Raw genomic sequence first — 72089 nt, 5'->3', positions numbered from 1 at the left:
CACTAAACTAGACCTAATAGATGATAAAATGGAAGGATTTTAAAGACAGTTAATAGAATTGAGGGAGAGTGAAAAAAAAAAAAAAGAAGACTTCAAAAATCAACTGGACATGCTAAATTAAGACATAAAGAAATACAAGTATGTTGGACGCCCCTGTCTTCTTCCTGATTTCAGCAGAAAGGCTTCCAGTTTTTCCCCATTTAGTAATATGTTGGCTGTAGGCTTTTATAAATAGCTCTTATTATATTGAGATATGTTCCTTCTATTCCCAGTCCTGTAGGACTTTTATCAGGAAGGGATGTTGGATTTTGTCAAACGTTTTCTCTGAGTCTAATGAGATGATCATGTGATTTTTGTCCTTCAATCCATTTATATAATGTATTACATTTATCAATTTGTGTATATTGAACCATCCCTGCATCTCTGGGATAAAGCCTACTTGGTCAGGGTGAATGATCTTGCTGATATATTCTTGTATTCTGATTGCCAATATTTTGTTGAGAGTTTTTGCTTCTATGTTCATGAGGGAGATTGGTCTGTAATTTTCCTTTCTTGTTCTATCTTTGCTTGGTTTTGGTATCAGGATGATGCTGGCTTCATAGAAGGAGTTTGGTAGAATTCCTTTTTTTTTTTTTTTTTTTTTTTTTTTGGTTTTTAGAGGTAGGGTCTTACTCTGGTCCAGGCTGACCTGGAATTAACTCTGTCATCTCAGAGTGGCCTTGAACTCACGGTGATACTCCTACCTCTGCCTCCCAAGTGCTGGGATTAAAGGTGTGTGCCACCACGCCAGGCTTAGAATTCCTTCTTTTTCTATTATATGGAAAAGCTTAAGAAGCAATGGTGTTAGCTGTTCCTTGAAGGTCTGAAAGTCTTAGCCATAGCAATAAAGCAAGAGACACACATAAAAGGGATACAACTTGGAAAGGAAGAGATCAAGAGATCAAGTTCTTGAGAGCCACTAGAGAGTTTTGGACTTGTTCAATTAAGTTTGCATTTTCTACTACTTTCCTATGTATCACTTCCATCGCTCTGTCCAGTTCCCTTTTCACCTCATTTTCTGATTTCCTTGATGACTCTTGGAATTCATCCTTGCATTTCTTTGTTTTCATTTAGTGTGGCCAGCTGATTTTTAAGGTTCTCTTTTTTTTTTCACTCTCCCTCAACTCTCTTAGCTCTCTTTGAATTCCTTCCAGTGTCTTATCATATTGCTCTTGCTTAGTGATGGTAGCATCCACACGATTATCAGTCCTTTGTTGCTTTCCTGCAAGTTCTAGCAGTAGGTTGGTCAGGGTTGCATTGCTCATAGCTTCCACTTGATGTTCTGATCCTAAAAACTCTTCTATGTTTTGGTTAGATGTAATCCTTGTTGGACTGGGTGATCTATCTGGATTTTCTTGCATTTTATTTTTCATGTTATTTCTTTTGCACTGTTGTCTACCCATGACACTGTATGGGCAGGTAGGTGGGTGGACCAGCCTGGGCTCTAGCTCAATGAGACTCCAAGGCAGCCTGGGGCAGTTGCCAAGCAGGCTTGGTTTTTGCTCTCTCTTGCAAAGCCACCTATCTACTGCCTGACAGGGGTGCCAAAGTTGCCTGAATTCTCACCCAGTAATGCACCAAAGCTGCCTGCCTTCGAGCTTGGAAGGGGACTGAGGTAGCAAGCTATGAAGCTGCCTGAACTGTGGCTGGGAACACTGGGACCTGCAAACAGTTTGTGCTCTCCCACCACAGGGGAGTGGGGTATGGGCAATGATGAACAGGTAGGGGATGGCACCTGAGCTGGTGCGAGTGACTCAGTGTGGGCTTGTGTGGCCCTTGCTGTGGGACTGGGCCTTCTGCATGTGCAATTGTAGTGCAGAGGCAGCTGCTGCGTGCACAGTACCGGGGGCACAGTGGAGGCTGGCTGGAGGGCGTGCAATCGGAGCAGCTAGGGAAAAACAGCGCACCACTTTCAAAGGAAACCCCATCAGAATTACTCCAGACTTCTCAATGGAAACCCTGAAATCTAGAAGGGCCTGGAATGAAACTCTCCAAGAAACTATGGCTTCCAACCCAAACTACACTACCCAACAAAAGTCTCCCTCATAATAGATGGTGAAAGAAAAACTTTCCATGACAAAACTCAGCTTTACAATTATAAACACAAAACCAAACCTACAGAAAGTATTCCAGGAAATTCTTCACAGAGAAGAAACAAATAACCAAACACAAATGCCTATAAGAAGCAGATCACAACAACCAAACCCAGTGTAGACACAAAAATTTCAAATTCCATGAAAACATGAACACACCTCGACCACAACAACATGGCAGGGATCAAATCAAATCTCACAGTCATCACCCTAAATATTAATGGCCTTAATTCACCCATCAAGAGACACAAGATAACAGGGTGGATCAAAAAATTAGACCCCTCAATCTGCTGCCTTCAAGAAACACCTTACCACTAAAGACAGAAACCTCCTTAGGGTGAAAGGGTGGAAAACAATATTCCAAGCAAATGGGAATAAGAAACAAGCAGGTGTAGCTATATTAATATCAGATAAAATTGACTTCAAACCAAAAATAATCAAAAAAGACAAAGAAGGCTACATCCTACTTATCAAGAGAACAATCCATCAAGAGGATATTACAATCATAAATCTGTATGCACCAAACACAGGGGAACCACAGTTCATAAAACAAAACCTACTTGACAATAACAAAAAAAAAATAACCGCAAACACCATCATAGCTGGGGACTTCAACACATGATTATCAGTAATAGACAGATCATCCGAACAGAAACTCAACAGGGAAGTAAGACAGCTCAATAAAACCATAGACCACTTAGACCTAATGGACATCTACAGAACTTTCCATCCCAAATCCACAGACTACACATTCTTCTCAGCAGCCCATGGAACATTCTCTAAAATAGACCATATACTGGGTCACAAAGACTGCCTCCACATAATTGACATAATTCCCTGCATGATATCAGATCACAATGCTATATTGCTAGATATCAACAAAAAAAGACCCACCAAGAATCACAACAGCACCTGGAAACTGAACAGCACACTCTTAAACAATAAATGGATAGTGGATGAAATAAAAAATGAAATTGCAAAATTCCTGGAATTGAATGACAATGAGAACACATCGTACCAAAACTTATGGGACACAATGAAGGCAGTCCTCGGAGGAAAATTCATAGCACTCAATGCCTTCATAAAAAAGACAGAAAGATCCCAAATCAACAGCCTAACCATCCACCTAAAGGCACTGGAAAAACAAGAAAAATCCAACCCAAAGAGCTCCAGAAGGAAAGAAATAATTACAATCAGAGCAGAAACTAATGAATTTGAAACCAAGGAAACAATTAAGGCAATTGACAAAACAAAGAGCTGGTTCTTTGAAAAAATAAACAAGATTGACAAACCTCTGGCCAATTTGATCAAGCAAAAAAAGGAGAGGCTCCAAATTAACAAAATTCAAAATGAAAAAGTCGAGATCACAAGAGACATGAGTGAAATTGGGAGATTCATCAGGACTTATTTCAAAAACCTCTACTCCACAAAACTGGAAAATGTGGAGGAGATAGATAAATTCCTGGATGTACATCATCTACCAAAGCTAAAGTCAGAGCAGATTAATCACCTCAATGAACCCATCACACTCATGGAGATTAAAAAGTAATAAAAAAACGACGCTTCTCGCTCTGGCTATGTGGTGACGCATCCTGCAATCGAAACCTTGTCCAAAAAAGTAATAAAAACCCTCCCCCAAAAGAATATTCCAGGACCAATTGGATTTCCAGCCGAATTTTATCAAACCTTCATGGAAGAACTCAAACCAATCTTCCTAAAACTGTGCCACGCAATTGGAGAACAGGGAAAGCTACCCAACTCCTTCTATGAAGCTAGTATCACCCTAATTCCAAAACCAGGCAGAGATGCCACAAGAAAAGAAAACTACTGGCCTATTTCCCTAATGAACGTAGATGCAAAGATCCTGAACAAAATACTTGCAAACTGAATCCAACAACACATCAAAAGAATTATCCACCTTGACCAAGTGGGATTCATCCCAGGAACACAAGGGTGGTTCAACATACAAAAATCTGTCAATGAAATACACCACATAAACAAGCTTAAACATAAAAACCACATGATCATTTCTATAGATACAAAGGAGGCCTTTGACAAGATACATAATCACTTCATGAACAAAACATTGGAGAGAATTGGCATAGCCAGTTCACATCTTAACATAATAAAGGCAATATACAAAGCTCCAAAGACCCAAATAATAATTAATGGAGAGAGACTGGAGGAATTCCCATTAAGATCAGGAACAAGACAGGGATGTCCTCTCTCACCTCTGCTTTTCAATATAGTTCTAGAAGTCCTAGCTCAAGCAATAAGACAGGAGAAGGAAATAAAAGGGATACAATTTGGAAAGGAAGAAGTTAAGTTAGCTCTATTTGCTGATGACATGATTGTATATGTGAAAGACTCCATCCCAAAACTCCTGAAGATGATTAACTCCTATAGCAAAGTAGCAGGATACAAAATCAATGGACAAAAATCGGTAGCATTTCTGCATGCAAATGACAAAGATACAGAAAAAGAAATAAGGGATATGGTCCCATTTTCAATAGCAACAACAACAAAAAAAATACCTTGGAATAACATTAACCAAGGAAGCAAAAGATCTATACAACAAAAATATAAAAACTCTCAAAAAAGAAATTGAGGAGGACTTGAGTAAATGGAAAGACCTCCCATGCTGCTGGATAGGCAGAATTGACATTGTGAAGATGACAATCCTACCAAAGGTAATATATAGATTTAACGCAATTCCAATTAAAATCCCTACAGTGTTCTTCACAGAGATAGAAAAAATGATCTCAAATTTCATATGGAAATGCAGAAGGCCTCATATACCCAAACATATCCTCAGCAAAAGAAATACCTCCGGTGGTATCACCATACCTGATCTAAAGTTATACTACAAAGCCATAGTAATAAAAACAGCATGGTGCTGGCATAAAACAGGAGTATAGACCAATGGAATAGACTTGAGGACCTGGATTTTGGGTCAAGCAACTATAGCTACTTGATATTCAACAAAGGCCCAAACAATAAAGGCTGGGAAAAGGACACCATCTTGAATAAATGGTGCTGGGCAAACTGGATAACCACATGCAGGAAACTAAAAGTTGATCCACACATTTCACCATGCACAACACTCAAATCCAAATGGATCAAAGACCTCAACATAAGACCAGAAACTCGAACACTACTGAAAGAAAATTTAGGAAGAACTTTCGATGATATAGGAATGGAAAAATACTTCCTGAACAAAACCCCAGTGGCTCACATTCTTAAACAGTCACTCAACCAATGGGATTATGTGAAGCTGAAGAGCTTCTTTATATAATAAGCAAAGCCAGTACAAGACCCACAGAATGGGAGAAAATATTTGCGGGTTATCCAACTGATAGAGGCCTAATGTTTAGAATCTACAAAGAACTCAAAATTCTAAACAATAAGAAGACAAACACCCCACTCACAAAATGGGGCAAAGAGTTGAACAGGCAGTTAACAGAGGAAGATATACAAATGGCAAACACACACTTAAAATGTTCATCATCTCTAGTCATCAGAGAAATGCAAATTAAAACAAGTATGAGATTCCACCTTACCCCAATAAGGATAACCAACATATGAAAATAAATGCTGGTGAGGATGTGGAGAAGCAGGAACACTCATTCACTGTAGGTGGGAATGTAGGATGGTACAACCACTTTGGAAAGCATTATGGAGACTCCTGAAAAAGCTGACTATAGAGATACCAACAGACCCAGTTATACCCTTACTGGGCATCTACCCTAAAACCTTCAAACAACAGGCCAGAGAGATTTGCTCAACCATGTTTGTAGCGGCTCAATTCGTAATATCTAAAAGCTGGAATCAACCCAGATGTCCATCATTAGAAGAATGGATAACTAAGACGTGGTATATCTACACAATGTAATTCTATACAGCAGTAAGAAAAAATGACACAAAGAAATTTGAGGAAAAATGGTTGAACCTGGAACAGATCATTCTCAGTGAACTTACTCAATCACAAAAAAAAAAAAAAAATCGACACATAGTCTCACTCATCTACAACACCTAACCTGAATCTACCCAAGATACCTTACATACCAGCAAGCACCTCATGGACTAGACACTAGGATTGATGGGGAGTAAGGGGAGGGCATCGAAGGGGTGGGAAACACTAACCTGGACCCAAACGGCAATGGTACCATAAAATTCTACTTCCTAAAAGGCAGACCAAATGGTTGAACCTTCACTAGACCCTTACAGGAAACACCTGAACCACAAGGCACTGGAGAGGGTAGGATCAAGACTAACCTAAATCTTCTACATCTTCCTTCCCTCCCTCTCCCCTCTCTTTCTCTCCTCTCTAACTCTTATATATTAGTTATGTTTTTCCTCATTTTCTTAGTGGACACTGACCTGTAACCCCCACTACCAGCTTGGGGCTATATCCACAATGAGCTTTTGATCAGAGAAACCTACACGGTTTCCCAAAACAATGACAGACTTCTGTCAGAGTATTTGATGACCCACCAAATGTCAGTGGCAAGACCCTATTGCTAGAGACTCCATACACAGCTGACACGTAAAATGGAACGGCATGGCTGGAAGCCAGGATAGAGTCAGTCACCAGACATTCAGCGTGTCTAGTGCCAGAAGGTGCTACATGGGCGACTGGGGGAAATGACCAATATCTGTCCAAGCAACTCATGGTCTATCCTAATTAGCAATAAATAACCTGATGTGATGCACACACAAGTGCAATAGTGGCACACAGCCATGGTGGGGAACCAACTGCTCTTGATTTGGCTGACTGATCCCCTCAGTGGTACGAGACCCATAGCTGGAGCTGGGAAACAAGTCAGAACCATTCCCAAACATAAGCCCACTCTCTAATATCAAGCTACCATCAATCATGGGGTACAATAGGGCCTACCCCTATTAAACTCTCTATCAAAAAAGTAAGTGTTATCTCAATTTTCCGGGTGCTAACTTACTCTCCATTAGAGAATCTAATTCTCTTTTTCAGATAGATGCAGATCCTAAGGAGAGAGCTGCCCCAACATACCTCAAAAGGGGCCCGACTGAAACTAAGGAAAATTGGCGAAACAAGCAAGGGTGCTGTTTTCCTGATGAACTGGATACCAGCACAAAGGGGAAGGAGACCAACACAGAGATAAAATCAACTCCTACCAAATCAGAGAGCCAGAGCCTCAGAGGCCCCCAACACCTCAGCACTGAAGCAGACCAAAAATGAACCCAACATGGCTCAGGGAAATTTTGTGGAAGAGGAGGCAGAAAGAATGTCAGAGTCACATGTTGGGTCATGATATGCAGAGACATTTATCGTACCAATAACTGTGGGATAACTCCACAATGCATGACCCATTTACATCAACAAGGAGGGTCCATTGGGAGGGGTAGATCATGGATGGTACCAAACTACCTGTATTTGCTGAAAAGAAAACTAATAAATTAAATTTAAAAAAAGATACAAGAAGCTAAAAGAACTCCAAACAGAGTGGACCAAAGGCAAAACTCTCTAAGATGTATTGTCATTAAGACTCTGAACAGTGACACCAAAGAGAAAATCCTAAAAGCAGCTAGGGAAAAACAGCACACCACTTTCAAAGGTAACCCCATCAGAATTACTTCAGACTTCTCAATGGAAATGCTGAAAGCCAGAAGGGCCTGGATGAAACACTGCAAAGTCTAAGAACCTATGGCTTCCACACCAAACTACTTTACGCAGCAAAAGTATTCCTCATAATAGATGGTGAAAAAAAAAAAAAAAAAACCTTCCGTGACAAAACTCAGCTTTACAATTATATGAACACAAAACCAAACCTACAGAGAGTGTTTTAGGAAATTCTCCACAGAGAAGAAACAAATAATCAAATTAAAATGCCTAAAAGAATGAGATCACAATAACCAAACTCAGAGCACCAAACCACATATATCATCACAATATGGCAGGGATCAAATCAAATCTCACACTCATTACCTTAAATATTGATAGCCTTAATTCACCCATCAAGAGACACAAGCTAACAGGATGTGTCAAAAAAGTAGACCCCTCAATCTGTTGTCATCAAGAAACCCACCTCACCACTAAAGACAGACACCTCGTCAGGGTGAAAGGGTTGAAAACAATATTCCAAGCAAATGGGAATAAGAAACAAGCAGGTGTAGCCATATTAATATCGAATAAAATAGACTTCAAACAAAAAAAAAATCAAAAAAGACAAAGAAGGCCACTTCCTACTTATGAAAGGATGATCCATCAAGAGGATATTACAATCATAAATCTGTATGCACCAAACACAGGGGTACCACAGTTCATGAAGCAAAACCTACTTGACAATAAAACAGAAATAACCACCAACACCATCATAGTTGGGGACTTCAATACACCATTATCAGTAATAGACAGATCATCTAAACAGAAACTCATCAGGAAGTAAGAGAGTACAACAAAACCATAGATCACTTAGACCTAATGGACTTCTACAGAACATTCCATGCCAACTCCACAGACAACACATTCTTCTCATCAGCCCATGGAACAGTCTCTAATATAGATGATATACTGTGTCACAAAGCCTGAGTCCATATACTTAGGAAGATTGACATAATTCCCTGCATGATATCACATCACAATGCTATATTGCTAGAAATTAACAACAAAAGACCCACCTAGAATCCCATCAGCACCTGGAAACTGAACAGCACACGTTTAAACAATAAATTGAGAGTGGACAAAATAAAAAACCAAATTGCAAAATTTCAAGAAATGAATGATGATGAGAACACATTGTACCAAAACTTGTGGGACACAATGAAGGCAATCACTGGGGGAAATTCATAGCACTAAATGCTTTCATAACATAGACAGAGAGATCCCAAATCAATAACCTAACCATCCACCTAAAGGCACTGGAAAATCAAGAAGAATCCAACCCAAAAAGCTCCAGAAGGAAAGAAATACTTAAGATGAGAGCAGAAATCAATCAATTGGAAACTAAGAAAACAACTAAGAAAATTGACAAAACACAGAGATGGTTCTTTGAAAAAATAAATAAGATTGACAAACCCCTGACCAATTTGAAAAAGAGAGATCACAGTGGACATAAGTGAAATTGGGAGAATCATCAGAGCTTATTTCAAAAACCTCTACTCCACAAAACAGGATAATATGGAGGAAATGGATAAATTCCTGGACACATATCATCTATCAAAGCTAAACTCAGAGCAGATTAATCTCCTAAACAAACCTATCATGCTCACTGAGATTGAAAAAGTAATTTAAAAAACCTCCTCAAAAGAAGAGTCCAGGGGCTGGAGAGATGGCTTAGCGGTTAAGCGCTTGCTTGTGAAGCCTAAAGACCTTGGTTCAAGGCTCGGTTCCCCGGGTCCCACGTTAGCCAGATGCTCAAGGGGGAGCACGCGTCTGGAGTTCGTTTGCAGAGGCTGGAAGCCCTGGCGCGCCCATTCTCTCTCTCTCCCTCTATCTGTCTTTCTCTCTGTGTCTGTCGCTCTCAAATAAATAAATAAAAAATGACCAAAAAAAAAAAAATTTAAAAAAAAAAAAGAAGAGTCCAGGACCAGATGGCTTCTCAGGTGAATTCTATCAAACCTTCATGGAAGAATTCAAACCAATCTTTCTCAAACTGTGCCACACAATCGGAGAGCAGGGAAAGCTACCCAACTCCTTCTATGAAGCTAGAATCATCATAATTCCAAAACCAGGCAGAGATGCCACAAGAAAAGAAAACTATCAGCCTATTTCCCTGATGTACTTAGATGCAAAGATCCTGAATAAAATCCTCGCAAACTGAATCCAACAACACATCAAAAGCATTATCCACCTTGATCAAGTGGGACTCATCCCATGAACGCAGGGATGGTTCAACATATGGAAATCTGTCAATATAATATACCACATAAACAATGATAAACACAAAAACCACATGATCATTTCAAGAGATGCAGAAAAGGCCTTTGACAAAAAACAACATCACTTCATGAACAAAACATTGGAGAGAATTGGCATGGTTGGTTCATATCTTAACATAATAAAGGCAATATATAAAGCGCCTAAGGCCCGAATAATACTTAATGGAGAGAGACTGGAGGAATTCCCATTGAGATCATGAACAAGACAGCATCTTCAACAAATGGTGCTGAACAAACTGGATAACCATTATGCAGGAAATTGAAACTTGATCCACACATCTTGCCTTGCACAACACTCAAGTCCAAATGTATCAAAGACCTCAATATAAGACCAGAAACTTGGCTACTACTGGAAGAAAATATATGAGGAACTTTCCATGATATAGGAATGGAAAAAGACTTCCTGAACAAAACCCCTGTAGCACACAATCTTAAACAGTCACTCAACCAATGGGTTCATATGAAGCTAAAGAGTTTCTTTACAGACTAGCACACAATAAGCAAAGCCAGTAGATTACCCACAGAATGGGAGAAAATATTTGCTGATTATCCAACTGACAGAGGCCTAATCTCTAGAATCTACAAAGAACTCAAAAACCTATACAATAAAAAGTCAAACAACACACTCATAAAAGGGGGAAAAGAGCTGGACAGGAAATTCACAGAGGAAGAAATACAAATGGCAAACACACACTTAAGAAAATGTTCATCATCCCTAATTATCAGGTAAATGCAAATTAAAGCAACTATGAGATTCCACCTTACCCCAGTAAAGATAGCAAACATCAAAAAATCAAATGAAAATAAATGCTGGTGAGGATGTGAAGAAATAGGATCCCTCTTCCACTGTTGGTGGGAATGTAAGATGGTACAACCACTTTGGAAAGCAATAAGGAGACTCCTAAAAAAAGCTGACTATAGAGTTACAAACATACCCAGTTAATCCCTTACTTGGCATGTACCCTAAAGCCTTTAAACCTCAGTCCAGAGAGATTTGCTCAACCATGTTTATAGCTGCTCAATTCATAATAGCTAAGAGCTGGAATCAAGCCAGATGTCCTTCACTAGAAGAATGGATAACCAAGATGTAGTGTATCTGCACAATGGAATTCTATACAGCAGTAAGAAAAAAAATGACACAATTAAATTTGAGGAAAAATTGTTGAACCTGGAACAGATCATTCTCAGTGAACTTACCCAATCACAGAAAGATAATTGCTGCATAATCTCAGCACCTAACCTGAATCTACCCAAGATGCCAACATACCCAGAAAGCATCTCAAGATGGGTGGGGATGGATGGGAGGGGGAGGGAGGGGGTGGGAGACACAAATCTAGACCCAACCAGCAATGGTACCATAAAATTCTACATCCTAAAAGGCAGACCAAAATGTTGAACTTTCACCAGGGAACACCTAAGCCACAAGGCACTGGAGAGGGTATGATGAAGACTGACCTTAATCTTCTACAGCTTCTCTCTCTCTCTCTCTCTGTCTCTTCTCTTTTATATTAGTTATCTTTTTCTTTCTTCTCCTAGTGGGCACTGACCTGTAACTCCCAATACCAGCATGTGGCTATCATCCACAATGAGCTTTTGATCAGAGAGATCTACAAGGTTTCCTAAAAGAAAGACAGATTTCTGTCTGAGTACTTGATGACCCACCAAACGTTAGTGGTAAGACCCTACTGCTGAAGACAGCATATGTAGTTGACATGTAAAATGGAATGACATGGCCGGAAGCTGGAAGAGAGTCAGTCCCCAGACAGTAAGCGCATCTAGTGCCAGAAGGTAGTACTTGGGCAACTGGGGTAAAATGACCAATACCTGCCCAAGAACTCATGGTCTAACCTACTTACCAGCAAATAACCTGTTGTGATGCTCACACAAGTGCAATAGTGGTGCACAGCCATGGTGGGAAACCAGCTGCTCTTGATTTGGGTCTGGTCTGCTCAGTGGAACAGATCCCATAGCTGGAGCTGGGAAAAAAGTCAGAACCATATCCAAACATCAGCCTGCTCTCCATTATCAAGCTACCACCCAATCGTGGGCTACAAGAGGGTCCACACCTATTAAATTCTCTATAAAAAATAACTGTTATCCCATTTGTCTGGTGCTAACTTTACTCTCTGTTGGAGAATCTGCTTCTCTTTTTCAGGTGGACATAGATCCTAAGGAGAGAACCACCCCATCATACCTCAAAAGGGCCCCAGCTGAAACTATGAATAATTGGCAAAACAAGCAAGAGTGCTGTTTTTTTGGTGAACCAGGTACCAGCACAAGGGTGAAGGAGATCAACACAAAGAACAATCACCTCCTACCAAATCCAGAGACACAGAGGCTTCCAAGACCTCATCACTGAAGCTGACCAAACATGAACCCAACATGGCTCAGGGAAATTTTGTGGAAGAGGGGGCACAAAGAATGTTATAGCCACATGTTGGGTCATGATACACAGAGACATTTCTCCTACCCATAACTGTGGCCTAACTCTGCAATGCATGATCCATACACCTCAACAAGGAGGTGTCAGGGGGAGGGGGTAGGACATGGACGAGCCTAACAATGGTACCAACTTGACTATATTCACTGAGTACAAAACTAATTAATAAAAAATAAAAATAAATAAATAAAATGAAACTGGAGAAATAAAAGATAGGTCACAGATACATTCATAATTCAGATGAGTGCTGGAGAAATGGCTTAGCAGTTAAGGTGCTTGCCTGTGAAGCCTAAGGACTCATGTTTGACTATCCAGGTCCCACATAATCCAGACACACAAGGTTACACAGCATATAAGGTTTCACATGTGCATAAGGAGGTGCATGCATCTGGAGTTCGATTGCATTAGCTGGAGGCCCTGGAGCATTAATTCTCTCTCACATACACTCTCTCTCTCTCGTTCTCACATAAAAAAGGCATCTATTGGGCTTGCCTCAAACAACAACAAAAAAAAAGCAGAGAAAGCCTTAGTCACTAACAGTGAGTGCCAAGGGCTTCGAAGTTGGCTGTGGAATAGCAGTAATATTCTCTGTACACAAACTGTTTGGATGTCAGCTATTGCTCTGTAAGAAACTATCTCCATAGCTGGGTGTGGTGGTGCACGCCTTTAATCCCAGCACTTGGGAGGCAGAGGTAGGAGGATTGCTGTGAGTTCGAGGCCAGCCTGAGACTCCATAGTGAATTCCAGGTCAGCCTGGGCTAGAGTGAGACCCTATCTCGAAAAACCAAAAAAAAAAAAAAAAAAAAAAAAAGAAAGAAAGAAAAGAAAAGAAACTATCTCCAAAACACCCCTGTTCTTTAATTTCATAATGTCTGAGTCAGGAACTCAGGACAGACTTGCCACGGGTGTGGCTCCAGGCTGTCCACAAGGTGTAGTCAAGGCTTTGGGACAAGCTTTCCCAGGATGGCAGCTCCTCAGGATACTTCTTTTCTGTAGAATCTAAGAGAGATATCAGTGCCAGGATCAGTAGCTGCAGGGCATGTTGGTAGCCTTTGACTGTCCATCCAACATGCTGGACTTGAAAATCCCCTTCCAGTAAGAAACCCAGTCATACAAACATCTTGCTCATAAATGTACAGTATGTTTCAGAAGTATAAATAATGGCCAAACCAGATTCACTCCTTGTTAGCCTGCCAGCCAAGCATAGGTGTGCTGGAGCTGATCCAAGCTTGTGCAATCAATGCAGGCCTCCCTAGAGGGCCAGCAGCTCTTTCAGGGGGCTTTTTTGTTTGTTTATTTTAAAATTCTTCTTTTCTTAAAAAAATATTATATAAATATATCTAGTTATGGACATCCTTAGTGTGTAAAAAGCGCATGTTGGTACCATCCTTACCCTCATGCCTATCTCTCCTTCCAAAGGGACCTTCCTCTTTGAGGATGCCAGTTATCCCCATGGGAATTGTAGGTTGTGCATTGTGAGGGTAGCCATCACTTATGGGGAAGAGGCAATGGCTCTGTGTGTAATGTCCTAATTTGTGGCTCTAACAATCTTTCTGCCCCCCTCTTCTGTGAACTTCCCTGAGCCAAGTTGGGTTCGATTTAGGTCTACTTCAGTGATGGGCTCTTGGGAGCCTCTGTGTCTCTGGATCTCTTGTTTGGTAGGAGTTGAGAGTCCTCTCACCAAGAAAGCAGCACTCTTGCTCATTTTTGCAATTACTCTATGGTTTCAACTGGGGCTGTGGTGAAGTTCAATGGACTGATTCTCTCCTCAGGTTCTGTATCCATCTGAAAAAGAGAAACAGATTCTCCAATGGAGTGAAGTCAGCACTGGTTAAATGGGATAGCCATTGTTGGTTTAGAGAGAATTTAATTAGGTGTAGGCCCTCTTTCAACCCAAGAGTGGTGGGAGATTGATATTGGAGAGTGAACTCAATATTTGGATATGATTCTGACTTGTTTCCCATTTCCAGCTGTGGGTTCCTCTCCACTGAGCAGATCTATTAGCCAATCTAAGAGCAGTTGGTTACCCACCATGGATTTGTGCCACTATTGCACTTTGGTGAGCATCATGTCAGGTTGTTTGCTGCTGAGTAGCTTAGACCTCTAGTTGCTCCAACAGATGTTGACTATTTTCCCCAAGTAGCTCATGTAGCACTTCTGGCACTAGAAGGACTAACTGTCTGGGGACTGGCTCTTTTCTATATTCCATCCAAGTCTCTCCATGTTCTGTACTGACCGCATATGGTATCTTTGGCAATAGGGTATATCTCATGATAGAATTCTACTTAGCAGTTAGAAAAAGAATGACACAATGAAATTTGTAGAAAAATGGTCAAACTTGGAACAGATCATTCTCAGTGAACTCACCACATCACAAAAAGACAATTGTAACATGGTCTTAGTCATCTGTGGCTTCAGGCTGCTTTTATGACCACTAAAGACTGAGAAGAAAGAAATCATCTTTGTTTTGTTTGTTTTTAGTTTTTTTCAGGTAGGGTCTAACTGTAGCGCAGGCGGACCTGGAATTCACTATGTAGTCTCAGGGTGGCCTTGAACTCATGGTGATCCTCCTACCTCTGCCTCCTGAGTCCTGGGATTAAAGGTGTGTGCCACCATGCCCCGCACCATCTTTGTTTTGGAAGAAGTAGTCACATCAAATGGAGAGCTGTAAAGGAAAAGAGGGCAGTGCATGGAACATGTATGCAAAACAGTTAAAAACAACAATTCAGAAACATGGAAAGCCAAAAGAGAGTTCCTGGTCCCTTAACATGCCCCTTAAAAAGTCACTAATTTTGCTTTTTTCTTGAAAATTTCTCTCCCACTCTGCCCTTTCAGTTGTGGCTTTCCTTTCCTAGTCTATTCCTGCCATTCTATTTTTTTTTTAAAGAACTATTTTATTTTTTTAAATTTATGTGAGAGAACCAGAGAGAGACTCAGAGAGAGATTGGGTGTGCTTGGGCCTCCAGCCACTACAAATGAACTCCATTGTTCATCTTGTGCATCTGGATTACACAGGCCCTGAATCACTAAGCCATCTCTCCAGACCCTGATTGTGCTAGCAGGTTTAAATTTTTCTTGAACCTTTTCTTTTCCTTTCATTGCACAGGACATAATTTGAATTAACTTTGTTTTTCTGAACCTGAAATTAAAAACATTTTTTTTCAAGGTAAGGTTTTACTCTAGCTCAGGTTGACCTGGAACTCATTCTGTAGTCACTGGCTGGCCTCAAACTCACAGTGATCCTCCTACCTCTGTTTCCCGAGTTCTCAGTTTAAGGGCATGCATAAACATGCCCACCTTGAGCTTGAAATTTATATATGAGTCAGGTGTGATGGCACATGGTAGCACTGGGAGGGTGAAGGCCCTGAGAAGGTTGGCAGCTTTTTGCCCATCACACAGTCTCCTATACATATATGTCTTTTGTAAGAGCTTTATAGTGAACTGGCAAAAGTAAGCAAATGTTTTCCTGAGTCTTACAAGTCCTTATGGAAAATTATGAGACTTGAGGAAGAGGCTATGGGAAACTCTGATCTATAATCATTGGTCCAAAGAGCTTATGACAATTTGGTACTTGTAATGGGTGTCTGAAGTGGAGGTGGTCTTGCAAAGTGAGCATTAATTCTAGGTAGCCAGTATTAAAATCAAATCATGCTGGGTGTGGTGGTGCATGCCTTTAATCTGAGATTAAATCTGTACTCAGGAGGCAGAGGTAAGAGGATTGCTGTGAGTTTGAGGCCACCCTGAACCTACATAGTGAATTTCAGGTCAGCCTGGTCTAGAGTGATACCCTACCTTGAAAAATAATAACAACAAAAAATAAAATCATAACATAAATTGTTGGTGTTTAGAGAGTTGCATAATGTGAGGAGAACAACCACACATGGGTATCAGAAGTCTTGTGTATGAAGATAAAAGATTGTTGTTATTTTTCTGTATTTAGTATTATTTCGGGTTATTGGGAGCAATCCAGAAACAAGACTTGCATGTTTGTGCACACATAGTAGGCTTACAAGAAATTCCTTATGCAATCAGTAAAGCTAAGGAATGTCACTTTCTGCCATCTAAATGCAGGAAATTAAGGAAGGTTGGTGGGGTTCTGAGACCTCAGAGCTTATGAGCCAATGATGTGTAATTTCCAGTCCACATCAGAAGGCCCAAGAACCAGGAGAACAGTGGGGAAGAGAAAGTTTCAGCTCAGTTGTGCAGAAAGTAAGTGAGAGCTTCCTGTTTTAGTCTGTCCTGGCTCTAATCAGATAAGGTAAAGGCTACCTACATCAAGCAGATGAGTCTTCTGTACTTAGCTTACTAATTCAAATGTAGTATCCCAGAAATGCCATCATGACACACCCAGACATAACAACTAACCAGGAATCTAGGCATTCTGTGACCCAGTGCAATCAATGCTTAAACCCATGATGACTTCCTCTTTTCTCGTGGCTTAGGTAACAGAATTCTGCTGCCATCTTTTCTGTCAGTTTGAGTGTTCTAATTGGATCAGCTTCTGTGGATCTTTTCTGTTCTTTTCCTAAATTGTTACTGTCAATGGCAAGGTGCACTAAACATTTGTTGAATAAATGAATAATATACATAAAGACACCAGTGTTGAGAGGAGCATAGAGTGAGCTGGGGCAAGTCAGTCCTATATGCAGGTATGTGGCTGGTGATAGCAAGGGTTCACAGTACTAGACTTACAAATAGATTCAGATGAATATATTTCCATTTTTGATTGGAGTGGGTGGGAATGAATCACCAGCATGGAAAGTGATGGTTGGGTTTGGTGAGGAGAGTTTTTATAAAGAGAAATAGGCATGAGAAATTGAAACTAATCTTCCTGTTATTTATAGACATTAAACGGAACAGCTGATGCAATCCTAGCCACTTCCCAAATAAGGAAAAGTAAAATCACGATCTAGGGTCATAAAATAGAATTGTTTTTTCAAGGTAGGGTCTCACTCTAGCCTAGACTGACCTCAAACTCACTCTGTAGTCCAGGTTGGACTCAAACTCACAATGATCCTCCTACCTCTGTCTCCCAAGTGCTAGGATTAAAGGTGTGCACCACCATGCCTGGCATAAAATAGAATTTTAATTCAACTGAGGATGAGTCTTTACCAGAAGTTAGAGTCAGTGCCTAAGAATATATCAAAATTTCTGGTGAAATTATTTTATTAATGTTTCCTTGCATATTTTCTTTTCAATTTTTAAAAATATTTTGTTTATTTATTTTCGAGAGAAGGGGGCAGATATACATAGAGAGATGGGTATGCCAGGGCCTCTAGCCACTACAAACAAACTCCAGGTGCATGTTCCACTTTGGGCATTTGGCTTATGTGGGTACTGGGGAATCAAACCTGGGTCCTTGGGCTTCACAAGTGCATTATCCACTAAGCAATCTCTCTAGCCCTCTTTGCATATCTTCTGATCATTTCTGAATATTAGCAGGTTGTGGTAAGAAGCCATATTTATTGAAAACAAAGAAAAGAAACCCTATTCAACACATTGTTATGGTTTGAGTATGAAGTGTCACCTACAGGCTCATGGGTGAAGTGCTTGCTCCCCACGTGGTGTTGCTAATCTGCAAAGTTATGGAAACTTTAGGAGATGAAGAATAGCTGGAGTAAGTGGGTCACTGTGTTCTGCTTTTGAAAATTTTACCTAGTCTGCTTCCCACTCTCTGCCACCTGCCCACCATCAGATAAAGCAGATCTTTCATCTTATGCTCTGCAACCATGATGTTTGGCTCAAGTGTGTGGGACTAAGTGACTATGAACTGAGCCCTCAGATTCTGTGCACCAAAATTGAGCCTTAATGAAAAGTTATTAAGCTCTGGGCACTATGATAGGGGCTCAGAATTCATTAATAAACAAGAGGAATATGATGATTGTCCCTTTATAAGTGAACTTAGTAATTTTTTTACACTTAGTATTTTTACATATATTTCTTTCTCTGTTCCCTCCCTTTCCCCTTCCCTCTTTCCCTCCTTTCTTCCTCTGTGTGCACTCAAGGTTTAACCTAGGGTCTTATGCATACTAGAAGAACACTTTACCACTGATCTATAGCTGAAGTCTTTACTTTTTATTTTGAAAAAGAATCTTAGTAAAGTGCATAGGCTGTCTTTGAACTCACTCTCCATCCCAAGCTGGCCTTGAACTTTTGATATGTCTGCCTTAGTTCACCAAGTACCAGGCCTGGTAGTTTTAAGACTCTTAATAAAGTCTAAAACATTCTTTCTGAAAGATTCCTATGAGATATAATTATTTATCTAATTTTTACATTCTAGTCTCCTTTTGAGGAAGTTGATTTACATTTTCCTTGATAAATATGAATATTTTGAACAAAAACAGTGGACATATAATATATCTACTGTTGTAACTATCTAGAGTCTCTGCTTTTAATTTCTGGGTCAGCACATGGATTTTCATAAGGAGGATGATTAACATCATGGCTTAGAAAAACATTCTGAATATATATCTAGGCCTATTGCTGTGTCCCTCCAAATCAATATGTTGAAGACCAAACTTCCAAGGTGACAGTATTAGGAGGTAGGCCTCTGGGAATCAATTATGTTGTGAAGACATTCCCTCATGTCACAGTCTACTTCATGTTGCTGGGATGAACTTCCAAACCAGGCACAAATTATGGCAGAAATGAATTCATTGACGCTTACATATCTAGGGGAAGTTCCACAATGTTGGAAGACACTGGCCCCCTTTCACAGATCCATACAGAGAAAAATGCCACCACCAGCATCATAAGCAAGCACACTCTAGAAACCCCAGACAGGCCTCAAACCCTCTGCGTACCTTTGACTGGAATTCCAGACCTGCCTTCACACCTTAGGGCTGAACTGTAGGATCCACTCACAGCGACACCAAGTTACAAATTTGAACAAAATTCCTGAATATATTGGGTGACATCGATTCAAACTTCCAGTTTTGTCCCTTCCCCCCAATAAATTTATAACCATCTTACATTGTATATTGTTTTCAGTCCAAATTCAAAGGTCCCCATAGTCTTATCTGAGAGATTTAAAATTGTCTTTTAGCTGTGAGTCATGTAAAATCAAAACAAATCATATACTTTCAACATATAAAGACACAGAGTAAACATCTCCAATTGCTATAATGCCTAACAAGGAGGTACTGGACCAATGCAAACTCAATAACTATCAAGGAAACATCTGCAGTTTTAGTCTGATATCATAACTAGTGACTGACAGTCTCCAGAATTCCCAATTCTGCCCTTCATGATTGAGATTAGTGCTTGTATTAGTTACTTTCTTGTTGTTGTGACTAATAATTGACCAGAAGCAACTCAAGGGAAGGGTTTATTTCAGCTTTCAGTTCAAGGTTACAGTCCATTATGGTAGGGATGGTGGCAGGAGCTGGTCACCTTCATTCCACAATAAAGGAGTGGGGAACAATGAATGCTGCTGCTTAGCTCCCTTTCTCCTTTTCATTCTCTGGTCATGGAATAGGCACTTTCCTTTGTCTCAGTTTTACAATTCCCTCAACTAGACCATCTTTTTCTCCCTTCACTGAAGAAAAAAACTTCCCTCAGAACCTGATACAAATGTCACACCAATCAATTTTTTTTTTTTTTTTTTTTTTAGGAGGTAACGTCTTGCTGTAGCTCAGGCTGATCTGGAGTTCACTCTGTAGTCTCAGGGTGACCTCGAACTCTCACAGCGATCTGCCTTCCTCTGCCTCCCAAGTGTTGGGATAAAAGGTGTGCACCACCACCGAGTTAAATCATTTACTTAATACTGTGGCCAAGAATTAGCTGTTCCTCTTCAGAAGCCTACTGCATTTGATCATGTTTTATGTATTTCTTTCCGGGTGTGCAGTTGGCTTCTTGTTTTAGTGTATACACACAGGCGTTGTTTAGAATTTTACTTGTATCCAAGCATAATTGAGAGGGAATTCAGAGAGGCTTCCCACCCCACAGTGAGGGTGGAGTCTAGAGAAAGGGAGGATCCAGAAAGCCCCAGCGTTTATAGTATCAGATTCAGATATGCAAGGGGAAGACCTGATTGGTTCATATATTTGGTGGGTGGATCCCAGAGCCAGCCCACCTGAACCAGCCCATCTGGGTAGTGTGGGCAGTAGAAGGTGTAATCAGAGAAAAATTCCATTTTTTTTTTTTCTTTTTTGGTTTTTCGAGGTAGGGTCTCACTCTAGCCCAGGCTGACCTGGAATTCACTATGGAGTCTCAGGGTGGCCTCGAACTCACGGAAATCCTACCTCTGCCTCCAGAGTGCTGGGATTAAAAGCGTGCGCCACCACGCCCAGCAAGAGTTCCATTTTTTAAAAAAATTATTTATTTAATTTATTTATTTGAGAGAAAAAGCCGGGGCACGGGGAATGGGTGCATCGGGGCCTCTACCCTCTACATGCCATACATTTTGCATATGACTTACATTAGTACTGGGGAAGTGAACCTGGGTCCTTAGTCACTGGGGTGACTTTGTCCAGGCCACATTAAGGATGTAGCTCACATGTGCAACCAGTAAGTTTGTACAAAGAAACTCATTCCTTCTACCCATGACTGACATCTGTGTCCTGGTTGGCATTCTGAAATATCCGTGCCCACTGTTGCCTCCTCCTACAATATCCGCATCTAGTGAAACAAGCTTGTCTTTTGTCCTCACTCGCAGCCCTACTCTCCAGTCTGAGACTAGCGAAGGGCTTGGTCTACTTTTGTTCTCCAGTATCACCTGCATGCAGCCTGTCTCTCCTTTCTTGCCTCCCATATGCTCACATCCTATTTGATGGTGAACGTTTGCTGTACCAGGCTTGGTAGTGTGTCTTATTAAAGTTACAGACTGGGTTTGAAAATCGAAATTGATGCAGGAGAGGCCTTGAAATAGTCACGTCCACTACTGCAGGCCATCGAGAAAAGACCATCTAAGAAGCATCCAGTAACAGTGACAAAAAAAATTTGGAAAACAACCAATTTGCAAAGTGGCCTTCCAAGCTGTCCTCTACCACAGAACTGAGCGAGGCGGTTCCGAAGCCGCAAGTCCCCCACGAGCCCACGTCCTAAACCCAGGCGAGGACAATCGGGTCCTCCCAGCCGCTAACAGCCGCTCCCGAACCCCACCCAGGCCCTGGGGACCCACGCGGCATACTACGCAATGGATCTGACGGACCTGGAGCAACCTCGCCCCGCGCAGGCGCACTGAGGCTAGGACGCGTGGCGGGGCAGTGGCCTGAGCCGGGCGTGCCGCGGACCGGGGCGGGACGGGTGGGACCGGGGTGTTTCCATTGCTCGGATCCTTGGAGATCTGATCCAGTCCACGGCCCTCGTGAGCGTGCTCGCCCTGCTCTCGCCGCCCTACGCAGCTGACCGAGGCTCGTGCGCGTCGCCCCGCCGTCCGGGTGAGTGGTCGCGGCTGGCCCGGGGCTCGGGGCTCGCGCTCTGCTGGGGCCTGCTGGGAGCCGGGGAGGGGCGGCGGGTCCCGGGCTGGCGGGAGGGCGGGCAGCCCCGAGGGACTCGGTCGGTGACGTCTCTCTCTCTCCCGCAGCCCCGCTCTCTCTGGACCATGGCCCAGGTAAGACGCGCAGACAGCCTGCGCCGGGGTGTGGGGTGCGCTGGGGAGGGGAGCTCCCACCGTGGCGGAACGAAGCCGAGCTGGACGTTCTTTGGGAATTCCGGCCTCGGGAGTGTCCCCACCCTGTCCGAGCCTCCAGAGTCTCCAAAATTAGAACCAGACCCGGAGCTGCTCAAGTGCTCTTGTGAAGCTAACGCTCCCCCTCCCCCTTGACTTCTAGTTTTAGTTTTCCCGCAGTTTCCTGTATTTGAATACTAGTGGGCTTTGGCAGTTTCCACGGAGCTTGGCTCAGATAGCCAGCCCAGTTTTACTAAAAGAAGCCTACTATTCGTTGTCAGCACTGATTTTTTTTTTTCTTTTTCACGTTAAACCGAAGAACTGTTTTGTGTAAAGTAATGAATTTGTGGAACGAGTTCCGAATTGGATTTGCCTTGAGACACTTTCAGAAACTGATTACCTACCATAATTTAAAAAAAAACTCTCACTATTTGTCAAAACTGTAGAAAAGAAAAACAATAGTTTATACCGTAGTTTTTGAAAGTCGGTCATGTAAGTTATTCTTAAAAAATTCTGACTCACGTCTGGAATCCTAGCCCTTTGGAGGTGGAAGCAGGAAGATAAGGAGGGCAAGGTCATCCTTGGCTACATAGGAGTTCGAGGCCAACCTGTATTACATGAGAACTTATCTCAAAACAATAAAAAAGAAAAAAAAAATCAGCTGAAACTAATTGCTCATATCTTGTCAATCTAACTGGCTCCTAAGAGTTCAGATGATAGTTTAAACAAGTGTCTTAGCTGCTAAAACAATGTTCTTTCTCATTTCTCTTTTATCAGATTGACTCATCACAGTTGCATAAGGTTTCATGGGTTTTCCCAAGGGAAGATAGGAGGGTTAAGGCTAAGCGGAACTTGTTTCAGTTTGCACAGGGCAGCCCATTCTTTTGCACTGTAATGTTAAACAGTTCTCATATTACTTTAAGTGGTAAGTTTGGTTTACGTTCTTCCCCAATTAGAATACGTTTTTTTGTGGAATTAACTTTCCTTCTCAGAGGAGTGTTTTTCCTGTCTTCATCTGCTGCTGTAGAGATGGACATGATGATTTAACAAGTATTCAGGATTCCCTTTATTCTTAACCTTTTGCCTGTAAGTTTCCCAAGTGATGTGTGAAGGCTTTTTGGGGGGAGCGGGGGAGGTTCTAGCCCAGATTGACTTGATATGTAATCTTAAGGGTAGCCTTGAACTCATGGCCATCCTCTTGCCTCTGCCTCCCAAGTGCTAGGTTAAAGGTGTGTACCACCAGGCCTGGCTTGAAGACTTTTTTTGTTGTTGTTGTTATTGTGTAGTTTTTGAGAGGAAGTATTCATATGTAGCCCAAGCTGGATTCAGCCTTCCAAATACTGGGATCACAAGAATCTGCCACCATACCTAGTTTGAAGGTTTTATAAAAATTTATTTATTTATTTATTCATTTATTTGCAAGCAGAGGGGGATAGAGAAGAGAGAGAATAGGCACACCAGGGTTGCAAATGAACTCCAGATGCTGCAAATAAACTCCAGATGCATGAGCCACTGTGCATCTGGCTTTATGTGGGTACTGTGGTATAGAACCCAGGTTGTTAGGGTTTGCACACAAGTGCCTTAACAGTTGAGCCATCTCTCCAGCCCTTGAATTTTTTCAATCAATCCTTTCATATCTATCAATATAGAATATATAAACACATTTTTCAATTGTAGATATTACTGTTAATAATTATATTTATTTTTGATTGATACCTTGTGCTTTCCTTCTCTCCCCATTGCCCTTTCCCTCCCCTTCCCTGCCTAACTCCCTGTCCCTTGCCTCCTCCTCTTCTCTCTCCTCCCTCATGTATATATTGATGTAATTTTTTATTTATTATTATTATTATTATTATTATTATTATTTTGCTTTTTTGAGGTAGGGTCTCACTCTAGTTCAAGCTGACCTGAAAATCACTCTATAGTCTCAGGGTAGCCTCAAACTCCTACCTCTGCCTCCTGAGTGCTGGGATTAAAGGTGTGCGCCACCATGCCTGGTTGTTGTAAATTTTTTTGATTAAAAGTTGCCTTACTGGTGTCAGCATAGACAATAAAGCCATGACAATTAACAGTGCTGAGAGCTGCATAGTTTATATTACTATGATGGGCAAATACATTCATAACTGGAGGCATTTGTGTGATAACAGTCCCATGATTGCTGCTTTTCTTGGTCCTCATCTTGGCTACTTAGTGTTTACCAATTGGTGCTTTGATGTAGAGAAATAATCTAATGATACAGCTTTCACAGTCTTTAACAAAAACACACTGGCTAACTGTTATCTATGATACCTAAGAAAAGTTGGAATTACAAATATACCTGTAAACAACTCTGAAGAGTACTTTTTAAAAATATGCCTGAAAGTACTTTGAATGAGTTATTTACTTTTAAAACCATAGCAGTCATGTTACTTTGGCATAAAGATTGCTTGTTGAAAAAAAAAAAAGATTGCTTGATGAATAACAAATTATCATGACTATTGGATCTGCCACATTTTATGCTATACTAAGTTTGGATATAAGCTAATTTGAAATATATACTAACAATGAATATTTATGTATAGTTAAATATGTTTGAATCTTGTTATCTTTTTCTTTCTGCAGGCAGTTTCTTATATAAAGTTCTTATGTAACTTTCTATGTAAGTTTCTTATATAATTTTTTCTTTAGGTATGAGGACTATTTCTTCAATTAGACTTAACCCATTTTGCTCACTGCAAGTCCAGTATGCTGTCCATTGTACCACAGAGCCAGCACCTTAGACTTCATGTATTTTGGGATGGACTTTTGAAATTGGCTTTTAAGCTGTTTTTTTTTTAAGCTGTAGCCAACTTATTTATTTGATACTCCAACTTATTAACTTATTTAATTCTTAGACTCTTTTTCTTTGACTTAAGAATTAAGAGTTGGCTGTATTTCATAGACAAATGAACCAGCATACATATTAGTTCAGTTTGAGAATTTCATTTTCAGGTAACAAAACTTTAAGAATTTGAGTTTGAGCAATTTGAACTCATTAATTTGTTTTTTATAAAGCATTAATACTCTTACAGCAACAGTAATGCTACAAAGGGAAAACTGTCTACATAAACATCCAGTAGAAACTTCATGAACATCAGTTGTATCCAAGATCTATATTTAAACTGTACAAAGTATAATTAGAAAATTTTTGGGTTGGTTTGGTATTGTTGTGCCAAAATAATAATTCCCAAAGGCCCTGTGCAGATCATGCAGGGTCCTTGTAAACAAATACATTTGTGAAGAGCTTATTTCAGAGATGTCAGCTGAGTCGTGACTCACTTTTAAGTCAAACATCTAGCTAATCTTGGGATCCATGGTAGATCAAGGATACCTGTTATCCATGGTTTCTGCTATTCTCGCAGAGTTTTTCAAAGTACTGATCCTTTTGACTCTGTCTTCATTTGGATGCTGAGAAAGCATCAGTATGTCCTGGTTTTCTTACCTTGCACTGGTGAATAAGTTAGTTAGAAGTAGGCTTTTAAAAAATGATCTCAAAATTCAAAATGGGAGAAATGTATTTTTACATCATAGCTCCATTTCTGGAATACATTTTATTCATATTGCTTTATATAAAATCTCACAAATGCATTATTTAAGATATATATTTTTTGCAGGGGGAGTCATCTCTCCAACCCTATTTGCACTCTTATTTAGACATGTTGCAAATCTATTTCTTCTTTTCTATAAACTTGATTACTTTCTGAGTTGTTTTTTGATTGTCTTGTGAGTAATTGGCTCATAATACTGATTTTCAAGTGCTGTTCACAGAATGCCCAGCTTAACAGTTAGTAAAATATAGCAGCCTCTTCTTGACTTCAGATATGAGCTCATGGGAGGCTAATATCGCTTGACACATCAGCACATGCAGGGTGTCACCCTCACTTTCAGTGACTTCTAAGAGTGATGTAGGATTTGGGGGTTCAGGAGGATCTCCCAAACCTATGAACCCTAGTTATGGGTCCTGATTCTATTTTAACAAAGAATTGAAAAAAATGAACTCAAGAAGGATAAATAATGAATTATTGAGTTTATTTAGGGAGAAATCACAAATTGTGGTATTTAAGAAAAATTGTGGTTTAGAAAAAGGCTGGAGCTGAGTCATAAGCATGTGGAAAGTATGGAAACACACAGTCATGTGGAAGACACATATCTACCTTGAATCTCCCCATGGAAGAAAGTTAAGAGTAAGTGGTGATGACTTAAGAATAGGAGAGAGAAAGTACCAAAGTTGAGACCAGGAAATTCAGATGAGAAACGGGTAATAAAGAGGGTTACACCCATGGTTACCCCAAGTTTACAGAAGTTACACAGGTAGCAGGTCCAGAGTTTAGAGGAAATGCCCACGTGGTAGATCTAGTGTGACAAGGAAATATACACATGGTAGGCACCAATCAGAGGAAAGTCATACGCATAATTAAAGTGAGAAGGTACCCCAAAATATAATGCAGAAAGAAGGCAAGCAGAAAACTACCCAGGCCAAGAAGCAGTGTTCTGCTCTACCCCAACCCAGCCAGACTTTTGCAAAGATACAGAGCAGAGGGAGGGATAAAGACCAGCATGGTCTTTATAGTCAGTTGAAAAGATTTTCTTTCATCAGACTGTAAGGGGAAGACCTGAATGGTTTGCAGATTCAAAGGGTTGATCCCAAAGGCCAGCCCACCTAGGTAGCGTGATAGACTAGAGGCAGCAGGGGTTCACTACAGCTGTTGTAGATGAAACTGAATCAGACAGTTTCATTTCTGCTAAGGCCGGGTGGTGATTTCTGGCTCTCCCCTTGGGCTTCTGTCCCTAAGTGATAAAAGCTTGCTTTCTCCCAAGTTTCTCTGAAGAGCACACAATCTGACTTCCATTTTACTGTCTTTGTCAAAGGAAAACATTCTTACACTGGCATGGAAGTTTAAAGAAACATAAAACATTAAAAGAAATACACACTGAAGTTTTTGTTTGTTGGTTGGTTGTTTTCCCCAGTACTGGGGGTAAAGCCTAGGTCCTTGCACATACTAAGCAAATGGTCTACCACTGAATGACATTCTGGGCCTTCTCTGTACTTTGTGTTTTGAGACAATTTTGCTAACTTGCCCTGGAAGGCGTTGAACTTCCCATCTTTCTGCTTCAGCCTCTCAAGTAACTGAGGTTACAGGCATATGTAAAGATTTAAGTCATATTTATAGATCCTTGCTTTGTTATCAGATTTTTTTCTATCATTGTACAAATAACTTAGAAACTATTTTTATAGTGACATGATGCTTTTGTCCCTTAAGAAAGAAATCAAAGGTAGTTGGAAAGTCAGACCAACTGGCATGAAACAAAAACAAGTGTGCAGGAATGTGAAAGGGAAAGGAAATCATGAAGTAAAAGGTACGCCAAGTTCAGTGTAAGAACTTGAAGCTAGCATTCCTTTTCTGATAGGGTTTAAGCAAGGGTTGGGATTAGGAGTTAAGATGATGTTCCTGACCCCAGGTGCCCTTGTCCCCTTGAGTCCTGGTGTTTATTTCACTTTGCCACTCACTGCACAATCATACCAGGCCACCTTTTCTTGCTCATCTAATTTATTTTTTTTCCCCCCAAGGTAGGGTCTCAATCTAGCCCAGGGTGACCTGGAACTCACTCTGTAGCTCCAGATTGGCCTCAAACTCACAGCAATCCTACCTGTGCTTCCTGAGTGCTGAGATTAAAGGTGTGCGTCACCATGCCTAGCTGCCCTTGAGTATTTTTTTTGGGGGGGGGGGTCAATTTTATTTATGTTATTTTAGCACACCTACTCTTTGAGGGTAAATAAAATCATTTTAATTTAGACAGAAAAAAAGACCAATAAAATTGTAGAGTTAAAGTGTGGATATATTCGAAAATGAGAGTTCAAAAAGTGAAGTATATGTTCTGTTTATGTGCTGTGTAATAATTCTTTTGGTAGGGTATTCATAATAGGAGACAAAGGGAATTGTGTGTAAACTGAGGCAGGGTGAAGGGAATAGACCCTACTCCAAATGAAGTTAACCTGGTGAATGTGGGGACTTCAGAAAATAGGGCCCCTCCTGGATGAATCACTTCAAGTCACATTACAGTCTGTGGGCCATGAGGGGCAGACAGGACCCAGATAGATGTGAGTTCTGCCATCATGACTCATGTCTGTGACTCCCATCAGCTCCTTATGGTACCATGTGACCTTGCTAGCTCCTTGGTTATGACTTCGGAATGTAGGAAAAGTATTTCACAATTTCTAGAAAGCTCTTAAGTGCATAGCTAGCAGTTATTTCTCTTTCAGCTATTCTCTGAGATTTGTTTTTCATTTAAAAAAATTAGTTTTATTTATTTATTTGAGAGAGAGAATGAGGCAGAGGAAGAGAGAGTGAGGAAGAAAAAAAAAAAAGCTGTGTCTGGACCTCCAGCCACTGCAAACGAACTCCAGACCCATGTGCCACCTTGTGTACCTGGCTTACATGGGTCCCAGGGAATCAAACCGTGGACCTTTGGCTTTGCAGGCAAGTGCCTTAACCACTAAGCCATCTCTTCAGCCCAGCCTCTGAGACTTTTAAGGACATTCTTAGCCTCTATCATCTCATTTCCTTTAGCCCATAGGGTCAAGTATGGTTTTGTTTTGTTTTGTTTTGTTTTTTTTGAGATAAATGCCTTCTATTTCTTCTCTTTTTAATTTTACTGTTGTGTTTAAGTCTGTCTATTTACAGTTTCTTCATAGCCTACAGATCAAGCCTTCTTTTTTCCATTTTAAAGTATTTTTAAAAAGCATGTTTTTACAAACTACTGTTTGTCACATGTGGTTTTCTATTGAAAGGCAATCTACTTTTCATTCACTCTTCAGTATCTTGCAGCCTGGCTTTGTCCTCCACAGAAACCAGCCCCCAGGGCCCTGGGCTCTGTCTTCTCATTTTGTAGCCTGCTTTGCCTCTTTTTCCCTCAGGAAGCTGCTCCTTCCCTCCTTTTGCCTTCTCCACCTGAGTGGTCTTCTTGCCCTGGAAGGCACCTGAGTCATGGTTAAGGAGTTGCAGGCTCTAGCTTGAGTCAGTCCTGGCACTGCTACTTGTTCCATGGTCGCATAGGATGGTGGAGTCATTTGGAAGGTGGCTTCACTGAGCATCTACATGATGCTCTTCATGCAGGAACTGGCTTCTTGCTGCACTCAGTAAATAGTTGCCATCCTAACTGCAGGTTACCTTCTTTCCCTCCAGCACCACTCCCTACATTGTTCATAATTCCTGGTGTGGCACTCATAGCATGGCCTCCACCTCTGTGAACCTGTCACATCCAGCCTGCCTCTCATAGATATCTGCTGCAGACAAATGCAAAATCAGTTCTCCCAATCCCTATCCCAAACCAGCGCCATCCTGGAAGCCCTGGCCTGCTCTGGTGCCTGTCCCTGCTTATTCTTTTTTTCTTTTTTTCCTTTTCCTTTTCACAATTTTTATTAACATTCTCCATGATTATAAAAAAAAATCCCATAATAATACCTTTTTCACTTCTGATTTTATTAATTTGTGTCTCTTCTCTCTTTTGGTCAGATTTGCTAATCTTGTTTATCCTTTCAAAGAACCAACTCTTTGATTCATTAATTATTTAGATTTTTTTTTGTTTCTATTTCATTAATTTCTGCCCTAATCTTTATTATTTCTTCCTGTGTACTGATTTTTGGTTTGCTTTGTTCTTCTTTTTCCAAGGCTTTAAGGTGAAGCATTAGGTCTTTATTTGCGACCTTTCTAATTTTCTTTTTTTTAATTTAATTTTTTTCTTTTCACAATTTTTATTACCATTTTCCATGATTATAAAATTATCCCATGTTAATACCCTCCCTCCCCGTCCCCACACTTTCCCCTTTGAAAGTCCATTCTCCATCATATTACCTCCCCATCTCAATCATTCTACTTACAGGTATACAATACCAACCTATTAAGTAGCCTCCTCCCTTCCTTTCTCTTACCTTTATATCTCCTTTTTAAGTTACTGGCCTCTGCTACTAAGTATTTTCCTTCTCATGCCCAATCATCTGTAGCTAGGATCCATGTATGAGGGAGAACATGTGGCGCTTGGCTTTCTGCGCCTGGGTTACCTCACTTAGTGTAATCCTTTCCAGATCCATCCATTTTTCTGCAAATTTCATAACTTCATTTTTTTTTTTAACTGCTGAGTAGAACTCCAGTGTATCAGTGTGCCACATCTTCATTATCCACTCATCAGTTTAGGGACATCTAGGCTGGTTCCATTTCCCAGCTATTATAAATTGAGCAGCAATAAGCATGGTTGAAAACATACTTCTAAGGAAATGAGATGAGTCCTTTGGATATATGCCTAGGAGTGCTATAGCTGGGTCCTATGGTAGATCAATCTTTAGCTGTTTTAGGAACTTCCACACTGATTTCCACAATGACTGGACCAGATTGCATTCCCACCAGCAGTGTAGAAGGGTTCCTCTTTATCCACTACCTGCCAACATTTATAATCATTTATTTTCATGATGGTGGCCAATCTGACAGGAGTGAGATGGAATCTCAATGTAGTTTTAATCTGCATTTCCCTGGTGACTAGTGATGTAGAACACATTTTTAGATGTTTATATGCCATTCATATTTCTTCCTTTGAGAATGCTCTATTTAGCTCCATAGCCCATTTTTTGATTGGCTTGTTTGATTCCTTAATATTTAAGTTTTTGAGTTCTTTGTATATCCTAGATATTAATCCTCTAGCAGATATATAGCAGGCAAAGATTTTTTCCCATTCTGTAGGTTGCCTTTTTGCTTTTTTCACTGTGTCCTTTGCAGTGCAAAATCTCTGTGATTTCATGAGGTTCCCAGTAATTGATCTGTGGTTTTATTGCCTGAGCAATTGGGGTTGTATTCAGAAAGTCTTTGACAAGAGCAATATGTTGAAAGGTTTCCCCTACTTTTTCCTCTAGCAGTTTCAGAGTTTCAGGTCTGATGTTAAGGTCTTTAATCCATTTGGACTTAATTCTTGTGCAGGGTGAGAGAGAACAATCTATTTTGATCCTTCTGCAGATATATATCCACTTTTCCCAACACCATTTGCTGAAGAGGCTTTCTTTTCTCCAATGAGTATTTTTGGCATCTTTATCGAATATCAGGTGGCTGTAGCTACCTGGACTTACATCTGGGTCCTCTATTCTGTTCCACTGATCTACGTGTCTGTTTTTTTTGCCAGTACCATGCTGTTTTTGTTACTATGGCTCTGTAGTATAGGTTAGAATCAGGTATGGTGATACCACCAGCCTTATTTTTGTTGCTCAGTATTATTTTAGATATTCGAGGTTTTTGTGATTCCAAATGAATTTTTGATTGTTTTTTTCTATTTCCATGAAGAATGCTTTTGGAATTTTGATAAGGATTTCATTAAATATTTAGATTGCTTTTGGTAATATTGCCATTTTCACAATATTGATTCTTCACATCCAGGAACAAGGGAAGTTTCTCCACTTTCTAGTGTCTTCTGTAATTTCTCACTTGAGTGTTTTAAAGTTCTCATTGTAGAGATCCTTTACTTCCTTAGATAGGTTTATTTCAAGGTACTTTATTTTTTTTGATGCAATTGTGAATTGGAGTGATTCTCTTATTTCATCCTCTGTGTGTTTGTTGTTAGCATTTATGAAGGCTACTGATTTCTGTATATTTTATTTTGTATCCTGCTACATGGCTGTAGGTTTTTTATCAGCTCTAACAGTTTGCTAGTACAGTCTTTAGGGTCCTTTATGTATAGAATCATGTCATCTGTAAATAAGGACAACTTTATCTCCTCCTTTCCAATTTGTACCCCTTTTATGTGTGTCTCTTGCCTTATTGCTATGGCTAAGACTTCCAAAACTATATTAAATAAAAGTGGGGACAGTGGACACCATGTCTTGTTCCTGATTTTAGTGGAAAAGCTTCCAGTTTTTCCCCATTTGGTAATATGTTGGCTGTAGGCTTGTCATAAATAGCTTTTATTATATTGAGATATGTTCCTTCTATTCCCAGTCTCTGTATGACTTTATCAGGAAGGGATGTTGGATTTTGTCAAACCCTTTCTCTGTGTCTGAGATGATCATGTGATTTTTGTCCTTCAACCCATTTATATAATGTATTACTTTTATAGATTTGCATATATTGAACCATCCCTGCATCTCTGGGATAAAGCCTACTTGGTCAGGGTGAATGATCTTTTTGATATATTCTTGTATTCTGTTTGCCAATATTTTGTTGAAAATTTTTGCATCTATGTTCATGAAGGAGATTGGTCTGTAATTTTCTTTTTTGTTCTATCTTTGCCTGGTTTTGGTATTAGGGTGATACTGGCTTCATAGAAGGAGTTTGGTAGAATTCCTTCTTCTTCTATTTCCTGGAAAAGCTTAAGAAGCAATGGTGTTAGCTCTTCCTTGAAGGTCTGATAAAATTCAGCAGTGAATCCATCTGGGCCTGGGCTTTTTTTAGTTGGGAGATTATTAATAACTGTTTGGATCTCCATGTTTGTTATAGGTCTATTTAAGTGATTACTCTCGTTTTGGTTTAATTTAGGTAGGTCATATAAATCAAGGAAATCATCCATTTCTTTCAGATTTTCATACTTTGTGGAGTATATGTTTTTATAGTATGTCCCTGTGATTTTTTGAATTTCTCTGGAATCTGTTGTGATGTTACCTTTTTCATCTCTGATTTTATTAATTTGTGTCTCTTTTCTCTTTCTTTTGGTCAGATTTGCTAAGGGTTTACCAATCTTGTTTATCCTTTCAAAGAACCAACTCTTTGTTTCATTAATTCTTTGGGTTTTTTTTGTTGTTGTTGTTGTTTCTATTTCATTAATTACTGCCCTAATCTTTACTGTTTCTTCCCATCTGCTGATTTTTGGTTTGCCTTGTTATTCTTTTTCCAAGGCTTTAAGGTGAAGCATTAGGTCGTTTACTTGTGACCTTTCTAATTTCTTAACATAGGCCCTTAAGGCTATAAATCTACCTCTTAGAACTGCCTTCATTGTGTCCCAGAGATTTTGATATGTTGTGTTCCCATTATTGTTTGACTCTATAAATTTTTTGATTTCTTTCTTGATTTCTTCAATGACCCATTCATCATTTAGTAGTGTATTTTTTAGTTTCCATGATTTTGTGTATGCTCTATAGTCTTTCTTGCTACTGATTTGTAGTTTAATTCCATTGTGGTCATATAGAATGCAAGGAATTATTTCCATTTTCCTGAATTTGTTAAGATTTGCTTTGTGTCCTAATATATGGTCTATCTAGAGAATGTTCCATGTGTTGCCGAAAAGAATGTATATTCTCCAGCATTTGGAAGAAATGTCCTGTATATATCTGTTAGGTCCATTCCTTTTATGACCTCATTTAGTCCAGATGCCTCTCTGTTCATTTTTTCCTGGGATGACCTGTCAATTGATGAGAGTGGGGTGTTAAAGTCACCCACCACCACTGTGTTTGGTGTTATCTGTGACCTTAGTTCTAATCCTGTTTGTTTGATGAACTTGGGAGCCCCCATGTTAGGTGCATATATGTTTAGGATTGTAATATCCTCCTGTTGGATTGTGCCCTTATTCAATATAAAGTGACCTTCCTTATCTTTCTTGACCAACATTGGACTGAAGTTTACCTTGTCAGATTTTAGGATAGCAACCCCTGATTGTTTTCTAGGCCCATTTGCTTGAAACATCATTTCCAACCTTTCACCCTAAGATAATGTCTATCATTTGTAGAAAGGTGAGTTTCTTGGAGTCAACAAATTGTAGGATCCTGCTTTTTAACCTAGTCTGCAAACCTATGTCTTTTGGTTGGGGTATTGAGGCCATTGATATAGAGATATTATTGAAAGGTGTGTATTTATGTTTGCCTTTTTTTTTTTTTTTTTTGTCGTTCTGGTTCTACCTTTGCTCTCTTGTGTTAACTAGTATATGAGTATTGCTTGTTTTTTCCAGGTTCCTTATATGTTCGCTTTTCCTTTTCTTTGTATGGAGGATTCCATCAAGTATTTTCTGTAGAGCTGGTTTTGTCTTTAAATACTCCTTTAGCTTGCTTTTGTCATGGAATGTCCTTATTTCTCCGTCTATTTGTATGGTTAGCTTTGCAGGATAAATTAACCTCGGTTGACAGTTGTTATATTTCAGAACTTGATATACATCACTCCAAGCCCTTCTGGCTCTTAAAGTTTGTGTTGAATAATCTCCTGTGATCCTGATGGGCTTGCCTTTGTAGGTAACTTGATTTTTCTTTCTAACTGCTTTCAATATTTTTTCTTTGGCGAGGAGAGGTTTTTTCCCAGGTTTTGTCTGGCTGGGGTTCTAAAGGCTTCCTGTATCTGCATTGGCACCTCTTTCCCAATTTGGGGGAAATTTTCTTCTGTGATTTTGTTGAAGATGCATACTATGCCTTTGGAGTGGAATTCTCCTTCTAGTATGCCCTGAATTCTTATATTTGATCTTTTCATAGTTTCCCGAATATCTTGAAATTCCCACTCATACTTTTCTATAAGTTTTTCTTTCTCTTTGTTGGCCTGTATTAGATCTGTTACCTGGTCTTGTAGCTTAGATACTCTGTCCTGTCCTTCATCCATTCTACTGGTGAGTTTTTCTACAGAGTTTTTTATTTCATTAACTGTGTTCTTTATTGCTAGTAATTCCGACTGTTTTTTTTTTTATTATTTCTATTTCCTTACTTATGTCTTGTATTGCCTTCTATATTTCATTAAATTGGTGTCCTCCATCTTCTTTGATTTCCTCTTTGATTCCTTTGATTTCCTCTTTGATTCCTTTGATTTCTTCTTTGAAACCTTTGATTTGTTCTTTGACTTCTTTGAACATATTTACAGTCTTCTTTTGCAATCTTTCTCAGTCATTTCCTCTATTCATTCTCACTGGAAGTCATTTTTGATGCATTAGTACTTTTAGGTGTATTTATATTGCCTTGCTTTTTAGTGTTTCTTGTGTTATAATGTATATATTTTTGCATCTTGGATTAAGTTAATGCTTGGATTTTCTAGGTAGCTGGGAATTCTTAGCTGTATCAATTGATTTGATGTTATATATTTTCAGTGTATGAGCTTAAGGTGTTAGGTCTGGCTCTTAAGACTCTCAGAGTATCTACAACGGTGTTCCTAGGGGTTGAGTTTCCCTGCTATTGGAGTATTCACGTAGGCTGAGTGGAATAAAATACAGGTAGATTCTAAAACTTAACTAAACACTGTACATATTCAATCATAAACAACACCGAGTATTTATGCAAGAGTAGTTATTATAACAACCAGATCCTCTATCAACAAAGAGGTTAAGATTCCTGGTCTTTTGAGGGATCCAAGTCAGCTTGTGACCAAGTGAGACCCTTACCTGGTGCAATCCCAGTTACCTTGGATAATTTTGGTCTTAGTCAAGATGCTGGCTGGGTCTTAGGGCGCTGTTCTGATTTCTGGAGCTGGGCACTGACTTTACCGCAGGGCAAACTGAGCCTGGCAACTGTGGCCCTGCAGAGTAGCACCCCCGCTGCTGGAACCGCTACCGCTGCTGCTGAAGCTGCTGCTGATGGATCTGTCGCTGCTGCTGCTAAAGCTGCCACTGTTGGGTCTGTCGCTGCTTCTGGTGCAGCTGCTTCTGCTGGAAATCTGCTACTGCTGCTGCTGCTGCTGCTGCTGGATCTGCCACTGCTGCTACGAGATCTGCCAGTCCTAGGGCTGCTGTTGCCTGTGCCAGAGCCGCTGATGTTGCTGCCAGACTCTGCTCCTGCTTGGGTCCTGCTGTTGGCTCAAGTTGGTGTGGCCGGGTCCCGGAACCACTGCTCTGTTCACTGGAGCTGGGCACAAAGGGTTGGGGAGGGGAGGGAGCCAATGCTGCTCTAGTTCTCTTGCTGTTGCACGTGTTCTTCTGCCTTGCGATCTGCTCCTCCGTTGTTCACTGCTGTTCTCCCTTCATGTTTCTTGAGTTGCGGAGAGTTCCAGTGTGAGTGGATGCTCCCCTCACCTGGCTTTTCTTGCAGCTCGAGCTGAGCCTGGCGGCTTTCTGGTGCACTGATGCCGCCTTCCAGGGCCGCTTTTGCTGGCCTGTGTGGGCTCTGGATGCTCTGGATCTCTTCTACTTCTCCACTGCCATTTCAATTTCCTATACACCTCACTTTTTAGTAAAAGTGTTTATTTTGCTGAGTTTTTTTGGTCTTTTTCCCCCGTAGGCTGCTTTGGCGTGGTACCTACGCCGCCATCTTAACCAGAAGTCTGTTCCTGCTTATTCTTTCCTCTCCATTACCACCTTGCTGCATTTCATTGGCTGTTCCATACTTTGTTTTGTGTTAGTTTCTGACAGTCTTCCTGGCTTCATTCTTGCACAGTCCATTCCATTGGCTCTATAGGGTCACATTGCTGTGCAGAGCTGTCATTATTTCCTGTTTGAATCTCTTCTAGTGGCTTCTTATTGTTTAGGGAATGAAGTCTATACTTTTTGTATGGCATTTTCAGACCTTCTTTTGTTGATTTTCTATTCAGCCTGACTGCTTTGTCAAAGTGCCAGATAAATCACTTAATTGTTCCATGTTTTTAGGTGTGCCAAAGTGTAACCCCTTCACCTGCCTACTTTTCTGATCTTGGCTGGCAAGTTCCAGGCAGCTTTCAAGACTGTTCTGAGGATCTCACCTCCCCCTAATTTCTTGCATTCTTGTCTTGCCAATGTCCTGTCCTGTGTTCACCTTGTCCTGATCCAGGCTGTATGCACACCTATTCTACTGCACTTCATTATTTATGTGTTTCTCATTTTTCTGCTGCAGGGATCATGGCTCCCCCCAGTGATTGTTAAAACACTAATGCGGGCTAGACAGATGGCTTAGCGGTTAATCGCTTGCCTGTGAAGCCTAAGGACCCCAGTTCGAGGCTCAGTTCCCCAGGTCCCATGTTAGCCAGATGCACAAGGGGGTGCACGCGTCTGGAGTTTGTTTGCAGAGGCTGTAAGCCCTGGCGTGCCCATTCTCTCTCTCTTCCTCTATCTGTCTTTCTCTCTGTGTCTGTTGCTCTCAAATATAATAAATAAATTTAAAAAAACACTAATGCGATATTGTGAGACAGGAAGGCTTGTAAAGAATATCCATTAGTATGGTCTTCTGACACATGTTAACAAATGTCATTAGAACTTGCTGAATCATCTTGTGATTTCTAAGTGAATGTGTACAATGGGGTTTTGGATGAAAGCTGAGTGGAATAAGAGCCTTGTTGCAGGCTGAGTGATTAGGATAGGGCATCACATATTAATGCAGGTTTGGTATGCTCATAGATCAAAGTAAGAGAATGTAATGGGAAAGAAGCCCACAGGGGAGTGCCCTCAGTGAAACAGGAAGTATTGCTGAGGCATAATCACAGCAGCCATGCCCAAGGGAAGAGGGAACCACCCTCCCATGGTAGCATTGTGATAGATGAGGGTGGCCCATCCTCTGAATGGGCCCTACCAATGCACCAAATGATCACTTGGCACTTCAGGTGGGTCACAGATCTTACCAAATGCTGTTCATTTAGAGGCCAAATGTGATGTAGCAGCAGGCTTGCTGTTCATGTTAGCTTGCTTTGCAACTTTGGTGCTGATTTGAACAATACCCTTCTACTGTACTTCTGGCTCAGGCTCTTAGAGGCACTGTGACTGACTTCCCTGGATTTGATGATCGGGTGGATGCAGAAACTCTGCGGAAGGCCATGAAAGGCCTGGGTAAGTCAAAACTCCTTTTTATGCCAAAAGAAAGGGAAAATGTGATGTTTGTTTATAAACATAAAGCCACTGATTATAGTGAGAAGACTTTTAGAATTTTATTTATTTATTTATTTATTTTGAGATAGGATCTTGCACTATTCCAGGCTAACCTAGAATCACTATGTAGTTTCAGGGTGCCCTTGAACTCACAGCAGTTCTCCTACCTCTGCCTTTCGAGTGCTAGGATTAAAGGCAGGAGTATTGTCCCATCCATTCTAAGTCATGTTGTTAAGAGCAGTAGTATGTATTGGAAATACAACAGTTTACATTTTATCAGTTTAAGATTTTAACCATTTAATAAAAATATAAGCTGTATCTTATATTTTCACTGAGGTAAGGACACAAAGTGACTAGTGAGCTAGTTAGAAAGGTTGCTGAGAGAACCAGGCTGCCACTGTTAACTGTCCACTGTCCTTTACAGGCACTGATGAGGAGAGCATTCTGACCCTACTGACATCCCGAAGCAATGTTCAGCGCCAGCAAATTGCTGAGGCTTTTAAAACTCTGTTTGGCAGGGTAAGACCACACTTCATCGAAGGTGGGATGTGAGAGCAGCTACAAGTTTAAAAGATAGTTTAAGAAATAAAAGCATGCCTTGGATTCTATAGAGAATTTTTAGGTGACCCCTAAGGATTCCATAACCCTGAGATGCTAAATTCCTTTATGAAAAATGGCATAGCATGGTTTTCATACAAGCTTCTCACTTCCTCTGTGTACTTTAAACTGTCTCTAGATGACTTGTAGCACCTAATAGAGTGCACATGTTATACATGTGAAACTAACATCATGTAGGAGGTTTTTTTTTGCTCATGCTGAGGGTATCAGAGATCCCATGGTGATAATGGCCCCTCTTCTTTCCTCTGCTTACCACTCCACTTGCTTTCATATCTATCCCTGCATTCAAGCCTATCACAGGTATACAGTTGCAGTCTCTTGGTTCCTTTTGTAGTAACTTTAATAAATTTTTAATTATTTATGTTATTTAATAATGTAAAGAGAAACTTTAAATATGTTACTGAGCATATTAGTGCATGTGAAAAATTTAAATGTAACTTTGCTATTCTGAATATTTGTATTGTCATTTCATTGAGAAAAAAAAGGCAGAGCAAAAACAGAAAATGCCCTTTTTGTTGCTGGGGATGAACCTATGACTTTTTCTGTACTAGAGTAATTGAGTGCTCTTGACTGAATTGCAGCTCAGCCCATTGTTAAAATATATCAAGTCCCACAATCTTCTTGCAGTGCTGAGACTGAGCCTATGGAGACTGCTGCTTTCCTTCCCTCATCACTGCACCAAAGGCCTCTGTTAAGAAGCATAACAGTGACCACAATCTATTGTGTATTAGAATAATTTTATGTAGGGGAAAAATTAAAATTGTTTATGTATATTGGGCTGAATTCTATCCTTTTAAAAATATCATTTTGGGGAGAATTTTTATAAAGAAACACACATTTCTGTGTAAAGTATTTTAAAAATAAACTGCATTCAGCCTATGTTTTGAATATGTGTGGTTGCCATGGAGCTGTACCCCCAGTTACACATTTTTGTTTCTCTTGTTTGAAGCATGGTATGCAGGCCTATAATCCCAGCTATTTGGCAGGCTGAGTCAGGATAATTGCATGTTTAAGTCCTTCCTGCACTATGAGTAAGTTGAAGACCAGCCTGGGCATTGGTCTCACAAATTATAAAGAGGGCTGGGGATTTAGTGGCTGTAGGACACTTGCCTAGCATTTGGGTGGTACCTGGGTTAAATCCCAGCTCCAAAACTCACATGTTGCCCAGACTGGCCTCCTGCTTCACCCACCTGTGCCCTGGGGTGGCAGTATGTATTGCCGTGACTGTTAGCCTTCTTTTAAAAAGTATTGCACTTTATTTAACTCTTGATGTTAAGGAAAATAACTGTAAAGATAAATACCTTCTTTGATGGGTAAAGGACAATGATTAAGGTTGAGGTCAGATGTCAAAGGTACATTCTTCAGAACTACTGGACTTTGATCTACTCTGGTACCTTCTACTTGGAAGTAGCAGTACACAGAACTCACTATAACAAAGGACTGTCCATGTTTAAGAAGACAGTTCTTAAAGTTTGTCTGGTCACTGAATTTGTGTTTTCTATTAATTAGGACCTTTTGGATGACCTGAAATCAGAGCTGACTGGAAAGTTTGAAAAGTTAATAGTGGCTCTGATGAAACCTTCTCGACTTTATGATGCCTATGAACTGAAACATGCTCTTAAGGTAAAGGATGCATGAAGAGACTTTCTGTTGTGCATAGTTGCTGCTTTATGTGGTTTAAGTTTATTTGAGTTATTTCAGTGAGGTCTTGAAGACAACCCTAGGAAGCAATAAGAAAAAAAGAAGGTTATAAGTGTGTCATTTTATCTTTTTTGTATACTTAAATTCAGTAATACTGCTTATTTACAATTTAAAATTTTTAGTTTTTTCTGGATTTTAAATTTTATTTATTTATTTATTTGAGAGAGTGAGAGAGAATGAGGCACAGAGAGAGAAAATAGGCATGCCAGGGCATCCAGCCATTGCAAATGAACTCCAGACGCATGCACCCCCTGTGCATCTGGTTTACATGGGTCCTGGGGAATCAAATTGAGGTCCTTTGGCTTTTCAGGCAAATGCCTTAAACTACTAAGCCATCTCTCCAGCTCTTTTCTTGATTTTTATATTTTACGTTTATGTAAGAAAGTTACAAATAATGCATTTTAACTTTTTAAAGAGAAAATTGGCCAATTAGCTGACAACTGTTATAATTTAAGTTGTAGCAAAAACTAGATTTGTCTCACCTTGAATTCTATACATATTTGGAATATTATACATGTGTGACTTCTTTGAATCATTTAATTAGTTGAAGGACAGGAAGTAGATCATCTGTTAGCAGACTGGATTTGAGTGGGCAAGCAGAATTAGCGTAATGCAGCTCAGAGATGGTCCTTGCGTAGCAGAAGGAGTTATCTAGTTGGGAGTCTGTGCTCACTGAATCAGTTTTCTGGCAGTGATTCTCTTGAAGCCAACAAACTCTTAGGTCAGTAGACAAGAGGGCATTTTTTACATAGTCTGTCTGGAGTAGTAGCTGAGATCTTTCGAGGACCAACCAAGATATTTTAGTACTTGATTTTTGGCAAAGAAATAAGACTTTTTGGCAAAGAATTGAGACTTAAATAGATATTTATCTGAAAAAAAAGCAAAAACTATGTTCAGCCATATTTTTACTTATATGTTCTAGTCTAGCAGTATAGATGTGGCTTTTCTAAGTGCAGAAGTGTCAGTTCACAAAGGGAGTACTTGTTCCTCTCCCTTGGTCCATTCCACAAACCTAAGCTGCACTACACTGATGTGAATTGTGTCACCATCACTCCTGCTGATTCCCATAATAACTAACTAAGTATAAAAGGCTTACTTTGACTCAGAATTTTAGGGATCCAGTCCACAGTTTTGGGCTTAGCACCAGGCAGTGCATGGTGGTGGGAGTGTGGTGGTGTGGCAAAACTTACCCTATGACTAGGAGGCAACAGAGAGGGGGGAGAAAGATGCAGCCCCACAATCCCCTCAAAGACATTCCGTAATGACCAGAATCCTCACAGTAGTCCCTTAAAGGTTCCCTCATCTCCAGTCACGCCTCTGTAGGTCACCAATATGAGAGCCTGGGAGGAGATCTGTGCCTTCCAGAAGTGATTTGGTGAAAAGAAGTCAAATTATTTGCATTTTGGCTCCTGGTATTGTATGGGTAAGGTGATATAACTTTTTAGCGTGCCTTACATTTTATGTGAAAATAGTCTATATATTAATCTAGTCCACATTTCACATTTAACTCCTACGCAGGGTCATTGGGGATGACATTTAAGATCTAAACTGTAGCATTTCTTTTATTACAGAGTTGCACTATGACTCCATAGAGAACTTAATTTGAAAGCAGGGGTTTATTTTTTTCTGAGATTGATTTAGTATTAATAACCTTACATATAAAGTTTTCATTTTTGCTATTTCAGCTTTATTCCATTTTCCAATAACTGATCAAGGTGCAATCTAAACACTTATTCATCCTGTTGTAGATCTGGATATACAATTATATGCTGTTGTAGTCACCTCCTCATTGCTGGGAAAAACTTTCAAACAGACAGTTTATGGGAAGAAGAGATTTATTTCAGGCTCATTGATCCAGGGGAAGTTCCATCAATGGTGGGAGAAACTGCTAGCTTCCATCCAAACAGAGAGAAACAACTGCAGGCAGCAAAAACCAACAAGGAACCAGAAAAACACCAACACTGGCAGACAGAACCCCTCTGCACCCCCTCCCACCAACCAGATCACAAATTGTTTTTGGCACACCACTGGGCTGGAATCAGATCCACCCCAGTGACATGCTTTCCCTATAGCAGGAATCTTCCTGCTAGGGGCTGAAGCTGTAAACTCAATTTTAATAAAACATCTTAATCTGTGGGGCCATATATTTACATTATCACATTCTGACTACCACAAATGCATACATACAAATAGTAAAATTGTTTGACATTAGATAAAGTAAGGATAAATAGTAAAACAGAGTAAAATTGCCCCCAGAAAGAAAATTACTTTGAAATTTTATATCTCTATGACAGTAGAACTTACGTTTTATTGGATTTTTGTAATTACATACCTTTGATAATTTATTGATGTGTTTTCTCTATTCAAAATCTTCAAACAGGGAGCTGGGACAGATGAAAAAGTATTGACAGAAATTATCGCTTCAAGGACACCTGAAGAACTAAGAGCCATAAAAGAAGTGTATGAAGAAGGTGAGCAGCTGGAACTCTGTCACTCCACTTTTCTTCCTAGTGTGACTATAGTCCTGTCTCAGTAGAGGAGCTGTTCAATGAGTGAATTGCAATTCAAGTGATTTTTCTTAATATTCATATGAAAATAAATAAACAAATGCCAACCCTCCCACCTTTCCCCTACAGATAGTTTAATGTGTATTTGTATTTAGTATTTAGTTTATAAGAAGCTGCTGATGGTTTATTTTTGTATAGGCTTTGCAACCATCATAGGAATATATAGGTTGTCTCTTTTTTTCTGAGTTTGCCTATCTTTTTCTTTGTATTAGTTATGTACACAGTGTGTATACAACCATGTTGGTACCTTCATTAGCTTCCTCCCTGTCCTCCCCCCTCTGTAGGGACCCTCCTTATTAGGGAATGTGGGTCATGCATTGTGAGGGTAGCCATCAGTTATGGGTAAGAGGCAATGTCTGTGCATAATGTCCCAACATGTGGCTCTAACAATCTTTCTTCTCCCTCTTCCACAAATTTCTCTGAGCCATGTTGGGTTCATTTTAGGTCTGCTTTAGTGATGAGGTCTTGGGAGCCTCTGTGTCTCTAGATACACAGAGGTTTGGTAGGAATTGAGTGTTCTCTGTGTCTATCTCCTTCACCCTTGTGCTGGTACCAGGTTCACCAAGAAAGCAGCATTCTTGCTCATTTCCCCAATTACTCTGTGATTTCAGCTGGGGCCCTGGTGAGGTGTGATGGGCTGATTACTCAGGATCTGTGTCCATCTGAAAAAGAGAAGCAAATTCTCCAACAGAGAAGGAAGTCAGCACCAGATAAATGGGACAACTGTTATTATTTTAGAGAGAATTTAATAGGTGTAGGCCTTCTTGTAGCCCACGATTGGTGGTAGCTTGATAATAGAGAGCAGGCTCATTTTTTGTATATGGATCTGACTTGTTTCCTAGCTCCAGCCACAGGTTTCATTCCACTGAGCAGATCAACCAAATCAAGAGCAGTTGGTTACCCACCATGGCTGTGTGCCACTATTTTTACATTAATTTCAGGTATATGTACATAGCTTTTCCTTCAATAAATTCAGTTTTTTAAAAACAATATTTTATTTTATTATTTGAGAGAGAGAGAGGCAGAAATGGACATGCCAGAGCCACCAGCCACTGCAAATGAACTCCAGATACATGTGGCACTTTGTGCTTCTGGTTTATGTGGGTACTGGGAATTAAACCTGGATCTGTAGGTTTCATAGGAAGAATCTTATAGAAAGCATTATGGGAACCTGGGAGAAAATCTGTATCTTCCAGAAGTGATTTGATGAAAGTGTGTCAAATTGTTTGCATTTTGGCTCCTGGTATTGTATGGGTAAGGTGATAACATACTCTGCATTTTCACTGTACGTTTTAGTATGCCTCGCTTTTTGTGTGAATAGTCCATGTATTAATCTAATCCACATTTCAGTGCATGAATGGAATTAAGCCAACAAAATGAGAGTGAATGCAGAGGGTTCTTCTGTTGTTGTCAAGATTGTCATAGTCAACTTGTATGACCAAGAAAATTCAGGCCATCCAAATTGGACTGTGTGCTCAGCCTGGACTCTACCTGGAGCCATTAGCCACTGTAGTGCATCTCTGTCATGGGATTATTAGCTTGCTGATCTTAGAAATGACTTTGTTCCCTTGAGGGGAAAACAATTTTAAATTTAGAACAACTAAACATTACCTTCCCAATGTGCTGGATCTCCCTCCCACTTCTCTTCCTATGGTCAGGATGGTCCTAACAACTGCAGAAGCGTGATGCATACATCTCAGCTCAGAGATCTATTTAGTGTGTATTCACAGATCTCTATCTGTGGGTATTGACATTGAGGAGCCTCTGCTGCTTGAAGATAGTGAGGTGCTTCATGGGTAGTAACAGTGCATGGTCCACCCTGCTTGGCTTAGTATTGATCATGGTTCCATGTTCAGTGCTGCATTGGCTGTTGCAAGGGACACAGAAGATGGGCACAGCACAGAACTTGTCCTCAGTGCGTTTGCCTGCAGCTTGAACAAGTATAGTAATTAAAGGGTGTAAAACTGAAGGTTCTACATGGCAAATATGAATGTGGATGCAGTCAGAGGGGAAGGGGCTTCATAGCTATACGTGTTGAGGGGATTCATGGTACAAATGAGATACACAGTAGAATTTAAAGACTAGGTATCTATTGATGAATCCATTGATAAAGTAGGAAAACACACACACACAAAACCATTATTCACCTTGAAGAGAAGAACTTCTCTTAATTTGCAACAGCACAGATGAGCTTGAAGGCCTCATATTAAGTTAAATAAGCCAGGCAAAGATAGACACTGATGACCTCACTCATTTGGAATCTAAAAGGTCAAGCACATAAAGTAGAGCTAGCATAGTAGTTTTCCATGGTTGAGCAGAAGGAAGTGAAGGAGAAAGGGTGAAAGAGAAGATGATGCGAGGGACAGTCATGCAGGATGAAAAGTTCTCGAGTCCTAGTGTGTACCATGGTGACTGTACTCATAATAATGCATTATATATTCAAATTTTTCTAAGAAACTGGATCTTAAATGTTTTTACCACACACAAAGCTATGTGAGGTGGTCATGCTAATCATTTCACAGGGTATCAGTGTATTGAAGATATTTTAGGTCTTGAATATATTACACATTTTAACTGTTCTTTATAACTTAAGAAAGCTTGGAAGGAAAGAATGTGGGTATTCAGTAAATGAAGATGAATGTGGTCTTCAGTGGTGCAGTAGGCTGAGGAGAGTGGATTGAGGGGGCAGCAGGATCTCCCTGAAGGTAAAGATGTGTGTGTATCCATTATGGAGTTCATTTTCACCATGGAGGTTAGGTGGGATAAGGGGATTTACAGGTTTGGATGATGAATTTGTGCTGGAGTCTAAGGCATAATGGGCAGTGTAACACTGAAGAAACAACTGGAGGAAGGAGGTTAGAGTCCAGAGTGTATTATGTAGGTAGCTGTAGTGAGGAAGATATATAGTAATTACATCACCACTTGGGCTGCTGGGAAAGGTGAGGAGAAAAGAGAAAGTGTTTAATGGGATTGATAGATAATTATTTATAGATGTTGGAACAGAGGAATGAATCTGAGATGCCTGCAAGGTTTTGTACTTGGGTAACATTTTGGGAGAATTTAAAATCAAAGCCTTAGGCATTTAAAATTTCAAATAATGATTAAATGTTTACGGAAATAGCTCTCTCAATGGCAGCTGTTTGAGAGTAAAAAGTGTATATAAGGCCTCAGTTCTCCACTTTCCTATGACCTCATGTTAATGAGTTGGAAGTTAAAATAGGAGGGTCGGGCTAGGGAAGGCTTAGCAGTTAAGACACTTGGCTACAAAGCCTTAAGAACTCACATTTGACTGCAGGTTCCACATAAACCAAATTCACAGTGACTCAAGCATGCAAGATCACACATGTACATGTGCACAAGAGGGGCACACACATCTGGAGTAGTTCTCTCTCTCTGTCTTTTTCTTGCTTTCTCTCTCTCACACACACACTTACACACACTCATTCTCCCATAAAAAAGAATAGGAGGGTCATACTTTAAAATGTCTCTCAGAGTTAATTTACTGCAGAGGAAAAAATATGTTATGGGGAGGGGGTAAAACCACACCTTTAGAGGGTAGAACCTCTGGAAATGAGTCACACAAAACATTTGAAAGAACATGAAACAGTTTCAATGTGAAAGGTTTTTACTGTATGATCCCAAGTCTGCAGATTACTAGCTACATCAGGGAAAGCATTGCCAAATGGCTTTTGTAATTTAGGCTTAAATTAAGTGCATTTAGGGTACTTAATTCATTTTTTTCTGATTGCTTAACACACTTGCCCTCAATCTTTAGAGTCTGAGAGATGGCTTAGTTCATTAAGTACAGTTTCTCTTCATTTGTCCGTCTTTCATGTAATTAATATACCTGATTTTTTTTCTGGTTGAAAGAAGCTATAAGTGAGCATGCAATAATTCTGTTGCAGAGTATGGCTCCAGTCTGGAGGATGACGTGGTAGGCGATACCTCCGGGTACTATCAGAGGATGTTGGTGGTCCTCCTTCAGGTATTGGCAGAGACAACATAGTTTAATGAGTAGAGTCTGAGGATGGACTGGCCTGACAGTTAAGGCCCCTTAGACTTAGTTGAATGATTTTTGGTGCTTGCAGAGTCCCACTCTGATGGCTGCATGTTGCTGAGCTTGTATGTGCTTCAGAATGCATGGCCCCAACCCTAAAATGTCAACTCCTCCATTGTTTTAGCAGCAGTGTGTTTCCTCTTTTTTTTTTTTTTTTTTTTTTGTAGTAGTATTTAAAATCAGGAGAGTTGTGCCTCTTCTGAACACACTGTGTGGTAATGTGAAGTACTAAAGGATTGATATGGTTGGGGAAAGCTGTGTATACATAATCATCAGGTACATCTTTCTATTTGAGTAAAAACACTCCACAGTTCAGCATGTGACATGATCTCCTGCAGGCAAATCGAGACCCTGATGCTGCAATTGATGAAGCTCAAGTTGAACTGGATGCTCAGGTGAGTGAGGTCTATTGTGTGATGACTGCATTATTACTTAGAAATAAAAAGTCTTCACGGTAATGAAAAATCAAAATGTGTGTTGTTAGAGCCCTTAGAAATAATGTTACACTGTTAGTCTTCTCTCTGACCCCCCCCCCCCACAGGGACCCTCCTTGTTCAGGAATGTGGGTTGTGCATTGTGGGGTTAGCCATCAGTTAAGAGGAAGACGTAATGTCTTTGTGCATAATGTCCCATTATGTGGCACTAACAATCTTTCCACCCCCTCTTCCACAAATTTCTCTGAGCCATGATGGGTTTGTTTTAGGTCTGCTTGAGTGATGAAGTCTTGAGAGCCTCTGTGTCTCTGGATATTTGGTTTGGTAGGAGTTGAGTGTTCTCTGTGTCTATCTCCTTCACCCTTGTGCTGGTACCAGGTTCACCAAGAAAGCAGCACTCTTGCTCATTTCCCCAATTACTCATGGCTGTATATACACTGTATACATAAGTAATTCTTATGCCAATGAGGCATATTTTAGAATGACATATTAGCTTCCTATAGCCATTGTGGTTTGGTGTAGTGTGATCTCCTGCACTGGATAATGAAAGTAAGAGATAAATATATAATCCAAGGTGTTAATAAAAGCTTAAAAGTAGGAAAAAAGAAATAATGTTACACAACCATAAGACCCACATAGGTGATTTCTTTTATTCTGATCTGGCCAGTAATATCGTTACTTTGTTCCAATGCTGAAATGAAGTTAAATAAATTATTTTGCAGTTTCCATCTATATATACTCTTTAAAGATTATTTCTATTTATAGTTATTTGAGAGAAAGAGAAAGAATTGGTACACCAGGGCCTCCAGCCACTACAAACAAATTCCTGACACATATGCCACCTTGTGCATCTGGTTTATGTGGGTACTGGGAAATTGAACCTGGATCCTTAGGTTTTGCAGGCAAGTGCCTTAACTCCAATCCTAGATATGCTCTTTTTGTGATTATAGAATAATCACAAAATAGAATTTTACAAAACAAACCCTGTGTTGTTATTTTACTGCCAATGTTGGAATGGGACGGTCTCTTAGCAGGAGAGAATAGGATAAAAGAATATAGTGTTTAATGGTAGGTTTGTTTGCTTTTGGCTTTTTGAAGTAGGGTCTCGCTCTAGCCCAGGCTGACCTGGAATTTACTACGTAGTCTCAGGGTGGCCTTGAACTCATGGCTGTCCTCCTACTTCTGCCTCCCAAGTGCTGGGATTGAAGGCATGTACCACTATGCCCAGCTGTAAGTAGTATTTTGTTACATAAAAGATGAAAAGTTACTTTAGCATTAGGAAATTTCTCTGCATTTCTTTCAACAGACTTCTTTTTTTTAAATTTTTTTTTAAATTTATCTATTTGAGAGAGAAGGCAGAGAGAGAGAGAGAGAATGGGCGTGCGAATGAACTCCAGACGTGTGTGCCCCCTTGTGCATCTGGCTAACGTGGGTCCTGGGGAACCGAGCCTCAGAACCAGGGTCCTTAGGCTTCACAGGCAAGCGCTTAACCGCTAAGCCATCTCTCCATCCCTCAACAGACTTCTAAACAGTTTTGTTGTTCTTCTGTCAGCTGCTTTTTTTTTTTTTTTCGAGGTAGGGTCTCACTCTAGCCCAGGCTGACCTGGAATTCACCCAGACTAGCCTTGAACTCACAGTGATCCTCCTACTTCTGCTTCCCAAAGGCTGGGATTAAAGGCGTATACCATCATTCTGGCTTGTCAACTGCTTTTTATTGACTCCCAAATGAAAATTTGCACTTGAGGGGCTTCTCAAACCCAGTGTCATTTCATCCTGGTTTGTAAACAATCACATGCAGGAAATAAGCATTTGGAAATCTGAAACATGAGAACTAAAGCCTGGGAATAGGCAGAAATGAATTACTTGGGTTCTCAGAATAACCCAGTGCAGCCCTGTGCCTCATTGTTCCATTAGGGAATTTTACAAAAGAGGAGGGGGAAAGATTATAAGAGCCAAAGGTTGAGACATCATGCCCAGAGGCATTCCCTCCCTGCAAAAACAACTCACTGCTGCTCCCACAATGCATAACCCACAATCCCATAGGGAATACCTGCCACCCCATTGAGGAACATCCCTAGTGGAATGGGGGCAGGGATAAGGGGAAAGAGGGTACCAACACATGATGGATCTATACAAAATATGTTGTTAATAATAATAAATAAATAAAACATATCACTGCAAAGGGAAGAGCCAGTTGGCCTTGCTCTATGTGTTACCTACCCTTGATACAGGGAAGAAGGGAATGTTATATTCCTGTGGGTGGCTGATGGTATAATGGCTTCAGGATGCTGGGGTCCCAACCTTCTGGAGAGATCCAAGGATATGTGTTTGCTAAGGCTTACTGCTACAGTTTGTTCCTGTCCCAAACTGCCTCCAAAGTGCTAGCTCATTGTGTCCATTTCTGTCTAAGAACATGAAACCCTGATGTGTTAATGTCCTGTTGGGGGAGATACAGCCACCCCCCATCATGAGGTTATCTGTGTCTTATGCTTTTTCCCCTCATGAATGTACTTGTTTCCTCTCCACATCCTAACTTCTAGGTACTTCCCAGGTAGCCTGTTTGAGCCTCTAGGAATGAGCCAGGTGCCACCTGACATTAAAGCTACAGGTGCCTTCCCTGAGCTGTGGGTTGAGTTCTTTCATGAGTTCCTAGCATAGTTGGAAGTCATACATACTGATGAGTGAGTTAGTGCTAAACTCTGGAGTCTAGGGTGCTGGTTCCCATCTGTGTATTAAGGACAAGCCCAGGTCAGTAGTAGTGAGCTGGGATTTGCAGCCAGGGATCTCAGACTCCAAAGTCTGTTCTCTCCCATTAAACACATCTCATGGTATTCAGAATTAGCTCCTCACCCTGTTCACTCTCACATAAAGGGTTTGTTAAATGCATGAAGTAGTGCAGTCTGCCTTCTAGTAGAGAACAAGCAACAGCAGCCATCCCAAGTCCTATTCCCCTTGGTAGAGTTCTCAGTTTCAACCTGGCCTTGTTGCTTTCCAAGTATTGATTCCTCTGGGCTTTGATAGGAAAAAATGTATTTCTCATATTTCTACTCCCAGGAGGAGGAGTTCTTTCAATGCTTATGGTGTAGGAAGGCAATTGTAGTCAAAGATGACAATAGTAAGACCTTCATTAGGACACTGCAGGCAAATTTCCAGACAAGTGGGTAATGTAATGAGCACACATATGATGAGGGAAAGCTGACCCTTGGGTCTTGCTCCCCCTGGTTTCTTTCTTCAGGGTACCTTGTAGTAGCTCTGCCCGTCACTCTGAAAGCCTATGAATCAGGTGGCCATTTCATTGAGCTGTGGGTTCTGATCCTGCAGGCTTGGGTGCAGCCAGAGTTTGTGTTTTTAATACTCTTCTGGGCACACTGAGTTGTTTCTGGGACCTACATGTCGATTGCCCAGGCTTCAGAGTATCACTCACCTGATGCAGTAGATAAGACCATTCAGAACACTGAAGGTGAAACTCAGAATATGAGGACTGCTTTATGGACTGACCTGAAAATCTGCCCAATGGAAGTCAGGCATTTTGGCCCTTCCCGTGACCACACTGGCTATGATTTCTTGATTTTTAAAGTTTATTATCACTAATTCAACCTTCTAGAAACTGATTGGCAGAGCACTTTGGCAGAGAGCACAACCATTTGTACCTGTGGCAAGGGTAGCTGGGCTGTCACCACTGGGAGGATTAACAGTTTCTTGGTTGAAAATAAAGCTGACATAACTAAATGGCCCTTTCATATTTTTTCTCTACTGATACCTGGCACTAAAATGAGTCCTGTTATTTTGGGATTCTGATAAGCCACAGTGAGTGATTCTTTTGGAAAATGAAAATTCTGTAGACAGTCAATTTTACTTTTTGACCTTTTTGCATGAATGTGTATAGAATGTGTGGTGTTTATGGTGTATGAATATCAGATGTCCTGCTTCATAGCTCATCTGTGTGTTTCCTTGAGATAGAGTCTCTCTCTGACCTTGGATTTACAATTTTAATAAACTCCAGCTATTCTCTGGTCTCTGCTTCCTACAAGACTGGGGTTACAGGCATGCATGGCTGTGCCAGAATCTCCCTCTGATGGTCTCAGAAGGTGTGTGTGTGTGTGTATATACATTCTTTTCTGGAGAAAGCTGATGAGTGCTTACTCCTCCATGCAGGGCCCCTGACAAGCTAAAGGCTGATTCCACCAGTGTGGGCTATCTGACAGAGTGAAGGATAACTTACAGGAGCATGGAGACTCCAAAGCAGTTCTACTGATAAGTCTCTTCCTGACATGTACAACCTCCCCATGGCTGGATAGGTGGTGCTTACCTTCCCCTTCACCTTTCATCTTGTGTACTTTTATCTCCCTGCCAAGGCCAGGAAACCTCATGCTTCATTGCTTACTCCTGGTACAGGGTTTACCTGCAATCTTAGATGAGGGTCTGTCTTTCCTCACCCCTCTCCCAATGTACAGCCACAGATAACATTTAAATGAAGGTTTTAATAGATGTTTTCTCCTGGGGACCGCATCATACAACTGTGGGTGTGTGTGCATGTATGTCTGTGTAAGAGAGTGCAGGCACATGTGTGAAGGTCACAGGACAGCCCTGAGTGTTGTTCCTCACTTTTCAGGCTAGTCTGTTCATTATTGTGTTTGGCAGGCTAGCTGGCCCTGTGAGTTTGTGGATATTCTCCTGTTTGTACCATCCAACTCACCTTTGGAGCCCTGGGATTATAGAACATGTTATTGTGTCCAGCTTTATGTAGGTTCTGGGGACCTAAACTCAGGTTGCCACATTTACTTGACAAGTGCTTTATCCATGAGCCATCTCCCAGCCTCTAAAACTGATATTCTATGTCCTTTCCTGCCACATCTTTGCTTTCTGCTCTCGCTGGAGGGAAGGTTGAGCTCTTAGGGGAAGAGACAAGGGAAGGGAATCCTGTGTACTGAGCACTCTGCTCTGCTGCTTGAGTTTTGAAATCTCCATTTATGACCCCATAGAATTACTGTTCTCATGCTTCAGGCCAGTATGTGGGCTTAGGGAGAGATTAATATAACTCACTTGAGGTCTCACAGGCAAGGATAAAGGGCCAGGTCTTCTTTGACTCCCAAACCTTCATCTTTTGCTCTGAACCTTGGGTTATTGTCCAGTTGAGCTCAGGCTGTAAGAGGATGAGCAGAGTCAAGAGATACAAGGGTATCTCATCCAGCACATCTCCCTGGTTGTTGCCATTCATTCATTCTTTTGGGACTGAGGATCTAACCCAGGGCCTTATGCAAGCTATTCAAACATACTACCACTGAATGAAAATAAAATAATAAATGTCATTGTTCTGTATGAAAACATCATTGTGTATGATTTACTTGATTTTATCTTCAGAATAGATATTGGTTCCAGATATAAGTCTCCTAAGAAAATTAAGGTTATAACAAGTGTAACTTCTCTGCTTGCTAGTGAAAATTCACAGCCATATAGAACAGTTGGTAAGAAATATGAGCATCAGCTGTGCCTGAAGATTGTACAAGATGAGCTCTGTCCTGTTTAGGGACTAATCTATCTCCTGTCTCCATGTGGGAAATGTGCTAGGGGAGTTACTGACTTTCTAAGGATGTTGATGTTAACGGTAATTTTTAATTTTGGTTTTTCTGTGTTGTATAGAATTTCTCAACATGTCAGTTTTGCAATTAGATTTTAAATTATTTATTTTTATTTATTTTTTTGAGAGAGAGAGAGAGAGAGAGAGAAAGAAGCAGATAAAGGAAGAGGTGTAGATAGAGATAGAGAATGAGCACACCAGTCCTCCAGATGCTGCAAATGAACTCCAAATGCAGGCGCCACCTTGTGCATCTGGCTTACGTGGGTCCTGGGGAATGAACCTAGGTCCTTTGACTTTGCAGACAAGCACCTTAACCACTAAGCCCTCTTCCCAGCCCGATTTTAAATTATTTTTTTCTTTTTATTATTATTAGATATGGACATCTTTTATATGTAAACATCACATGTTGGTACTATCCTTTCCCTCAAACCTGTCCCTTTTCTGAGGAGGCCTTCCTCACTGGGGATGCAAGTCAACCCCCTGCATATTGTGGGTCGTGTATTATGGGGGTAACAGTCAGTTATGGGGAAGAGGCAATGTCTCTGTGCAAAATGCCCTAACTTATGGCTCTAACAATCTTTCTGCCTCCTTTTCTGCAAAATTCCCTGAGCCATGCTGGGAGCATTTTAAGTATACTTCAGTGATGGGCACTTTGGAGCATCTAGATCTCTGGTTTGATAGATGTTGAGTGTCCTCAGTATCTTTCTCCATCACCCTTGTGCTGATGTCAGCTTAACTAAGAGAGAAGCATTCTTGCTCATTTCCCCAATTCCTCTGTGGTTTCAGTGGTAGAGTGTCCTGGGTCATTTATCTCCTCAAGTCCAGTTCCCATCTGAAAAAGAGAAGAGATTCTCCAACAGAGAGTGAAGTCAGCACTAGTTAAATGGAATAACCATTATTAGTTTAGAGCAGATTGAAAGGGTTTAGACAATTTTATAGGTGAAGGTTAGTGAGAGCTTGACAGTGGAAAGTAGAATCATTATCTGAGCATGACTCTGACTTGTTTCCCAGTTCCAGATATGGTTTCCTTTCCACTGAGCAGATCTGCTAGCCAATCCAAGGACAGTTAGTGCCACTATTGCATTTGTGTGAGCGTCATGTCAGGTTGTTTGCTTCATTAGCCCATCTGGTGCTAGAAGGTGCTACATGAGCTACCAGGGGAAAGTGGCCAACATCTGTCTGATTTTAAATTACTTTAAGAAAAGTCCAAAAAAAAAAAAAAACAGAAACAGAAAAGTCTGTATAGTTCAAAAGTTTACATACATGCATGACTTATTGTGCTGCTTTAAGTTCTGAAGAACGTGCTCACATTACCAGAATCTATAATGTTTATCATTAATTTTAATTTCAGAATTGAGTGTAAATATTTACTAGTCTTATGTGTTAAATTTTTTGGAAATTTGACAAAAATAAATCTGGACCACTTAATATACACACTTAATACTGTGGTGGACAAAACTTGCACATTTAAACTTAAGCCACTCTTCTTGACCTGATTTCGATCATCTCTGGGCATAAGGTTGCCTCCAGGCAACAGCCCCAGCATATTGCATTCATCTTGGTTAACAAGTCTGCACATTTTATAGCTAGTTTTGGTTAAACCTCAACTGTACAGAGAAAATATGGAATTTCTGTTTAGCCACATGCTACAACATAACTTTAGAACAAGCAAAAAAATGCATATAAGTTCTTGGTAAATTACTCCACAGTCTGTAGATGATGTTCAACAGTGAGATGACCAAAATGTTCTCTGGCTTATATAGCATTGCTTCCCAAAAATAGTATGTTCCAGTTAACATTTAGAGAAGACTGCATCTTGTACCGTTAGTGTACTTTAGTTAATCACACATTAATTAAGTAATGACACATTAATCAGCTGTATATGACCAGGTGAAGCCACTTGAAGGCAGTGAAAACTGGATGGTCAGGAACCCAGGACAGGTGGAGGGTGATTCATTCACTGAGGTTGGTTTCTTGCAGGCTTTGTTTCAGGCTGGAGAGCTGAAGTGGGGCACAGATGAAGAAAAGTTTATTACCATTTTTGGGACACGTAGTGTGTCTCATTTAAGAAGAGGTAAGTGAAAAAATCTGTATGAGACAAATTCTTTGGGAACATTGGTAAATAGATGAACCAGAACAACACAATGCCTGCCACATAGCAGGGATTAGTGAGCAAGGTAGCTTTATACTTTCCCTCAGAGTGACCTGGAGAAATCTTACCATTTTCTTGGCTGCTACTATAGCCTTTACAAAACCAGACATTCTTGCCTTCCCTGTCCCTCATAGGTGATGAGGGACATATGTCTCAGCACTGAGGAGTGAGACACTCTACATACTTCCTGACACTGGTACCTAAGATCTCATTCTGGTTATACCTTAGGTCTCATGGTGTCAGTTGAGAATGAGTTCATCTTTAAAATGGACTATTTTTGCAGGTTAAAGTCTTTGGCTGATGTGGCAGGACATGGGATCTTTCTGTTCTGTATCATGGTTTTTGATGTCTTGGTTTTCTTTCTCATGCTTATTAGCTCACCATCACAAGATGGTTGCTGTAGCTCCAAACATAAGTATTTTCATAGCAAGAAGAGGAAAAAGGTTAAATCAGTCATGCCTGTTGATTGGAGAAAGGCTTCCCAGAACCCCTTCAGGAGACTTACCTGTCAATTTCAAGGAAACTAGGAAAAGGGTGGATGTGGTTGCTTCTGTCTATAATCACAAGGAGGCAGAGGCAGATGGATCACCTAGGCTACATAGTGAGGCCCTGTCACAAAAACAAAACAAAATACTAAATATGTATGTGTGTGTGTGTGTGTGTGTGTGTGTGTGTGTGTGTGTGTGTGTATGTATGTATGTATATATATTGGCTTTTTGAGGTAGGGTCTCACTCTGGCCCAGGCTGACCTGGAATTAACGATGTAGTGTCAGGGTGGCCTTGAACTCTCAGCAATCCTCCTACCTCTGCCTCTTGAGTGCTGGGATTAAAGGCATGTGCCACCATGCCCAGCTCACTAAATAAGTTTTAAAAAGCAACCCTCAATAAGTGATACTTGTAAAAAACAAACAACAACAACAACAAAAAAAAAACAGCAGTTGTTTAGGGCTCTGCATCTGCATGCAAGAAAGATTTTTGTGTGGCAGGACAAAACTTCATTAGAATAAATATCTTCTTTCTGGAAAGAGTGATTCTTGCCTGATTAAGGAATCATTTCCATTTTTTCTAGTCTTTGACAAATACATGACCATATCAGGATTTCAGATCGAGGAAACTATTGACCGGGAGACATCGGGGAATCTGGAGCAGCTGCTACTAGCTGTAGGTAGGTGATTGCAGTGTATGTGTGTAGATCTAACAGAAACTGGTTTCATGAAGTTGAGGCCACACCTGAAAATAACCACATACTTCTTCTTTATGGAAAGGGTGACATGATTCTGAAGGAATAAACTCCTAAGTTTCCATTTCAGAAGCCTGTGTCTATGATGAACATATATGATTATCTAGTAACTTACTTCATTCTATGAAAATACAAGATGGTTAAAAGAATCATGGTGACCCTCCAGTGTTGTGGACTTTATCACAAATGCTTCTTGCTTCTGACTCCTGTGGGATTATAGAATTCTTTTGAATACTGTCCTCACAGCTTTGAGGCAGATTGAGAAATTCTCACAAGAGAAAGAGAATCAACGAAGACTGTTTTCAGACTAAGTAATTTGGCAATTTAATAAATGTTCAGAGTAATTGGAAAAATTGGGGAATTGAGTTTTAACAGTGATTGTAGTTTTTATACACTTTGCATATCCTCAGAGAATGCAAATTAACATGTATGTCCAAGGCTCTGGATTTTACATGGTCTGTGTGCTCTGAGCACTTGGTATTTTTTGTTTTCTGAAGAATAAGCAGAACTTGTGTAAGAACCATCATGAAATGTAACCATTCATATAAACATAACTTTTATAAAATGTTGCTCCTTCTAGTTGCATCAGAATCAAGGCCATTAAATTATTAGTGACTTTTTCTTAATCATTGAAAAAGGGAGAATTAAGAAACCTCTAAAGCATTGATATTTTCTGTATATAGAAGAATTTTCCTGTAATGGATTTACTGAAACTGAGCTGACTGAGGTCTGCTGAACCTTCACCTAGGTTAGGTACAAACATATTTAGAACAGATAATCTACCTGTCCAAGCATTTGTGCCAGAATGGATAGATGTAGGCTGCTTATCTGAATTGTGAGCTCCAGAGAATATGGACAGAACTCAAGAACACGGGCTAAGTTTTTCTAGAGATTATAATAGCTTTCTTCTGTCATTTGATTAATGGAATGAAAATTCTCAATCTACCTGTATAATTGATTGCTGATGATGAAGGCTGTGGCATGATAACTACCAAGGAGCCAACAGGGGAGCTCAGAGGATAGAGGAGGACAGAGAAAACCCAAGCCCCTGGTCCAGTATCTTTCTAAGTCTGTGCAGACTCCAAGGCAAACCAAGCTAGTGTTGGCAAGTGGGGACATCCCATCAGCATTGCTTTCATAGGAGCAGAGCCAAGAGTGCAAAGCAACATTTGTTTTGATGATCTAATCCTTTTCATGTGAGAGTAACACCTGATCTTTGTATTCCTTGCTTTCTTAGTGAAATCCATTCGCAGCATCCCTGCCTACCTTGCAGAGACCCTCTACTATGCTATGAAGGTGAGTGGGTGTTGATTCTTCTGTCTAGTAAATGTATCTTTCTAGTATTACCTGTCTCCAACTGATTATGCTATAGATGCTAGGCCTAGAAATTTTATCTTCTTTAAACTTATAGCCCCATTCTAAACTGTTGGGCTATATTGATGCTGTTTTGGAAGACTCTAAACATCATGCTTCTCTTTTCTTTCTTAAAGGGAGCTGGGACAGATGATCACACCCTCATCAGAGTCATGGTGTCCAGGAGTGAGATTGATCTGTTTAACATCAGGAAGGAGTTTAGGAAGAACTTTGCCACCTCTCTCTATTCCATGATCAAGGTAGCAAAATCTTCCATTATGCTTAGAAATCCAAAGCTGTTCAGTAGGTGGGAGAATCCAATTTTTATGGTGAACTTAAAACTTTCATGGTAGGTTTTTTGTTTTTGTTTTAATTTTTAAATTTATTTTTATTTGAGAGGGTGAAAGAGAGAGAAAGAGATTAGAAAGAAAGATGGACGGATGGACGGACGGACGATGGATGGATGGATGGATGATAGATAAATAATGAGTGTGCTAGGGCCTTTGAATTCCAGATGCATGCCCCACCTTGTGCATCTGGTTTACGTGGGTCCTGGGGAATCAAACCTGGGTCCTTCAGCTTTGCACACAAATGTCTTAACCACTAAGCCATCTCTCCATCCCTCATGGTAGGTTTTTAAAGCTAAGGGTTCTAGAGCTCAGTGCAATGTTTCTTGAAGAAGGGATGCAACTATAGTTTAGGTATGAATGTGGTCATGGCTCTCTAGAGCTTAGAAGCATTATTTAATGGTGGTGACAGGTGACTAAATGAGCCCAAATTCCTGCCCATATCAGATTGTGTTTTCCTGTCTTGAAGCAGTCCCAGCTATCTTTGTTAGTTCCTCCTTCCTTATTAGCTTTCCTTTCTTTATTGTTTGTCCTCACTGTGTCTCTGGTATCAGGTTCAGGAAAGAACCAACCAGGTAATGTCTGCTGTAAAAGGCAAGGCAGGATTGCTATCATGTTCTCCTAGAAGGAAAGTACTCTGCCACCTCTAAATTTAGTCGAAGTTTTTCAACATCCCTTTCTTTTTTTGTATGTGTAGGTATGTGTGATATGCATACGTGTGTGTGTGTGTGTGTGTGTAGACCAGCAATAGATGTTGAGTGTCTTCTTCTGTTACTTTCCATCATATTTTATCACTGATTTAGTGATTTAGCCTAGCTGAACAGCTTGACCCAGGGATCTGTCTGCCTGCCCCCCCAAGCATAGGAGTACAAGTGTAATTACAGGTCCTGCATTTATATGTGTTCTGAGGACTAGAATACAGATCCTCAGGCTTGAGCAGCAAGCACTTTCACTGACTGAGGCACCTCCCCAGCCCTTGACCACACACCTGTTGAGGATAGAGGTTAGTGTGGGTCACATGCAGAACAGTATGTGTATGGTATATAGTTCCTGGACTAAAGGGTATTTCACATACTCTTGTATCTGAGGCAAAGCCACAATGTCCAGGCACTTGATAGCCAAATAGGAATTATGTTTAGATATTCTGTCCTCTCTTTGAACCATTCTACTGGTAAAACTTTCTACAGGGTTTTCTGCTTTACATTTCTAGTATTTCTGATTGTTATTTTTCATTATTTCTATTTCCTTATTCATGTCTTGTATTGACCTCCTTATTTCATTAAGTTGGTTTTCTGTGTTGTCTTGGGATTCTTTCAGGAGTTTGTTTTCTTCTTTGATTTCTTTGAGTATAGATATAATCATTTTTTAAAAAAAAATTTGTCAGGCATTTCATCTAAAGCAGTTTCACTGGAGGTCATTTCTGATGGATTTATAATTTTTAGTGGGATTATATTATCTTTATTTTTGTGTTTCATGTATTATAATGTAGAGATCTTTGCATCTTGAGTTAATTTGGTGCTTGGAGTCTCTAATTATTATTCTTAGCCATGTAAATCTGACTATATCTCTTCAATATAGAAGTTTAAGGTGCCAGATGTAGCTCTTATACTCCAAGAGAAACAGCAGAAGTGACCCTAGGTGTTGAGTTTACCTGCTATTCAAGTATTGTTGTAGACTGGGTGGAACAAGTTACCGGCAAATTCTAAAATTCAACTGACATACATATACATACATATACAATATACATATTTAATTCAAATATACATATTTATTTACATATACATATTTAATTCAAAACCAGCACAGAATATTTATACAAGCTTGGGGATTAAAACATACAGATAATCTATTAAAGCCAAATCCCTAAGGGTGTGTGTTGCCCCACACCCTTAATCCTGTCAACTAGGAAGTTGAGATTTCTGGTCTGAAATGGGTTCCAAGTCAGCCTGGGGCTGTGTCAGACCCTGCCCCCACTAATGACAGAAGTAACAGACAACAACCCCCAAAATCAAGAACCATCAAAGGCAACAATAGTCAATAGCAAAATACAGTTTATTTGTGAATGGTAAAGCCAACCAAGAATATATTGTTCAAATGTAATACATAACCTTTCCTAACATGGAAAGATAGATTAGCCCTTCCAGTGTAGGCCCATGTATCTGGCTTTGTGTAAATAACCCCTGTTACTTTTTGGGATGGCTTTCAATCTCACCAATGCTGAGTTCCCACCTTGATCCCTCTCAGTTGCACTGTGGACTGTGTTAGGCTGCTCGGTAGCCAGATCTGCTGTTCTGATCAGCCGTGCTGGATGATGCTTGGGAGATAGGAGACTGTGAAGGGTGCCAGAGCTGCTCAACTGGTCCTGTTTGTGTTCCCTTTCAGCAGCTGGATTCTGCTGTCTTCCTCTTCAGGTTTCTTGACTTTGTGAGGAGGCCGATGTGTGTGGAAAATCCCTTCACCTGGTTTCTACTCCTGCAGCTCTGCTGGCTGGCTGGCTGGGTGGGTGGGTGTGCAGGCATGAAGACAAAGGCTGCTGGTGCCTCAGTGGGATTCTGGCCAATTTCCTCTTTTTTGGAAATTAGTCTCTCCTGCTTCTCTGCTGTGGTTGATAATAACTTATACACCTTCACTTGTTGGTAGAAGACTGTATTTTGCTGTATTTCTGCTTATTTCCCTCCCTAGGCTGCTTTGGTGTGGCTACTGTGCTGTCATTTTCCCTGGAAGTCCCAAATAGAAATTATGTGATGGAAACTGAGAGTCTAGTTAGAAAGCTTGGCTTTAATCAAGTTAGAAGGGTTTCCTTATTCTCTGTGTTTCTAGATAGATAGGCAGATATAATTTCTTGTCTTTAAGAAAAGTGGTTCTTTAAGAGTAAAATTAGGAAGTTAAACCCAAGCTGCATCAGTAGGAACCTCCCTGTATAGCATTCCAGATATGAGTCACATATAGAGAAATTATTCACTTGGAAGAAAAGTTATAGGAATAAAATTTGTTGCCAGATATTTCTGAGTGTTTTATTTCCTGTTGCTTTCATGACTCATGGAGGTTGATGGAGTACATTTGGGTTTCAGGGTGACACATCTGGGGACTATAAGAAAGCCCTGCTGCTGCTCTGTGGAGGAGAGGATGACTGAAGCGCCCTGGAATGCCCTGTGCCTGCTGCCCACCTCCAGCTTCCTTCAGCACATGTAGTAGCTGCGCTTTGTATGACGGTGCCTGACACTTGCTGCCTTATGCTAACATACTAATGACCAAACATGTCGTACATGAAAATAGTGGTGCTTCTGATCTTTATTGAGATCTTCTGTCTCTGACTGATGTAGCATTTGACCTGCACTTACATTACTAAGTCTAATGTCTGAGTTATTCTGTTTTCCAATAAAGAGGTCAGATTGCTTTTTAGCCTTTTCTTAAAGCTCATTTATGTTAATAATTGTGTATTACCTTAATTGGAAACTTAGCCTTGAAATTGTGAACTCCTGAAAATGCTGTCAATCAAGTTTATTGCTAAAAAGTTTATTGTAAAATTGCTATGGTTATATTCAAAATATTAGTGACAAATAAACATTCCTTTCTCTCTGAATCACTTATGGATATATATTTATAAAGTTTATTTTAAGAGTAGTTGCCTAGTATTTGTAAGCTATGGGGTCAATCTCCAACACCACAGAAACTGGGTGTGGTGGTATATGCCTATAATCCTAGCACTTGGGAGATGGAGGCAGGAGAATCAGAGGCTCAAGGTCCTCCTTGGGTACATAGAGTTTCAGGCCAGCCTAGGATACATGAGATCCTATTTTTTTTTCTTCTTTTAAAGAATAAAGTTTATCTTAATTTAACTGTGATATATTTTTTTTAAAAAAAGCCAAGCTGTTGACAGCAGGATTATCTGATAGCTGAATTTATAGTTGTTAGCCTTTGGGTACAGAAATGTGAATCACAAGCCAGAGTCAAACCCCGCCTTAACCTAAGGTGAGGAGTGAGAACAGGTTTTCTCCCATGTGTGATGGGGTAGGTGAAAGTGTTTATCTTGGAATCGGATATGGAAATACTATGGTACTTCTTACTAGAAGAAAAGCTAATTTTAACATTTAACCTAAAATTTCAGAGCACTAGCTTATATCAAGTATCAAGCTCTCTTGATACTAATATGTCCTATCTAACACAAAAAACACCCATCATAAATACCCCAACTCTCTTAGAACCCCTCACTGCCCTGTCTCTGTATGGCACACCTGACAAAATAAAAGATGATCTGGTGCCGGAGAGTTCCACAAAATGACTAATCTAGACCCAATTTCCTGTCTTTTCTACAAAACAGGTGTCTTTGGGATTTATGGGACATCAGCCTCTATATATCTTCCCACTTGCCCTCTCAGCTTTCTTTCCCCTGCTATACCTTCTACCTTATATCTTATACCTTATACCTCCTGACTCCCCCATCCCAATCCCCTTAACTACTAATGTAAGATGAAAGAGAGATGTAATTGTTCTCCCATTGCTTGCAGCAGTAGGTATTTTTACAGGTATGGCCACAGGAGCTGTCAGACTTGGAAGTATCCACTGTATCACTCCAGCTGTCATAAAGTCTAAATGAAATCTCAGACCACATTGACTCTATTCAAGATCAACTTGATTCCTTGGCTGCAGTGGTTCTTCAAAACCACTAAGGGCTCAACATATTGACAGCAGAGGTAAATGGGGGAATACGCATTCCCCTTCAGAAACAATGCTGCTTCTACACTAACAAGTCCCAACTCAGTTGGGACCCAGTGACTCAGGGACCAGGCAAGCAAGATTCAACAACAAACTAGTTCTCCGAAACTGGTTACTTCCCTTATTTACACCTTTCATCCTAATTGTATTCTTATTCATGTTTTTACCTTGCCTTTAAAATTTTGTATGGAGATTTCTCCTAGAACATACTGTTTCCCAGTCCAGTACCTAAGACAAAATAAAACAATGCAGCTCCTTCAATCATTCCAGAGTCCAAATCCATCAGACTTCACCCTGTCTCAGCAGGAAGTAGTAAAATCATGAGATTGGTCTTTCCTACTCCTATTCTATAGAAGAGTGAAATAAAGGGGGTTAGCATGTCAGAAATTCAATATACTACTGGCCAAAAAGTCAGCCAGAAGAAAGCCCCCTGCTACCTTGAGAACCCTACCTTCCTGGTGATCTCTCAGAAGAAAGTAGTTCAAAGAAGTTCACTGCCTTTACACTTGCTAATCCCTCTCTCTTCCCACTTCTCCTTGACATACCCCCCCCAGGGGTTCGCATTTCCAGAACCCCAACTACAGAAGACTGCAGAAATGTGAAGTGTCCCTCTGTGACTGACCACCAATAAAGTCCTTGTCGTAGAGAATTTTTTCTATTTGTTTTGCTGTTTTTCTACAATGTGCCACCTTGTGTATCTAGCTTAGATGGGTACTGAGGACCATTAGGCTTTATAAGCAAGTGCCTTAGCCACTGAACCATATCTCTAGCCCCTTTACAACTTTTGTTTTGTTTTGTTTTTCAAGGTAGGGTCTCACCGTATTCCAGACTGACCTTGAATTCACCATGTAGTCTCAGGTGGCTCATGCCGATCCTCCTACCTATTCCTCCCATGTGCTGAGATTAAAGGTATGTCCCACCATTGCCTGGCCTCCTTCACAAGTTTTTTTCTTTTTCTTTCTCAATTTTTATTAACATTTTCCATGATTATAAAAAATATCCCATGATAATACCCTCCCTCCCCCCCTCCATTTTCCCCTTTGAAATTCCATTCTCCATCATATCTTCTCCCCATCTCAATCAGTCTCCCTTTCATTTTGATGTCATGATCTTTTCCTCCTCTTATGATGGTCTTGTGTAGGTAGTGTCAGGCACTATAAGGTCATGGATATGCAGGCCATTTGTGTTTGGAGGAGCATGTTGTAAGGAGTCCTACCCTTCCTTTAGCTCTTACATTATTTCCACCACCTTTTCCGCATTAGACTCTAAGCCTTGGAAGGTGTGCTCCAGGTGTTACTCAGTACTCCAGTCACTTCTTTCCAGCACTGTGATACCTTCTGAGTCATCCCAAGGTCACTGCCATCTGAAAAGAGAAGATTCTCTACCCAAAGTGAAAGTAGCATTAATATAAGGATATAAATATTAAGAGAAGTGCTACCTGGGCAGTTTAATAAGCATAGTATATACACTTATCCAGACATCAGCAGATGTTATACCCCTAGAGCTCATGACTAACCCTGTTTTAAGTTTTTCACAAGTTTTTTTTTGTTTGTTTGTTTTTTATTCATTTGAGAGTGACAGAGAGAGAAAGACGCAGAGAGAGGAGAGGGGGAAAGACAACGGGTGCACCACGGCTTCCAGCCACTGCAAACAAACTCCAGAAGCATGCGCCCCCTTGTGCATCTGGCTAACGTAGGTCCTTGGGAGTCAAGCCTGGAACTGAGGTCCTTTGGCTTCATGGCAAGCACTTAACTGCTAAGCCATCTTCCAGCCCTCCTTCACAAGTTATTTTTTTTAATTATTTTTCCACAGGTAATCTATTAATAGTTATCTAGTAGGGAAGAGCTTTTCAAGTTTTTTTATTAATTCATTTTGTACTCAGTGACTACAGTCACTTTGGAACCATTGTTAGGCTCATTCATGTCCTACCCCCTCCCCCAGGCCCCTCCTGGTTGAGGTATGTGGGTCATGCATTCCGGAGTTAGGCCACAGTTACGGGTAGGATAAATGTCTCTGCATATCATGACCCAATATGTGGCTCTGACATTCTTTCCGCCCCCTCTTCCGCAAAATTTCCCTGAGCCATGTTGGGTTCATTTTTGGTCTGCTTCAGTGATGCAGTGTTGGGGGCCTCTGGGTCTCTGGCTTTCTCATTTGGTAGGAGTTGATTGTTCTCTGTGTCGATATCCTTCACCATTGTGCTAGTACCAGGCTCACCCAAAACACAGCACCCTTGCCTGTTTCACCAATTATTCTCAGTTTCAGCTGGGTGCTTTTGAGGTATGATGGGGTGGTTCTTTCCTTAGGATCTACATCTGTTTGAAAAAGAGAAGGAGATTCTCCAACAGAGAGTAAGTTAGCACCAGAAAAATGAGATAACTGTTACTTTTTTATAGAGACTTTAACAGGTGTAGGCCCTCTTGTAGCCCACGATTGGTGGTAGCTTGTTAATGGAGAGTGGGTTTATGTTTGGATATGGTTCTGACTTGTTTCCCAGATCCAGCTATGGGTACCTTACCACTGGGGGAGCACTTAGCCAAATCAAGAGCAGTTGGTTTCCCACCAAGGCAGTGTGCCACTATTGCACTTGTGTGAGCATCACAACAGGTTATTTGCTGCTAAGTAGGTTAGACCATGAGTTGCTTGGACAGATATTGGTTATTTTCCCACACTCGCCCATGTAGCACCTTCTGGCACTAGACGTGCTGACTGTCTGGGGACTGACTATCTTCCACCTTCCAGCCATGCCATTCCATTTTACGTACAACCACATAAGGTGTCTTCTGTCTTCAGCACTAGGGTCTTGCCACTAGCCTTTGGTAGGTCATCAAGTACTCTGACAGAAATCTGTCTTTCTTTTAGGATACCTAGTAGGTCTCTCTGATCAAAAGCTCACTGTGGATGATAGCCACCTTCTGGTACTAGAAGTTACAGGTCAGTGCCCACTAAGAGAAGAATGAAAAAAATAACTAATAAAAAAGAGTTAGAGAGAACAGGGGGAGAAGCTGTAGAAGATTAAGGTCAGTGTTCATCATACCCTCTCCAGTGTCTTGTGGTTCAGGTGTTCCATCTAAGGGCCTGGTTCAGCCATTTGGTCTGCCTTTTAGGATGTAGAATTTTATGGTACCATGGCCTGTTGGGTCTAGATTTGTGTTTCCCACATCCTCCATTGCCCTCCACTCCTTCCTCACCCATCCTATTGTCTAGTCCATGAGATGCCTGCTGCTTAGGTAAGGCATCTTGGGTAGATTCAGGTTAGGTGCTGTAGATGACTGACACTATGTGTTGATTTTTTTTCCAGATATTGGGTAAGTTTCCTGAGAATGATCTGTTCCAGGTTCAACCATTTTTCCTCAAATTTCATTGTGTCATTTTTTCTTACTGCTGTATAGAATTCCATTGTGTACATATACCACATCTTAGTTATCCATTCTTCTAGTGAAGGACATCTGGGTTGATTCCAGCTCTTAGCTATTATGAATTGAGCTGCTACAAACATGGTTGAGCAAATCTCTCTGGCCTGTGGTTTGAAAGTTTTAGGGTAGATGCCCAGTAAGTGAAAAACTGGGTCTGTTGGTATCTCTATAGTCAGCTTTTTCAGGAGTCTCCATACTGCTTTCCAAAGCAGTTGTACCATCCTACATTCCCACCAACAGTGGATGAGTATTCCTGCTTCTCCACATCCTCACCAGCATTTATTTTCATTTGATTTTTTTGATGTTTGCTATCCTTACTGGGGTAAGGTGGAATCTCATACTTGTTTTAATTTGAATTTCCCTGATGATTAGGGATGGTGAACATTTTCTTAAGTGTGTTTTTGCCACTTGTATATCTTCCTTTGTGAACTGCCTATTCAGCTCTTTGCCCATTTTTTAAGTGGGCTGTTTGACTTGTTAATGTTTAGATTTTTTGAGTTCTTTGTAGAGTCTAGAGATTAGGCCTCTGTCAGATGGATAACCAGCAAATATTTTCTCCCATTCTGTGGGTAATCTATTGGCTTTGCTTATTGTGTGCTTGTCGGTAAAGAAACTCTTCAGCTTCACATGATCCCATAGGTTGAGTGAATGTTAAAGGTCGTGAGCTACTGGGGTTTTGTACAGGAAGTCTTTTTCCATTCCTATATCCTGGAAAGTACTTCCTATAATTTCTTCCAGTAGTATTCAAGTTTCTGGTCTTATTTGAGGTCTTTAATCCATCTGGACTTGAGTGTAGTGCATGGCAAAATGTGTCTATCAAATTTCAGAGTCCTGCATATGGTTATCCAGTTTGTCCAGCACCATTTGTTGAAGATGCTGTCTTTTCTCCAGGCTATATTGTTAGGGCCTTTGTCAAATATCAAGTAGCTATAGTTGCTTGACCCAAAGTCCGGGTCCCCAATTCTATTCCATTAGTCTATACTCCTATTTTAATGCCAGTACCATGCTGTTTTTATTACTATGGCTTTGTAATATAGCTTTAGATCAGGTATGGTGATGCCTCCAGAGGTATTTCTTTTGCTGAGGATATCTTTGGATATGTGAGGCCTTCTGCCTTTCCATATGAAATTTGAGATCATTTTTTTCTATCTCTGTGAAGAACACTGTTGGGATTTTAATTGGAATTGCATTAAATCTGTATATTGCCTTTGGTAGAATAGCCATCTTCACAATGTTAATTCTGCCTATCCAGGAGCATGGGAGGTCTTTCCATTTTCTCAAGTCCTCCTCAATTTCGTTTTTGAGCATTTTTATGTTTCCATTGTATAGATCTTTCACTTCCTTGGTTAACGTTATTCCAAGGTATTTTTGTTGTTGTTGTTGCTATTGAAAATGGGGAGAAAAAAAAAAAAGAAAATGGGACCATATCCCTTATTTCTTTCTCCGTATCTTTGTCATTTGCATATAGAAAAGCTATTGATTTTTGTGCATTGAATTTTTATCCTGCTACTTTGCTATGGGAGTTAATCACCTTCAGGAGTTTGGAGATGGAGTCTCTCAGGTCTCTTACATATACAATCATGTCATCAGTGAATAGAGTTAACTTCTTCCTTTCCAAATTTTATCCCTTTTATTTCCTTCTCCTGTCTTATTGCTTGGGCTAGGACTTCCAGCAGTATATTGAAGAGCAGAGGTGAGAGTGGACAACCCTGTCTTGATCATAATGGAAATTCCTCCAGTCTCTCTCCATTAAGTATTACTTGGGCCTTAGGAGCTTTGTATATTGTCTTTATTATGTTAATATATGAACCAACCATACCAATTCTCTCCAATGTTTTGATCATGAAGTGATGTTGTGTCTTGTCAAAGGCCTTTTCTGCATTTATCGAAATGATCATGTGGTTTTTGTGTTTAACCTTGTTTATGTGGTATATTACATTGACAGATTTCAGAATGTTGAGCCACCCTTGTTTTCCTGGGATGAATCCCGCTTGGTCAAGGTGGATAATGCTTTTGATGTGTTGTTGGATTCAGTTTGTGAGGACTTTGTTCAGGATCTTTGCATCTAAGTTCATCAGGGAAATAGGCCTGTAGTTTTCTTTCCTTGTGGCATCTCTGCCTGGTTTTGGAATTATGATGATTCTAGCTTCATAGAAGGAGTTGGGTAGCTTTCCCTGTTCTCCAGTTGTGTGGCACAGTTTGAGGAAGATTGGTTTGAATTCTTCCATGAAGGTTTGATAGAATTCAGGTCTTCTTTTTAGGGAGGTTTTTTTTATTACGTTTTCAATATCAATGAGTGTGATAGGTTTGTTTAGGAGATTAATCTTCTCTAAGTTTAGCTTTGATAGATGGTATGTGTCCAAAAATTTATCCATCTCCTCCACATTATCCAGTTTTGTGGAGCAGAGATTTTTGAAATAAATACTGATGATTCTCCCAATTTCACGTATGTCTGTTGTGCTATCTCCTTTTTCAATTTGAATTTTGTTAAGTTGAAGCATCTCTCTTTTTTTTTTTATTTTGCTTGATCAAATTGGCAAGGGGTTTGTCAATCTTGATTATTTTTTCAAAGAACCAGCTCTTTGTTTTGTCAGTTGTCTTAATTGTTTTCTTGGTTTTCAATTCAATAATTTCTATTCTGATTTTCATTATTTCTTTCCTTCTGGAGCTCTTTGGGTTGGATTCTTCTTGCTTTCAAGTGCCTTTAGATGGATGGTTAGGCTATTGATTTGGGATCTCTCTGTTTTTTTATGAAGGAATTGAGTGCTATGAATTGTCCCCTGAGGACCACCTTTATTATATCCCATAAGTTTTGGTATGATGTGTTCTCATCATCATTCATTTATGGAAATTTTTCAATTTCATTTTTTATTTCATCCACTTTCCATTTATTGTTTAAAAGTGTGCTGTTTAGTTTCCAGGTGCTGTTGGGATTTTTGGTGGATCTTTTGTTGTTGATTTCTAGCAATATAGCATTGTGATCTGATATCATGCAGGGAATTATGTCAATCTTCTTAAGTATGTGGAGGCAGGCTTTGTGACCGGCATATTGTCTAGTTTAGATAATGTTCTATGGGCTGCTAAGAAGAATGTGTGTAGTCTGTGGATTTGGGATGGAAAGTTCTGTAGATGTCCGTTAGGTCTATGTGAACTGTGGTTTTGCTGAGCTCACTTACTTCCCTATTGATTTTCTGTTTGGATGACCTGTCTATTACTGGTAATGGTGTATTGAAGTCCCCAACTATGATGGTATTGGTGGTTATATCTGTTTTAGGGTCAAGTAGGTTTTGCTTTATGAACTGTGGTGCCCCTGCATTTGGTGCACACAGATTTAGGATTGTAATATCTTCTTGATGGATCATTCCCTTGATAAATAGGAAGTAGCCTTCTTTGTTGTTTTTTTTTATTATTTTTGGTTTGAAGTCTATTTTATCTGATATTAATATAGCTACGCCTGCTTGTTTTGTATTCCCATTTGCTTGGAATATTGTTTTCCACGCTTTTTTATCCTGAAGAGGTGTCTATCTTTAGTGGTGAGGTGGGTTTCTTGAAGACAACAGATTGAGGGGTCTACTTTTTTGACCCATCCTGTTAGCTTGTGTCTCTTGATGGCTGATTTAAGGCCATTAACATTTAGGGTAATGACTGTGAGATTTGATTTGATCCCTTCCATATTGTGATGGTATATGTGGTTTGGTGTTTTCATGGACTTTGAAGTTTTTTGTGACTATTCTGAGTTTGTTTATTGTGTTCTGCTTCTTGTAGGCGTTTGAGGTTGATTATTTATTTCTTCTCTATGGAGAATTTCCTGAAATACTCTGTAGGTTTGGTTTTGTCACAGAAAGTTTTTCTTTCCCCATCTATTATGAAGGAAACTTTTGCAGGGTAGAGTAGTGTGTGTTGGAAGCCATAGGTTCTCATACATTGCAGTGTTTCATTCCAGGCCCTTTTAGCTTTTAGGGTTTCCAATGAGAAATCTGGAGTAATTCTGATGGGGTTACCTTAAAAAGTGGTGTGCTGTTTTTCTCTAGCTGCTTTTAGGATTTTCTCTTTGGTGTCAGTGTTTAGTCTTAATGACAATGTGTCTTGGAGAGTTTCTCCTTTGTTCCAGTCTGTTTGTAGTTCTGTTAGCTTCTTGTATCTTGATGGGCCTTTCTTTAAAGAGACTGGGGAAGTTTTCTTCAATTATTTTGTTAAATAAGTTCTCCATGCCTTTGGTCTGAATTTCTTCTCCTTCTGGTATTCCAATGAACCTGATATTAGGACGTTTACGTGTATCCCACAATTCCCTCATGTTCTGTTCACAGAAACTTTTTTTTTTTAATTTTTAAATTTTTATTAACATTTCCCATGATTATAAAAAATATCCCATGGTAATTCCTTCCCTCCCCACCCCCACACTTTCCCCTTTGAAATTACATTCTCCATCATATTACCTCTCCATTACAATCATTGTACTTACATATATACAATATCAACCTATTAAGTATCCTCCTCCCTTCCTTTCTCTTCCCTTTATGTCTCCTTTTTAACTTACTGGCCTCTGCTACCAAGTATTTTCCTTCTCACGCAGAAGCCCAATCATCTGTAGCTAGGATCCACATATGAGAGAGAACATGTGGCGCTTGGCTTTCTGGGCCTGGGTTACCTCACTTAGTATAATCCTTTCCAGGTCCATCCATTTTTCTGCAAATTTCATAACTTCATTTTTCTTTACCGCTGAGTAGAACTCCAGTGTATAAATGTGCCACATCTTCATTATCCACTCATCAGTTGAGGGACATCTAGGCTGGTTCCATTTCCCAGCTATTATAAATTGAGCAGCAATAAACATGGTAGAGCATGTACTTCTAAGGAAATAAGATGAGTCCTTTGGATATATGCGTAGGAGTGCTATAGCTGGGTCATATGGTAGATCAATCTTTAGCTGTTTTAGGAACCTCCACACTGTTTTCCACAATGGCTGGACCAGATTGCATTCCCACCAGCAGTGTAGAAGGGTTCCTCTTTTTCCACATCCCCGCCAACATTTATGATCATTTGTTTTCATGATGGTGGCCAATCTGACAGGAGTGAGATGGAATCTCAATGTAGTTTTAGTCTGCATTTCCCTGATGACTAGTGATGTAGAACACTTTTCTAGATGCTTATATGCCATTCGTATTTCTTCCTTTGAGAATGATCTATTTAGCTCCATGACCCATTTTTTGATTGGCTTGTTTGATTCCTTATTATTTAACTTTTTGAGTTCTTTGTATATCCTACATATTAATCCTCTATCAGATATATAGCTGGCAAAGATCTTTTCCCATTCTGTAGGTTGCCTCTTTGCTTTTTTCACTGTGTCCTTTGCAGTGCAAAATCTTTGTAATTTCATGAGGTCCCAGTGATTAATCTGTGGTTTTATTGCCTGAGCAATTGGGGTTGTATTCAGAAAGTCTTTGACAAGACCAATATGTTGAAGGGTTTCCCCTACTTTTTCCTCTAGCAGTTTCAGAGTCTTAGGTCTGATGTTAAGGTCTTTAATCCATTTGGACTTAATTCTTGTGCATGGTGAGAGAGAAGAATCTATTTTCATCCTTCTGCAGATATATATTCAGTTTTCAAAACACCATTTTCTGAAGAGGCTGTCTCTTCTCCAATGAGTATTTTTGGCATTTTTATCGAATATCAGGTGGCTATAGCTACTTGGGCTAACATCTGAGTCCTCTATTCTGTTCCACTGATCTACATGTCTGTTTTTGTGCCAGTACCATGCTGTTTTTGTTACTATGGCTCTGTTCACAGAAACTTTTGAACTTACTGAAATTTTTGGACTCTCGAAGTATTTTTCCATCTTGTCTTCCATATCAGAGTTTCTATCCTCCACATGGCTGACTGTATTCTTGAGAGCTTCTAGAGAATTTTGGACTTGTTCAATTAGGTTTGCATTTTTTACTACTTTTCTATATATAATTTCCATCCCTCTGTCAAGCTCCCTTTTCACCTCATTTTCTGATTTTCTTGATGCTTCTTGGAATTCATCCTTGCATTTCTTTGTGTCTTCATTTAGCATCGCTAGCTGATTTTGTAGGTCCTCTTATTTTCACTC

The 72089-nt window shown here is 40.2% G+C and overlaps 1 protein-coding gene across 1 annotated transcript; it reads left to right on the top strand.

Annotated features, from left to right (window-relative positions):
* Positions 1–21721: 21721 nt before the first annotated feature.
* On the top strand, positions 21722–61449 carry Anxa5 (annexin A5). Its single transcript, XM_004666998.3, has 13 exons — positions 21722–21869; positions 22016–22042; positions 37696–37780; positions 38244–38338; positions 39947–40060; positions 42519–42609; positions 46611–46690; positions 47101–47157; positions 54755–54848; positions 55996–56091; positions 57404–57462; positions 57657–57779; positions 60938–61449. Exons 2-13 carry the CDS (start codon positions 22034–22036, stop codon positions 60998–61000), a joined length of 966 nt encoding a protein of 321 aa, XP_004667055.3. The 5' UTR covers positions 21722–21869; positions 22016–22033; the 3' UTR covers positions 61001–61449.
* Positions 61450–72089: the final 10640 nt, after the last annotated feature.

This window comes from Jaculus jaculus, chromosome 12 (assembly GCF_020740685.1).
Source record: "Jaculus jaculus isolate mJacJac1 chromosome 12, mJacJac1.mat.Y.cur, whole genome shotgun sequence".
Lineage (NCBI taxonomy): Eukaryota > Metazoa > Chordata > Mammalia > Rodentia > Dipodidae > Jaculus > Jaculus jaculus.
This window is presented reverse-complemented; position numbering and strand designations above follow the sequence as displayed.

Excerpts from the sequence above, each read along its gene's own strand:
- Anxa5 (XM_004666998.3), top strand. Across the intron at positions 40,061-42,518 it reads AACTGAAACATGCTCTTAAG|GGAGCTGGGACAGATGAAAA; the intron begins GTAAAGGATGCA and ends ATCTTCAAACAG. Across the intron at positions 46,691-47,100 it reads TGTTGGTGGTCCTCCTTCAG|GCAAATCGAGACCCTGATGC; the intron begins GTATTGGCAGAG and ends GATCTCCTGCAG.